General features: G+C 43.2%; 1 long non-coding RNA gene across 1 annotated transcript; it reads left to right on the top strand.

Annotated features, from left to right (window-relative positions):
- The first annotated feature begins 29251 nt into the window (after positions 1 to 29251).
- On the top strand, positions 29252 to 48555 carry LOC311242537. Its single transcript, XR_014620616.1, has 3 exons — positions 29252 to 29367; positions 45001 to 45093; positions 48440 to 48555. It is a non-coding gene; the product is annotated as an uncharacterized lncRNA (long non-coding RNA).
- Positions 48556 to 72089: the final 23534 nt, after the last annotated feature.

Here is a 72089-nt window from a genome sequence, read left to right as displayed (position 1 = left end):
GCACAAAAGTCAGGCATGTTCCACTGGTAGGTCGCGTACTACTGTAAACACAAAGCCAGCAATGTCCTGCATCATAAATGTATCTAAAGATGTTTTTTTACAAACCGCTTGAATCATAGCCACGTTAATAATGCTTGTAATAAACCAAACCGTTTGTAAATCCGTCAATATTTCAGCGAGTTATGAGTATTTTTGTCTGTGCAGATCACTCACCCTCCAACAGCTACTGTCACCTGACCCCAATGAAAAGCACCCCAGTCTACAGCTAGGAAGTGCAAGCGCACAGGTGTACTTTCCAAAGAGCTCAGCTGAACTACCACAACAGATTCCCCAGGACCACAGACAGACAAGGAGAGAATGTTTAGCAAAAACAAGCAATACTTTATTACATAATGGTATTTAAGAAAAACAGGCAATACTTTAATACATAAGATACAAATTCATAAACCTACCTAAACACTATTAGACTAGATTAAAATACCCACGCCTCCTAAGCCTAGGGTAGTTAAAAGGAGGAAGCGCTCAATGCCCTGTAAACCCACCCCCAGACTGTTGCTCCCACCCACGCCACCTATCCCCGCCCCTGAGGCACTACACACGTGAAGAAAAAGGGTCTGCCCTGCACACGGGTCTATGACTATCAAACATTAGTCTAGAATCACACCACACCACACGGTTCACTGCAAACAGCCTGAAATAGGTATCGATATCACACCATCCCTCTGGGAGCCACGGCAAATGATTAGGGAGAATATAGGTAGGTAAATACACACTAAGTGTCACACAGTAACTAAGGGGGCTGGGATAAAATAGCACGGGCTGCTCACCGCTAGGGGTAGGGTTTAGGCCTAGAATACTCCTCTCATACCCTAACCTAGGTTTGGGCAGTGGAAGCGCTGAGTTGACAAACACTAAAAAACAAAGGTTTTAAGTATGACCGGGGTATATCTTATATAAGACAACTAACTAAAATGTGATCTCATTGGATGTGCCCTGACAATTAATGCTTGTATATCTTATCGTGTGTTGTCATGTTTGTTTATATGTTTGTTTAAAAAATAATAAAAAAAATAAAATACAAAAAAAAAAGTATGACCGGGGCCCGAAGGTGAGGGCCGGAAGGACGCCACCTCCTTCCGCTCCCGTAGCCCCTCCCGCCTTCGGGCTAAAAACTGTTCTGTCTGTACTGGGGTGTTTTAGGCACTCCAAGCACCAGGCGTGCAATAATGTCCTCCCGCCTGCAATGAAAGGCACAGTCAGTAAGAGCAAGGTCCCCCCGTTCACGGGTTCGTCACAATGCACAATGGATTAGATATCCTCCATATGATTTAGAAAAGAGAGAAAGGTAGTTCACAGAGGATGGAGAATCCACAATACTAGGTTCAAGTCTTCGACAGTTTTACTGGCTTTACTGCATGCCGTTCCGATAATCTTCAGCGTCACGCTACTAATAATATTCCTAATTCCAATGCAGTCACTGTTCGTCTATGTCTTCATTTACCACTCGGGAAACAGTTCGCTTGTCAGGCACGTATTCTACTGTCTTGCGTTCTTTACTCACGGCGCCCGGTGTGGCGATAATGTCTCTCCGGTCTGAAGCTCCACCCGTTTCCACTGCGGGGGGAAACACCGCAGTCGCCGATATGAACTGGTTCCACTGGAGGAAAAGTACAAACACAAAAGAGTTGCGTGTCCTCGTACTCCTACAGCCCCGCGTCCTCTGTTACCGTCCTCTCGACTCCCGTTTTCGTTCCAGGAAGCAGCAATAGCGCCGTGTGTACCAGCAATATCACCAGTCGGCATCCTCGGGTTTCTCTTTCCTCCTCTGCTCCGGGTCTCGTCCTTCTGTGTCTCGCCCCCAGCTGACAATACTCGCCTCCCTTTTGAGCGAGTTCGCGGGGTTCCAGGGCACCGCCCCTATGCGCCAGCCAGCCAATCAGCTTCCTCCAACGGCACAGCCTGTAACGCAAGAGAGGGAACTCCCATGGGTAGATCCCACCGCTCCATGAATACACACAGACACACACATACCCCCACCCGCGACACTACCATAGAACGTAACAGAAAGGCTGACTGGGGCAAGATGGCGGCGGTTCAGCGACGCTGGTGACTCCACCTTAAGCTATCTAGTGTTCTATATATATCTATGAACGAAACGACCACCACAACACTTCCGGTATTCTGAGCTCATGGAGGAGGTGCGGGGGGAGAAAAGGAATTAATGTAGACGAGAGCCTTGACAGTTTGTAGCTACGACTGACTGTGGGGCTGCTGGAGACATTACATGATCATTATATGATATTCTGTACACGCAAAAAGACAAAACAAAAGGCCGGCTGTCACAAAACAGTCACATCTAGGGACCTCAAAACCTACTCTAGAGAGGCCTTTAACCTAGAACTGGAGAGCATGGACTGGTCAGATGAGCTCAGTGGTACACTATTGAAGAAAAATGGCTTGGATTCAAAACCAAATTCTCAACAATACTTAACAACATGGCCCCCCTAAGAACCACCAGGGTTAAACATTGCGCTGAGCCATGGATGCACACTGAAATACTAACCGCTATGAAAAAAGAGACAAAAAATGCTTGGAACTTCATAAAAGTCAGGCAAAGCTAGGGGAACTATTTTACTACTTCTTTCACTATTTGGGCACTTTTACACAATTCCTGTGAGTCTATGGAACACCTCTGTAATTTTTTATTTTTTTATTCATTGTTTTGTATTTCTAATCAACTACTCAAAAACAGCATTTTTCTACCTCAAGATCTTAAGCCGTTTTGAGCCTGGGAGGCCACGGTGGTGCTGCAAGGGGCCAACCGTGCACATTATTATGCAGCTGAGACATCTCTGACATCACAGATCAGCACATTTTCAGATGACTCAGTTCAGTGAGGGTGAATATTGTGAGAGGAGAATTGGAAGAATGCGCCAATATGAGAATTAGAGACATAGATCATATTAATATAAGTCCACATAGCTATGAAACAATGCTAAACACTGAAAAAGGCCATTTATAAGATAGTTCCCCTTTAACAACATGGCACCCCTAAGAACCTAAGAAGTTAAACATTGCACTGAGCCATGGATGCACACTGAAATACTAACCGCTATGAAAAAAGAGACAAAAAATGCTCGGAACTTCATAAAAGTCAGGCAAAGCTAGACGGCTGAGTGGCACAGTAGGCAAGGCGCTTGCCACTAACGCAGGAGATGCTGGTATCGAGCCCAGCTCTCGGCGTTGTTACCGGCTTGGCCGGCCGTCATACTAACACAATTGGCAGTGTTAGAGGGTGGGAAAGCCGGTGGGTGGAGATTGGACATTGTAGACAGCGACTCCTACAGGTCGGTTTGGTGACGCCGGTACGGCGGAAACAGGAAGTGTCGGGGGCAGCGTGAGCCTCCCACGTGTTACTCCTCGCCACTGAGAGTTCGAGCTGCTGCGGTGAAAAGATGCGACAGGCTGCCTCCTCGCGTACCGGAGGGGACACGTGATGCAAGGCTTCTATCCTCACTACAGCCGACCAGTGGGAGGCATAGTCTAGCAATGTTCAAGACAGGGGAGGGAAGAATTGGAAATATGAAATTGGATTGGGAGAAAAATTGAAAAAATAAGGAGAAAAAGTGGATCAAAAAAATTATAAAAGTCAGAAGCTTACCAAAAGCTCAAACAGTGAACTCCAAGCCCACGTGGTTGAACAAAAAATTCAAAGAAACAGACTAAGAAATGACGTAAACACCATGATCACCATGATTTGGACCGTTAGCCCTATTCCTTACTTACCAATCATGATGATGATCAATAGAATCCTTTCTCAGCACGATCCATAGAATAGAACAGAAGTACTTTATTGATCCAGAGGGAAATTCAGCTACAGATCGCTCACTGTAAACCTTTAGGTCGTCACAATCACAAATCACAAATAAGAATACAAATACAGTCTGGGATATACATTCTAAATATGTATATACATTCTAAAATATACAGTAAATGTACAGTAATAAATGTAGAAAAGAAAATGTAAAGTGTCGATGTGAGAGTAAAAAGTCATGGGTCAAAAGTAAAAAGTCCAGGGCCCTCATTCATCAACATGTTCTACGCACAGATCTGTGCTTACCCTGTGCGTACGATCATTTCTAAGCAAAGAGTGGGATTCATCAATTTCGATTTGAACTTGACTCCGTGCTTACATCTACGCACAGGTCAGACCAGTCGTACCTGGCGCCCAGTGGTAGAATATCGTTACTACGCATAAGCACTCCTCAGTCCTGCATTAGTTTCAAGGCGGAAATAAGCTTCCGTGCATTAGTGTTCAACTTCTGTATGACCCGTAATTCATTATAGTTCATTGTAAAATAGCGACAGTAGTGTAATTATAACGGGCTCACACACGAACAAGAGGTTGGCCTGCTTGTTTGGCACGGGGGGGCAGACGCAAAACACCAACCTCCAAACGCGATTAGATATTGTTTCAAATAAAAAGCAAATTATTTTGTGTGTCATGTTTCCAAATAAGATTGGTCACGAAATGCTTTCTAGTTCAATTTGTTGGTTAGAATAGATGACCTCCGTTGAAACTTCACTGAGACTAACAGTCTATTTGTGAGCTCCCGCACAGATGTGATGATAATAATAATAATAACAATAATAATAATAGCTTCATTTTATATAGCGCCTTTCAAGAGACCCAAGGTCGCTTTACATAGATAGGGGGGGGGGAATAACAAAGTAACAAACATAGTGGACAGACACACAACATATATATATGATGATGGAATTCATTCAAGATCCTCTCCACCCTCGGGTCTTTGCCACCGCGGCACGGTCCATCGTGATATTGGAGATGGATCGACCAATAGACTGTTACTGTAGCTGTCAAAGCTCCATCACAAATGCAGTTATGTGAATAGAAAGGGATTCCACTCAGTCAATGTTGCGATGCGCATTTGCCTGATACATGTTATTGCTGGATGCCGGGAGGAAGGCGATGCTGAATGTTTTCAATTCATTAAATAAAACGGATACTTTTTGCAAGGGTTTACTGACTGTCATACAAATGATCAACCAACTACATACTGTAACTTTTCAGTGCACGTTCTTATTTACATTGTGACAACAGCCTTGTGAGTTCCCGCAGTGACCCGCACACAGACATGATGGAATTCAAGTTCATGTTTGTATTGATCACATATAGGCAGGCTACACATGGCGTATCTGCTACATCATACATGGCAGTAAGATTCATTGTTCTTGTATAGCTCTCGTATTATTGTTTATGTAGGCTACCCAATACTGACATCAAAATGGATTGTAGTATGCCTCTAGAAATCATATGCAGCAGGTAGAAAATTGACGGGAGATCCATCGCGATTTGGAATCAAATTGAAGAGAACTTTAATCCCTGGGTATTAATCAAACAACACGGGAAAAGGCAGTCATATTCCAGCGCGGTCTTTATTAGCAGACAACAAAATAGATGCCTCTAAAAATCATATAGCCAATCGAACACAACTAATAAAGGCATTCATATTACAGCACGGTTATAATGACACACAACCAACGCCAAACAGTGGTCAACGAACGGTCTTTATTAGTATTTTGAGCTGTCCAGGCAGAATTGCAGCAATGGTCTTAGGGAGCCGTTGATATCTGACATCACCGTTTACAAATCCGCCTTTTATTTATCCCATAATACGCGATAGTGTCTTCTTGGTTCGACAGCAGTGAATTCTCCGTGGAGTTTCTCAGAGTACCGCTCGGGTCAGTCCATTATTTCACATCCCATGGGGGGTGTTTCCTCACTTTCATGACCATATATGGATAATCATGCACGAGCATTGACGGTAGAACAAAGTTCTACGGAGGAGCGTAGAGCCTGCGTACGCACCGTGTGATGAATCCCGACTTCCCTGTGCGTACACTAGTTCTACATTCCGTGCTTACGTGTGGAAATAGAACATATTCTACGTCCACGTTGATGAATGAGGGCCCAGGAAGATTACCACAGTTTGTACTGTCACTCTGTGCTCAGTGAGGCAGGGAGGCACAGTGATGCGTTGTATAGTCTGACGGCTGTCGGAATGAAGGACTTCCTGTGCCGCTCAGTGTTGCATCTTGGGAGTCTTAGTCTAACACTGGACGTGCTTCTATCATCCATGCTGTTCCTCATAAAGTAGAGTTCAGTTGTCTTCAGTCAGCTGGTACAGACAGGAGTTTGACCCCATTGACTTTGCATTGGTTTGTAGCTCGTATGAGGAAACAGAATGGATTGTGCTGAGAGGACTCTATCAGCATCATCATGGTCAGTAAGAAACAGGTGAGAGGACTCTATCAGCATCATCATGGTCAGTAAGAAACAGGTGAGAGGACTCTATCAGCATCATCATGGTCAGTAAGAAACAGGTGAGAGGACTCTATCAGCATCATCATGGTCAGTAAGAAACAGGTGAGAGGACTCTATCAGCATCATCATGGTCAGTAAGAAACAGGTGAGAGGACTCTATCAGCATCATCATGGTCAGTAAGAAACAGGTGCGAGGACTCTATCAGCATCATCATGGTCAGTAAGAAACAGGTGAGAGGACTCTATCAGCATCATCATGGTCAGTAAGAAACAGGTGAGAGGACTCTATCAGCATCATCATGGTCATTAAGAAACAGGTGAGAGGACTCTATCAGCATCATCATGGTCAGTAAGAAACAGGTGAGAGGACTCTATCAGCATCATCATGGTCAGTAAGAAACAGGTGAGAGGACTCTATCAGCATCGTCATGGTCAGTAAGAAACAGGTGAGAGGACTCTATCAGCATCATCATGGTCAGTAAGAAACAGGTGAGAGGACTCTATCAGCATCATCATGGTCAGTAAGAAACAGGTGAGAGGACTCTATCAGCATCATCATGGTCAGTAAGAAACAGGTGAGAGGACTCTATCAGCATCATCATGGTGAGTAAGAAACAGGTGAGAGGACTCTATCAGCATCATCATGGTCAGTAAGAAACAGGTGAGAGGACTCTATCAGCATCATCATGGTCAGTAAGAAACAGGTGAGAGGACTCTATCAGCATCATCATGGTCAGTAAGAAACAGGTGAGAGGACTCTATCAGCATCATCATGGTCAGTAAGAAACAGGGCTACGGGTCCATAAATCTGAACTATCCCTTTAAATGGTAAATGGCTGCATTTTTATAACAGCTTTTATCCAAAGCGCTTTACAATTTGTTCCACATTATATCCTTCATTCACATTCACACATCGACGGCGGAGACAACTGTGCAAGGTGCCAACCTGCTCATCAGGAGCAATTAGGGGTTAAGTGTCTTACTCAAGGACACTTCGACACGCTACCCTGGAGGAGCGGCAATCGAACCGGGAACCTCTGGATTACCAGACGACTGCTCTACCTCCCGAGCCACTGTCGCCCCCTTTAACTTCTCTGTGCTGTATTGTTGTCCTGCAGGCTCACAGGTTGCATCTCTGCGTCACTGAGCTTCTCACGGTGACCCTGGCCGAGTCCAGAGTCGTGACGTGGTCCTGTGTCTCCGCTCACCCCTGGGGCTCTCCCTGTCACGCCGCCATCCAGGACACAATCAGACAGGTCTGGGAGGAAGAGTTTGACATCTCCGAAAGGTCAACCGCACTCGACACCATCCAAACTCTCCTGCTGCGTCTGAGAGGCTTACCCAGAACACACCGCTGACACAGGTGAGTTATTCCCTTTAGTCCCAAAACATTATTATAGACGGGCTGTTTTTGCTCCGCTACCTGGGAGATCCAGTCTGTCGTCAGGGAGGCCCACCTTATCCAGCCTGACCCAGGTAACGGTCCTCCTAACCGGCTTTCTGTCCCCGACAGTGTCCGCTCTCAGGTCCTCCAGTGGATCCACACCTCCCGGTTCGCCTGTCATCCTGGGATTGACCGAACCCTGTCCCTGCTGAAGCGTCATTTCTGGTGGCCCACCATGAGGGAGGATACCGCGCCTTCGTCCTGGCCTGCACTGTCTGTGCTCGTGGGAAGTCCTCCCACGACCTCCTGCCGGGCTACATTACATTTACATTTAGTCATTTAGCTGACGCTTTTATCCAAAGTGACTTACAAGTTCTGTACGACAAGTCATCAGGAAGGGCACAACTCTATCAGCTGAGTAACAATGTTCATCAAAGTGTTGAGTGCTACAGTGTAGGTTAGTTTATTAGGACAAGTGCATGACAGTAAGGTTAGTTAGGGTTAGACTTTTCTTTTATATTTATTTAAAAATATTTTATTTCAGATAAGGGTTGAAGAAGTGCGTCTTTAGTCGACGGCGAAAGATTGGCCGGCTACTCCGCCCGCTGCCAGTCCCAGGGCGACCATGGTCTCACATCGCTCTGGACTTCGTCACCAGACATCCCCCCTCACACAGTAACACAGTCATACTAACCATAGTTGACAGATTCTCAAAGGTTGTCCATTTCGTTGCTCTCCCCAAACTTCCGTCTGCTTCAGAGACCGCAGATCTGATGGTGCTCCATGTCTTCCGTCTTCATGGGATCGCCGCTTTGCAGACCGCCACAGGACCCCAGCTCCCAACTAGCAACCAGGTCAGAAGGTTTGGCTCTCGTCTCGAGACCTCCCCCTCAAATCCGTCTCCCGGAAACTCTCACCCCGTTTCATTGATTCGTTTCATTCATATGAAAAGTCATTAACCCCTCAGTAGTCAGACTCAAGCTCCCGTCTCATATGAGAATACATCCTTCGTTTCATGTATCGCAGTTGAAACCGGTGGTCTCTAGTAGGGCTATTGAAGTGAACCAGGGTATCCTAAAAGGGTAGAATGTGTGTTGCAATGATGAATATGCTTTTGAATTAATAACAAGTATGGGATTATAATTGAATGTATTGAAGTAATGTAACTAAATGATACAATGATGATACAATGATGATACAATGATTATACAATGATGATACAATGATGATACAATGATGATACAATGATGATGATGATTGATTGATTATTCTATTGAATGAATAAATGTTGTTGAAATAGACAACCGGGAGGAGCCAGAGTCAATAACATCGTGTCTGCACCTTTCCTTTGTCAAATGATTAACTACAACCTGTTTCATAGGTTAAACATATCTCTGCTATCAGGTGCCATATCCTGGTACCTGTAACATGTACATTTCAATATTCAACCTTGTCAAATGCCTGGTACCTAATTAAATACCCTAAACCGCCTCATTCTCTTGTACCTTGTGTTCTGCTCTTGGGTTCAACCTAGACGCCACCCTAACAGTACATAGATCTGTAAATCTGTACATACTGTATGTAAATCTGTACATTATTATGTACATAGATCTGTAAATCTGTACACAGATCTGTAAATCTGTACACAGATCTGTACATCTGTACACAAATCTGTAAAGGCGTACATCGATCTGTAAAGGAGTACATAGATCTTCAAAGAAGTACATAGATCTGTAAAGGAGTACATAGATCTGTAAAGGAGTACACAAATCTGTAAAGGAGTACACAAATCTGTAAAGGCGTACATAGATCTGTAAAGGAGTAGGCCTACATAGATCTGTAAAGGAGTACACAAATCTGTAAAGGCGTACATAGATCTGTAAAGGAGTACATAGATCTGTAAAGGCGTTGTAAATGTCATAATCACAGCACGGGCCTACTTCACTCCCCCTCCTTTTCCCCTCACGTCCTCCACACGCTCCTCTTCATCCCCCTCTCTATCCACTGCGCACTCCTCATCATCCTCTCTTTCTTCAGTCACCCCTTCCTTCACCCTCATTCACCCAGCTGTATTCCATCCCCCTAATTCACACACGGGCAAGCACCCCACTCTCCCCAGCTGCACCCTATCCTCCCCTGATGAGGGGACTATATCTACACCTCGACGCTGACCAGAAGCTGTCGTGGTATTAATTACCACTGTCCAGGTACGACGTCTCTGCCGAAAGCTCTACTGCTAGACACCCTCTGTGTATTGGCTTACTCTAACCCGTTTCTCTCCTGTGCCCCAAAGGACCGCCGTCCCTGTCTGGACGTCACCTGTTCCTGAAGAGGAACACCTAATCTCCCGCTGCCACCCAGCAGCTCCAGCGTCCCTGTCTGGACGTCACCTGTTCCCGAAGAGGAACACCTAATCTCCCGCTGCCACCCAGCAGCTCCAGCGTCCCTGTCTGGACGTCACCTGTTCCCGAAGAGGAACACCTATTCACCCGCTGCCACCCAGCAGCTCCCCCGACAAGCACCAGGACCGCTTGCTCGCTCACTGCCGCCGTGGCAGCCACAGGACAGAACATTAACCCCGTTCTATTTCCCCCCAATTCCTGTGTTGCTCAATTTCCATTAAACACCCTTGAAACTGCTCCTTTCTCTTCTCGTGTATTCAGCAATTGGGCTGTGCTCCAGACTCCAGTTCTCACAGTATACCACGACCAAGATGTCAGCACCAGCTGTACTTGAGACCGAGGAGGAGGATACACCTCCATCACGTAAGAGGACGTTTCAAGGGGAGCCCGTGAGTATTACCGACGACCAGAATGCTCGGGTAGACCAACTCGCTCACTCGTTGGATGACATCATTGCTCAGCTTACCGCTCTCGCACACGGCTCTGCGGAGCGAGAAACACAATATCGCCGTATTGAGGCACACCTGGCACAGCAGGCCCTACCAGCCGCTTCCCCCGCTGCACCAAGCCCCCCGCATAGAGAACCCCCTGTCCCCGCACCAGAGCGTTACGATGGAAGCGTCTCCAAATGCCGTGCGTTTTTATTCCAGTGCTCGTTAGTGTTCGAACAACAACCCCACACGTTTCACAGCGATAGGTCTAAAGTAGCTTACCTGTTGGCGCTGCTCACATGTTGAGATGTTGCCACCGCTCTCCACTTTAATAATTCCTTCCTCTGTACTTCGTACTCCGAGTACGTCGACGACATGCGTAAAGTGTTTGACCACCCTCCAGATGGCTCAGAGGGGGCCTCCGGCCTGTTTTCGATCCGCCAGGGAAGCCGCAGCGTAAGCGAATACGCTATCGATTTCCACATCCTCGCCGCCGGCTCCGACTGGGGGGACACAGCGTTGCGAGGCGCATTCCGCCAGGGCTTGAACGACGCTATTAAAGACGAGCTTGCGTCCAAAGAAAGACCCACCTCCCTGAGCAAGCTAATCCATTTGGCCAGGGAACTGGACCTGCGTCTTCGGGAACGTCGTCGAGAGAAGGCTAGCACCGCTCGTTCGCCTATACCCGATCCGCCTCGTCGCGCCGCCCGCGCTGAAGAAAATAGTTCCTCCGAGCCCATGGATCTCGACCGCTCACGTCTTCCCCCCAGCGAGTGCCGACACAGGCTCGCCACAGGAGCATGCCTGTACTGCGGCCAAACAGGACACTCTATTGTCTCATGCCCGCTTCGCCCCAAACGACGGGGCTCGACAGTAGTGCTGGGCGTCTGTTCGAGTCTAGATGTCGCTCCCAGCTCTGGCCCAAACATGTTATTCCGCGCCACGCTGTGTCTGAATAACCAAACACTCCCATTATCTGCCCTGGTTGACTCAGGGGCCGTCGAGAACCTCATCGACGCCGGAGTAGTCTCCCGTTACAACATCGCTACTGACGCCCTGCCGATACCCCGCGACGCCCGGGGGTTAAACGGGAAACTACTTACGCGGATTACTCGCCACACCGTACCCCTTCGCCTTCTGCTATCCGGGAATCACAGCGAGAGTATTCGGTTTCACGTTACCAACTCTCCCCACAATCCCATTGTCCTTGGCATGCCTTGGCTCAAGTTACACAATCCCGTTATCAATTGGCCTACCGGCCTGGTGACCAGCTGGAGCGCCCACTGTCACGTCGCTTGTCTACAGTCGGCTCGGCCGCCACTAGAGGGCGCCGGTTCGTACCCCCCCAAAGAGAACATAGATCTGTCTGCTATTCTGCCGGCCTACCACGATTTGAAGGCAGTTTTCAGCAAACAACAGGCTCTCTCCCTGCCTCCCCATCGCCAATACGACTGCGCCATTGATTTACTCCCTGGGGCGCCACTCCCCGCTAGTCGCCTGTTCAACCTCTCGCGCCCAGAGAGAGAATCAATGGAGAAGTACGTTCACAAATCCCTGGCCTCGGGCATAATCACCCCCTCTTCCTCTCCTGTCAGCGCAGGATTCTTCTTCGTTTCCAATCACCACTTCATTAGACTCTATTGTATCACCACTTCATTAGACTCTATTGTATCACCACTTCATTAGACTCTATTATATCACCACTTCATTAGACTCTATTGTATCACCACTTCATTAGACTCTATTATATCACCACTTCATTAGACTCTATTGTATCACCACTTCATTAGACTGTATTGTATCACCACTTCATTAGACTGTATTGTATCACCAGATCTGTTAGATTGTGAAAGAACACATTTTCCTTGAGCGCACACCGTGCCTCCCCCACCCCCCACACATGTATATTACATACGTGACGCAGACAGATGGGACAAGATGGAAAAGAAAACCCCTTCATATTAAATCTCCTGTGCAGCTGCTTCACAATAGAGCATGAAAACCTAATAATAGGACAATAAAATACTTGTCCAAAGAATATTTGAGGATTCAGATACTTGGCCTGCTGTCTGTTTATGTGCAACGTTTCATCCAAACCGACCTTGTAGTTTGCGAGATTAGCTGCGGATACACACAGACACACAGACACACAGACACACACACACACACACACACACACACACACACACACACACACACACACACACACACACACACACACACACACACACACACACACACACACACACACACACACACACACACACACACACACACACACACACACACACACACACACACACACACACACACACACACACACACACACACACACACACACACACACACACACACACACACACACACACAAGCACTTTGGTGCCAGCTACCGCTGCCTGGAAATGTGCTATATAAATAAAACTGACTTGACACACACACGCACGCACACGCACACACACACACACACACACAGAAAGACACACACAGACACAAACACATACGTGTGCGACCAAATACATCATCTCCCCAGGCATATGCCGAGAACCAATTTATCCTGCCACACATAGACTTACACAATTAGAGTGATTTATACAATATAAGTTCTATTGATACACTCCACAACTCTCACTGAAGGACAGAACAGCTGCTGTTGATTGTGAGTCACAGATGTGACGTGCAGCTCTCTCTCCTTTGACACTAACACTGTGTTGCTGACTGTGAGCCACAGATGTGACGTGCAGCTCTCTCTCCTTTGACACTAACACTGTGTTGTTGACTGTGAGCCACAGATGTGACGTGCAGCTCTCTCTCCTTTGACACTAACACTGTGTTGTTGACTGTGAGCCACAGATGTGACGTGCAGCTCTCTCTCCTTTGACACTAACACTGTGTTGCTGACTGTGAGCCACAGATGTGACTTGCAGCTCTCTCTCCTTTGACACTAACACTGTGTTGCTGACTGTGAGCCACAGATGTGACGTGCAGCTCTCTCTCCTTTGACACTAACACTGGGTTGTGGGAGACAGGGCTCCTCACAAACACAGCTCTGTTGTTTCCTGTCAACGTGACTAAGTACTGGATGGAGGGGCAAGTCAGTGTTGTCACAGAAATAAATAGAAACTGGTCAAGTCCACATCCAAAATGCACAGGCAAGGGTTTTTGTCGTCTGTTTCACAAAGCCTTTTTATTTTTAAATGGTAAATGGACTGCATTTATAATTGTTTTGCACTTACCTTGCACTCTGGTTACTCAATGACACTACATTTTAATCTAATCTCTAGCGTCGCATCATGTCTACAATGTACCTTTGGACATTGTTTGGTTTTCACAGAACAGCTCCAATGCACCACAGTCCACAACTCTCACAGACAAACAAAGTACAGAGATCAGTAAACTGTACCGCGCATTATCTTTGATATTGTTTTATTGTGATTGTTATGGATTACATTTAAGCATTCATTATGGGTTAGGTCTCTGTGTTCTATCATATTTCCATTTACCTGGTCATTTATTTGGTTATAGATCATTTCAGATGGCAGTCCACACCAATCAATAATCTAAACAAAATCACAAAATAATTAATTTGTAATAAGGAACAAGTGTTCTTGCTTTACCGTCATTTCAGACATTGTTTCTGGTTCTCAATCCAAAAAGCTGACCTACTGATTGCTATAAATAAATGTTTAACACACTGAGTTATCAGCCTCCCCAGACCAGGGGCTGCCACGCTCCCATTCAGTTTGCTGTTATATATCACATTATTTTAGTCACCTCCCTGTTAGGAGGGAACAGTTGATAAAAACAACAAATTGGAGAAAATATAGGTTTTGACTTTGTTAACTCTTGATTTGTCATTTGTATCTTTATACTCCACTTGTCAATCTCCTCTTTGATTTCTTTTTTATTCCAATTTAATTCACTGCAATCACAGACCCATCATCAAAATGTAATATTTAACTTAATTTCTCATGTTATATGGGCCAATCCAAACTCCTTCAGTTTTAATTAGATTAAGTTTAATTAACACCTGCAGCCTCCTCATACCAGACATCCATCTCTAGCTGGTTCCTTAAAACGATGACATCTGCAAAGGTAAGTGCTGCCACCTAGTGTCAGCGTTCTATACTTACACCGTCCAATCATCATGTATTCTCTTGATCAAGGGACTAATGGCTAAAACATACAGGGCTGTAATTAAAAGGCCCCACGTGAAAATTCAAATGAATCTATTTATATTTAATTGTACCTATGATTTGGCATGCAATAACTTATTTATATAAATTAGATTAGATTTAAATGCATTGTCATTATACAGATTCAGATTCCTTTATTGTAACTTATTTCATTACTTTACAGCAAGAACAGTGAAATTCTATTTATTGTGGTCCCTCGACCATAGCAGCTTCTATCTTAATAATAAGATATTCTTAATAATAAAATAAGATAAAAATACAATCAATTTAGCATAGAATAAAATAAGATGACTAAAATAAAGATGACTATATACAGTTATAAAAGTGTGCAGTGCAGATCACGATGTAGATATTATACTATATAAATGTATATAAACAAAGATGGCTATGTACAGTTCCAAAAAAAAATAGGTTTTAATTATTCACATTTACATTACATTTACATTTAGCTGACGCTTTTATCCAAATCGACTTACAAGTTCTGTACGACAAGTCATCAGGAAGGGTACAACTCTATCAGCTGATTAACAATGTTCATCAAAGTGTTGCGTGTTACAGTGTAGGTTAGTTTATTAGGACAAGTGCATGACAGTAAGGTTAGTTAGGGTTAGAGTTCTTTTTTTTAAACTTTTTTTTTAATTTATTATTATTTCAGATAATGGTTGAAGAAGTGCGTCTTAAGTCGACGGCGGAAGATTGGATGGGTTTCGGCTGTCCTAACTGGGGTGGGTAGTTCATTCCACCATTGTGGGGCAAGGACTGAGAATAGGCGGCTTCTCTTTGATGACCCTCCCGGAGCTTGGATAGGAGTAGGTCTGAGGCGGCCAGAAGATGCAGAGCGTAGGGGTCTGGAGGGTGTTAGAGACCATTGACCGGAGGTAGGCGGGAGCAGTCATTACTACAGATGTGAGGAGGGGATTTGGCGGAGCCCAATAGCAAACACAGGAGGAGAGAGAATGGAGCATTTTAGGGTTGTTTAATTTAGTTTTCCCCAAGCAGACAGTTTTGACAGATGGAATGTGCGACAGACAGGTATGGAAATGTTCTTGGGGGTTAGGGTTCAGTTGCACTCCTTGTGCAGTCCGGGAGAAGGTAGACACAGGCTGTGTCGGGGTGAGAGCAGGAGCACTCCTTTGTGCAGTATCAGCACGGGATGTCCGGGTAGGGGGGACACTGGAGTGGAGGTCCTGGGCACACGGAGAACAAAGGTTAGATCAGGAAATATCAATGAGTACAGCAAGGCTTAGGTTCAGTCTTCTTACTTGGAAGGTAGTCTAACACTCCCACGACGAGGAGACAGGATCTGCCAGCTGAAGTACCTTCTGGCTGATGAGTGGAAGAGTGACAGCTGTGTTGATGAGGGGATGGGTGACAGCTGTGTTGAGTGGAGAGCTGGCAGCGTGCGAGGGTGTGGGAGAGGATGAGGAGGAGTGAAGAAGGTGTGTGGAGGATGTGGAGGGAGGATGAGGAGGAATGAGGAAGGCCCTCGCTGTGATTACAACAACAGAAGACTCGCAGCACAAGAACTGTGGTCATTTGGGATGGAGACACATTCAGTGAAATAATAATTCAATTAAATAATAAATGAATGTATAACCAGTAGTAATTCAATGTTATTGAATTCAATGCTATTTGGCTGCCTGGTGCGCATGCACTGTGACACCAATGGCGGAAATACACGGCTGAATGAATGAATGAATGAAAAACTTTATTAACAGATTGCAGAATGGGTACAGTACAGTACAGCTCAATACATACAATTGTTAAGGGGATGCAGACCAGAGAAAGACTTTCGTCTTGTTTACATCAGGGTCCCCCATTTTCAATTCATCGTAACATATATGACATACATGACATACAGTTAGACAGTACTGCTCCATCTATACATTTATGACATACCAGATTTGCAATTACAGTACTGTTTGTGATACAAAAAGAGTCCAGAAAGAAAAGAGTATATACATTAGGCGTGGAAACTGTACATTGGATTGGGTAGGTGGGGGTGGGGGGGGGACTGTACATTGGAGGTGGTTGGGTGGGTGGGGGGGGGGTTGGTTAGGAGTGGGGGGGGGGGGGGGGGGGGGGGTAAGTAAGTACCACTCGTTTTGTAACAATGATTTAAACTGTTTATTACCAACTCCGAGCTTTCAGACCTCAGCGTTTCGCTGTGTTAAACCCATATTGTACGCTGGGTATCTTTGAAATTCATATCTGATATATTTTTGACCCACCCCCAGCTCAGAAGCAGCGCTTGGTACTTAATACGAGCCTGGTAGCGGCATAGCTGAGAGTGACTGCGAATACAAAAAGCCCCTGGCTTGCAGATCGCAGTCACGTAAGGGGCTAGAGACGAAGCAAAGAGTGAAGCAACTAACGGCGATCCATCAGCGTCCAGAGTATCTGAGAGCGCGGTGATGCCGGCTGGTTGTAAGATGGGTGATGCGGGTGGGAGGAGTGATTTCGATGCCTGGGTTCTGCTGTCCAAGGCTCATGCCGGCCACCAGGCCACCCAGAGGGCAATGGCGGAGATCCAGGAGAGACTGGCCTCCATGCTGGCTGAGCACAGCCGAGCCCAGGGAACAGAGGCCAGGACTGGGGAGAGCCAGGCAGCGGATGCCCCCATCCAGACCTTCCCCACCACCACCACGTCCACAGACGGCCCAGGCTCTGCTGATAACGGGAAACGGTACGAGCTTCTAGCTCCAAGTTTGTTTCTTCCTTACATTCTTTTGGAAAAAGTACAAAATGGTTGGGTGCCACACTCACCATAAGAATGAATGTTTAATTCACTAAGATATACGGCGTAATGACATATCATGACATGTCAACAGTGGGAGGGACACAAAGTCAGACACAAATCCTGTTTCAGCATTTAAATAATAAATGAATGCATAATAAATAATAAATTCATGCGTTTCAGGATTTGTCCAACAAATCCAGTATCGGTCAGGCTCTTGGTGTAAAGATGACAGCCATATGTCAGTGACTGGGAGGGCACCACTGCATGTGTAAAAGGCCCAGGTGAACACATGCACATTGATCAAATAGCAAAGGTCCATTGTCCATTGTTTGTGTTTTTCTTAATAATAATAATAATAATAATAATAGATTCAATTTGTACCGCACTTTATATTTGTGAGAATCTCAAAGTGCTACAGGAGATAAAGACAAAAAGGTAAATGTACAAAACAATTAAAATGAATAAAACAACCAATGAAATGGAAGAACATAAAAGTAAAATAAAATAAAATAACAATAAAATGAATAGAAGTAAAAATAAAAGTAAAAGAAAAATTCAGGCAAAAGCCTTGTTAAAACAGCGCACCTCCGAGCTGCTTCTATAGAAAGTAGGTTCGTGGCTGCCACAGGGAGTAGCCTCCAGCTGCATCCCCGGAGATATCCGCTCACGGGCAACTTCCGCCAGCCACACGACACTTCTGCCGCTGACAGGACACGCGCTGATTGGCGGAAAGTACGGAAGTATCTCGAAGTACGTCTGACGTATCTCGAAGTACGTCTGACGTTTCTCTACGTTAGCGAACGTTAATTGAACGTCAAAAGCAAGTACGTCTGCGCTGACGTGCGGTTGTTGAGAGTGATTGATTGAGTCCGTTATCAACATATCGATCAGGTAGGAATATCTTGTATTGATCAGGTTAGTAGATATATTGTACCGGGTATATCAGGTATTACAGATCATATCCGCATGAAATAAACTAAAATGTTAAAACCCATTTAGACTGTTTCTCATTCCTGTACTGTTTATACTCTGCTCCTGTGTTGTAACCCAACCCCCTCCAATGTACAGTAAATGACCAAGTATGGTTTTGTCAATATTCCAATGTACAGTTTTGCTTGTACATCCAGGAATGTCCCATTGAGATACAAGATCTCTTCTTCCAGGGAGTCCTGTCAATCAGACAGCGTTTGCTCTGTACCTACCTGTATTCCAATAATGGATTTGTCCATACCTGAGATCCATAGATGTCCCTAGATAAGAGGTTAATGGTGTTACCCAGTGTCTCAAAATACTGAGGATAAGGTGTAACAAATACAAACATAGTTCAGTTATTGGGTTGTAATGCTAAAATGCGTTTAAAATCTAATGGCATTACATAACTATTTACAGCTTTTAGGTAACACAAGTGTTATTTTCAACATGTAAATGCAATAATAAACTGCAGAAGAAATCAGTCGACAGTGTTTTTAGCAATTTGTAAAAAAAAAAAAAAAAAAAAATCCATTGCCGAGAACCAGTCCCATGGCCAAATGATGGTTGAAGGCGTTATCTAGAAGAAAGCACAAACATAATTTATGTTAGGCCAGTACAGCTCTTGTGCATTAATCTCTTCAAATAAGGGACAATAATAGGACAAGTAATATTTCTGTTGCACACAAGAAATTGGCCGCTCATCACCACAGATCAAACTGAGGTTGAGAAAGGGCAGGGACATCTCCACATTCTTAAAAGGTTATCATAAATCTGAAGTGGACCCAACACACAACTTGGCACGCATAACAACATGGCCTAAGCTGATATTCAAACCTATGATTGTGAAGGAAGTAGGCAAAAGCACTACCTACCAAATGGTCCAAATGGTACCAAATGGTCACTGAAACAATACAAAAGGACAACATAATACATTTTATTTATATAGCACTTTATTAGAAGTCATCTCGAATTGCTTCACAAAAGATACATGCATAATATAATAATGAATACAATACATACATAATTATATAATTATTATTAGTAATAAATAGAAAAATACAAAATTATCATAGAATTAGCAGTAAGATAATGTACCACCAAGTTAAAAACCAAAACATATCACTGTTGGGTAAACAGAAATATTGTATTGCAATGTGTGAAAAATGTACGTTCTCGATTCTTACCTGCGATCGTAAACGGGACCAGAGAGGAAGACCTGTTCTGCTTCCTGCAGTGAGACCGTCTTCAGAACAGCCAGGGCCTGTATGATGGACTACCAAAAGAAAAAGGATACATTTAGAAAAACAAATATAATTAAAATATAATGTTATACCCTCATCTCGCACCTTGTTGCTCATATACACATGTCCAGAGTTAATAATATTGTATATTGTTTACACTGCCTTTTTATTCTATTTTTACTTCTCCACTGTACTATAATTATGTGACCTGTACCTCTATGTCTTCTACTACCTGTACCTCCCCTCCCCCCTCCCCATGCTGCTGAATTTATCTTATCTTATGAATACAAGGTAATAATAAGGCTTACCTTGTAATTGCATTTCTCCATCTTTGTTAAAGTTGTTTGCTGCGTGCTAACTAACTGCATCTGCTTTTGACGTTCAATTAACGTTTGCTAACGTAGAGAAACGTCAGACGTACTTCGAGATACTTCCGTACTTTCCGCCAATCAGCGCATTGTCCTGTCAGCGGCAGAAGTGTCGAAAACAGGTCGAAAAGTACCTTACGGATAAAAATCTAATCTACGAATTCCAATCTGGCTTCAGAACGTCCCACTCCACTGACACATGCCTTCTCTATTTGAACGACCACATCAAGCAAGAGGTGGACGCGGGCAAATACTGCGGCATGGTCATGCTAGACCTACAAAAGGCCTTCGACACTGTCAATCACACCATTCTGATTGACAAGCTAAAAGCAATTGGTTTTGATAGTTTATCAGTGAGCTGGATACAATCCTACCTGGAGGGGAGAGAACAGATGGTGGAGGTAAACGGTACCCTATCCCCCCCCCTCACAGTGAACGGTGATGTTCCACAAGGAAGCATACTAGGACCACTACTGTTCCTAATTTATGCAAATGACATGTCGTCAGCTTGTGACTGCAACTTGTTCCTGTTTGCGGACGACTCAGCCCTGCTGGTCTCTGACAAGAACAAGTTACAGGTTGAAAAAACCCTCAGCTCGGAACTAGGCAAAATCTGCATATGGCTCGCCGACAACAAACTATCATTACACATGGGCAAAACAGAGTCCATTCTCTTCGGTTCAAATAACAAACTCAGCAAAACCGACGGCTTCTCAGTTACAGTGGGTGACAATATTGTCACAAGGAAAGATGAAATTACCTACCTGGGTTCCATCCTAGAGGCTAATCTTTCCTGTGACAAAATGGCATCCAATGTAATAAAAAAAGTCAATCAACAAACTCGATTCTTGTACCGGATCTCCTCCCTGGTAAACAAGAATACCCTGAAGACTCTGGCAGGAGCACTCATTCAAGGGTACTACGACTATGCTTGCACCTCATGGTACCAAAGCACCTCAAAGGCACTAAAAACCAAATTACAAACATCTCAAAACAAACTAGTCAGACTACTGCTTGACCTGACTCCTAGAACCCACCTCACCCCTGCACACTTTGCCAACCTAGGATGGCTTAGAGTAGACGACAGAGTACAGCAACTTGCAATGGGCCTGGTCTACAAGATACACTACACGACCAAGGTACCCATGTACATGTCAAAATACTTCCCAAAGGTCAGTGAATACCACGATCACAACACCAGAGGGAGCTCCACAAATCATGTAAAACCCAGATTCGGCTCAAACAAGGGACTAAACACGTTTCGCAATTATGCCACAACAATGTGGAACGCCCTACCCAAAGCTGTAAAGGAATGTGAATCACTACCCACCTTCAAAAACACTCTCAAAGAACACCTACGGGCAGGGCCGGACTGGGGAAATAATTCATACCGAGATATATAGCGCGAAATATATCCCCAGTCAGGCCACTTTTTAAGCGGGGGGTCTGGGGGTCCCCCACCAGGAACATTTTAGTTACAAATACTTAATTTCCTGCATTCTGGTGCATTTTGGTGCATGCAAATCACAAACTAATGAGCCAACAATTGCTTAGTACTGTTATGAACCTCAAATAAAACCAAAGGTACATATCATTAAGGAGGGAGACGACACAAGGACTATAACGTTTAACCAATATTTATTAAATAATAAATATAAATAACTATGTACAAAATCAGTGGTGGGTGCAGGTTGTTGAATGAAGTGTACGGGTGTCAAACTAGAGTAAGTGTCAGCTTAGCTGGAGGTACTGCTGCAGGAGTCAGGAGGGATGGACAGCTGCTGGGTGAAGGTGGGCCTAGACAGACCCACACTGCCTCTGGAACACACAACATAGAGGTTATAGAGACATTGGTGCACTCAAGAAACACACACACACACAAAATACATAAACACAATGTGTCAATGAAGGCAGCAGATTTGAATGGCAGGACATTTTTTATCTGTGTTGCATCTGTTTAATGGTAACTTTTATTTGTAAATTAACAATGATCATTTATATTAACATGATCAGTAGAAAAACTGTGGTGTGTGTGTGTTTCATTTGGATGTGCATACAAAAACATTCATAACACTAAAAGTCAGTGACAGTCACTACTCACTATCTAGCCAAGTTTAGAGATTGTCCTACCTTCAGTAGGTCAGTAGGCGGCGCAGTAATTCACTGCCCTCTGCCATCTTGTCAATTATGCTGTCTCGGTCAAGTCCCATCAGAATCTCCTTCTCCGTTGACATCAAAAGGAAAGCTTCAAGGTTATCCTGGGTGAGGGAGGTTCTTAACCGGTTCTTGACGAACTTCAGGGTAGAAAAAGTTCTCTCACAGGCCACTTGGGTAACAGATAAAGTGAGGAGGAACTTGTAGCCCATACCAATAACATGGTAGGCATCTGTCAGTAGATTGTACTGTGACAAGAGCAGATGGCAACATATTGCACAGTTTTTACATGTTTTACAATGTCTGCTCGTCAGCTCCATGTTTTCCTCCAGATGATCAGATTGTTCCCCTGGCACGTCACCGGCTCCCCTGTCTCTGGTGCTGTACCCATCCAAAGGCGACATCTTCAGTCTCTCCCATTGTGTTGCCAGGTCTGTCAGTTCTGCCTGCAAGTTCTCCACTGTGGCACGCTCATCAAACTTCTGCAGGCACTTGCTGAGCTCCTTCATGGCTGCATTTGGAAGGCCCTTTGTCCTAATTTCAATGAAGTTCTTCGGGTCCATGCAGGCAAAATCTGAGTACAATACTGCATTAGCTGCATAACGCCGGTGAAAACTGTTGATCACAGTGTCGAGGACTGAATTGTGGATCTTGACTTTATAATCCAACATAGCATCTGTGATGGGCTCGTCTTCTGCCAATTCACCTGGCATTTTTTATTTATTTTTTTCTCGCTTCTCTGGGAGAGCAGTTTGCACTTCAGCATCACAGTCCTGCTGCTCCTGCAGAATGCCATTGGCCCACTCGACAAAAGTGTCTGCTGCCCTCTTCACACCATCGAAGTCCCTGGCACACTTCTTCAGGTTGTCTTCAGTTCCCATCACCAAGCGCTGGGCTGTTAAAATATCCATGCCACTTGTTTGCAAGTACTTTGAGACTGGGGAAGTCTGCTCAAAAATCCGGAGAAACACCTGAGCGGTGAGTACGGTTTCATACCTCAGGAGTGCTTCCAGGTATCCTCTGGCCTTGACTCTGGCAACAGGTTTCATGGTCTCATCCTCGTCAATTTTCATCATGGTGATCACCACATCTGTGTAGAGTGCACGGTCAGGCTTTCCAAAGCCTCCAAACACTTTCGTCAAGGCATGGTCCTTGGCCCACCAGCGAGTTTCTCCAATTAAACCAAGCCGTCTGTGCCGTTTGTCCCCACTGGTTCCTTCCCATACCTGCATGCGCTTGTAGGGCTCCCTAGTGAACACAGCAATGTCGTTCAACAAAGAGAAAAGGGATGCACTTGCCACTACAACCCCAGTGGTGTCTGTAAGCACCAGATTCAGCACATGCGAGTAACACCAAGTGTGCACTTGGTCAGGGGCCTCTCCTGAGAGCAATGCAGAGAAGCCCTTATACTGTCCCTGCATATTAGCAGCTCCGTCTGTTGAGTTCCCTACACAGTTCTTGATGTTAATGCCCACCTTCTCCAGGGTCTGTTTAACAAAATACTGTCCTGTTGCTGACTCACAGTCAATAACACCGATGAGTCTCTCATGGACAACGTCGGTGACATAGCGCAGAACTACAGCACACTGGTCTTTGGATGTTAAATCCTGTGTGGTGTCTATTTGTACTGAAAACATCCCTGCCTCCTGAACTTCAGCAGCAATCACATCTTGAATTAAGACCCTGATGACATCAATTAACTTGTTGACAGTTGTTTTGGACAACAAAGTAACGAGGGACCCTCTTCCTGTACCTTTCCTCTCATGTTGCCTCTTGCTCTTCTCGATGCTGTCGTTTACATGCTCTTGGAGACAGACATCATAACGGTTGAACAACAATATCATTTCCAAGAAATTGCCATGGTCTATGGTTGGGTCGTCAAGTCTATATGCAGCTTCATGTACGTCTCCCCTGTAGCTAAGACCACGCTTTCCAATTACTTTGAGTATGTCAATGATACGTTCCATAACCTGCCTCTTCTTCCTGACCTGATCTCGATGTGCTATGACTTGTTTTTCACTCAGGAGGCTACTGATGTCTGCTTTTTTAGCTCTGAGGAAATAGGCTTCGGCACTCTCTCTATGGGCCTTGCTTTGCTCATGCTCCTTTATTCTCTGATGGACATGTTTCCATGTCTGCATGCCTCCTCTGGTGAATGCACTGTCATTGTCAGATTTGCTGAATGCAAGACATACCGAGCAGAATAGGGAGTGGTTTGCATCATTGTAGGACAGCCATTTTCTGTTTGTACCATCTTTTGAGTGGAACACTTTGGGAATTGGTTTTAGAGGGGTTTGTTGTGGGTGGTAGTTGAAAAATAATTCAAAATCTTTGGATAGAGGGCGGGAAAAATATTCAAATGCTTGTTCTCTTCTTTCACTGTCACTTTCCGCTGTCATCACTGTGCTGGGTCCTAGACCCATCTCTCTCTCCAAAGGCTCCTGCCTAACTAGCACTGCCATTGCACTGCTACTCTCTCCACCTATTCAAAGAACAGAGCAAGAGCACAATACCCAAAAGTTGAGTACACCTGTTTAAAACCCATGATTACATGGGTTCCATGATTAAAAATACCCTAAACTGTATAAATTGGGTCTAATATAAATGTAAAGTAAATGTTTCGTACCTGCAGGTTGCTCTGATATAGTGGGCTTCTCTTGTTCATTACTCACTACAGTTGTGCCACTAGCAATGCTACTCTCTCCACCTTCAAAAAGAAAAAAGCATGAGCATAACATATTTTTCTATTTACTATTATAATACAGTTAACCACTCTCTCCACCTATTCAAACAGAGCAAGAGCACAATACCATATTCATCATCATCATAATTTATTTATTTATTCGTACATGGAATTACCACAGACCAACAGTACATATTAATATAATCCACCAAATAATAATATATACTCTTAATAATAATAACTCTTTTCAGAAAAGAGTAAAGGAATGTGAATCACTACCCACTTTCAAAAACACTCTCAAAAAACACCTACGGGAGACTGCAATTCGAAACTGGCCCCTACAAATGTCCTAACCTAGTTGTACAGTAAATTACCAAGTATGGCTTTGTCAGTATTCCAATGTACAGTGTACAATGTGTGTCCCCCCCCCTACCCAACCCCCCCCCCCACCTCCAATGTACAGCCCCCACCCAGCCACCCAACCCCACCCCACCCACCCAACCTCCTCCAATGTATACAGTTTCTACGTCAAATGTATATACACTCTTTTTCTGGACACTTTTGTATCACAAACAGTACTGTATTTGCAAATCTGATATGTCATAAATGTATAGATGTAGCAGTACTGTCTATCTGTATGTCATGTATGTCTTATATGTTATGATGAATTGAAAATGGAGGACCCTGATGTAAACAAGACGAAAGTCTTTCTCTGGTCTGCATCCCCTTAACAATTGTAGTCTATAGTATCCATGTGTATTTGTGTAAAGTATTTTAAAATCTTTTACCCAACATTATAATATAATATATAATGCTGTATTGTATGTATCTGTGTGTATGAGAGAGGAATATGCACATGTGTGTTTGTGCATAATGTGGGGACGGGGGGGACGGGAGGGATTGTTTTTGTGTAGTTATCCTATATAGGTTTAAGAGGGGAGGTCGCTTATAAGCCCTTGGGTTTTTTTTACCTTTCCTGCACATTTTAACTGTTCTTCTTTTTACTTATTTTATTCCAGAATGTATATTTGTAAGTGCGAATAACAATAAACAAATAAACAATTGTATGTATTGAGCTGTACTGTACTGTACTGTACCCATTCTGCAATCTGTTAATACACTTTTCAATCAATCAATCAATCAATCAATCAATCAATCAATCAATCAATCAATCAATCAATCAATTAATCAATCAAGCTAACATCCACGTGTTTATTTTTCTCACTGACTTTGGGCTTGGTGCAAGAAAACATTTGATAAATGTTCCCGGATTTAGCAGCATCTCCTGATGCAAGGGCCTTTCTTTTGTTTGCTTTCTCCCTCTCTGATCCACCCTTTCTCTTTCTTCCACTGTCCATCTTGACATCAATGTTACTTTCGCTCTATCTCTCTCCCGAGCAGTGATGCCACAGATTACTTGTAAAAGTAATCTGATTACTGATTACTCCTTTAAAAAGTAATCTAAGTTACTTTACTGATTACTTGATTATCAGAGTAACTTAGTTACTTTGAAAGTAACTAGGTTACGAAGTCGTCGTCGTTCCCCCAACAGTTTTTTTTTAAACGCTTTATTGAAAGTGCATAAATTGTTTTTAACTTGTTTCTCTGCACATAACGTAAATTGTTAAACTAGTGCTTCAGCTTCTGTACCATCAAGTATGGTAAAGCAACAGTCTATGATGCTCACAGCATTAGAGCAGCCAGCCAGTGGTTTTACAAAACCAGTGTATCACATCTAACAAATGCAGGCTGAACTATTCAATTATATCAACTGTAACTATTAAATTGTTTTTATAAATGTCTCTCTATAAACATACAATCAGTCTCTCTTTAACATGTAAATTAACTGTAAATCTGGCAAATAAGAGCTTTTGCTCTGCCACCATCAACCCTCCTGTACCTAGTCGAAGCGTCGGCTAGTGTTGTGATTCCAGATGCTTTCAATGCAATTGGATGTGCTGTTTTTAGCGGTAGACAGTATTTTGTTTCCTCCGCCGTGAAGTAGTGACTGAGGCTACGTTTAGACGAGCGTTTTGGGGTGGAATTCTGAACAGAAACCGCTAAAGTCATCTTGCGGTTTCACTTTTAATTTTGCCAAGCGTTTTGGGGTGGAATTCTCCGACGACGGAGCCCTGCTGTCACACGATTGGCGCATATGTCACATGACGTGCTGTGAAGACCCGCCCTACTCTGCCTCTGATTCGCAGACTGTGGATGGGGAATGTGATTGGACCAAAGCAGAGTCACTCACAGACAGAGGGACCAGTCACGCCGCGGGACACATTCTTGTATTTAACCCTTTCACTGCCACACCACGTCACTCCCAAAAGAAAAACAGCTCAAAATGTATTTTTGACTGTCGAAAATACTGCATTCCGCCTGCATTATGAATTTATGATGAGATAGTAACGAAATAGTAATGCACAGCCACTTGGACAAGTAACTGCAATCAGATTACTGGCTTTTAAAGATGAACGCGTTAGATTACTATTTTCGGGGAAAAGTAATCAGATTACAATAACGCGTTACTTAGTAACGCGTTACTGACATCACTGCTCCCGAGTCCCCACTTCACTACCTGGCTCAGTGTAACCTCGTTCCCAGCTTTATCTCGTGAGAGTGCCATCTCTGCCATTCCATTCGCCGTCTCCGCTGTCAATCAGTTGTATGGCCTGGTCCCGCCTCCACCAATCACATGCTGCAGCACGGCTCCATTTGTGTGTGTGTGAGAATGCTCCGCGAGAGGGGGAGAGTCAGACACTACTCCAACTCTGTCGCAGACAGTGAAATCCTGGTTGTTCCCCCCACCCCACCCACCTATTATCTAACTATCGCACCGCCGCAACTAGAAACAATGGCGTCTAAGTTCAGTGGCCTGACTGTGAGCAAAAAATATTATAATAATAATAATAAAAAAAAAAAAAAAAAAAAAAATGTAATTATATATATATATATTTTTTTATCTGTCCAGGTCAGGCCACCGGGAGAACTCCCGGTGCTCCCGATGGCCAGTCCGGCCCTGCCTACGGGAGACTGCAATTCAAAACTGGCCCCTACAAATGTCCTACGGAACGTAGGCCAAGTGCGTCCACATTTTTATAGGATTCTATCACATTTTCATAACAATAGCACCCTGCGCCGTTTTCATTGAGGTTTCTTACAAATTAACGATGCTTTATCTTGTCCTTTATATGCCGATTATCATTAGAATCATAAATTGTACCATATGTCCCCCTTTAGACAACATATGTAATGCTACCAGCGCACTTTTGTTAAGATAATTAGTTGGCCATTCGCGGTCGCTATACCGAGGTTGCAGTAATAGTTTAACGCTGTTCAGATCACGTCGGAGAATATAGACCCATCCCAGTGACCTGCGACCTGTGCTAACGCTCTTGGGAAATGCAGTGTTGTAGTTCTCAACATTTTCAGCCTTTAATTTTAAACCAATGCTGCCATCTACTGACAACAAAAAAGTGTTGTCTAATCGTCACCTTGAGAGCTACTTCCGTATACAGCGCCGCCCCAAACCCATTCTAGAGATTCCCACTTTTTGCTGGGAGTGGGGCGTGGCCGTATTTGGTCCCAGACAATAAGAGTGGCTGCAATTGGTCACCGTGACGTTAACCCAGTTGTACAATAAAGACCAAGCATGGCTTTGTCAGTATTCCAATGTACAGCCCCACCCAACCCCACCCCACCTACCCAACCTCCTCCAATGTACAGTTTCTATGTCAAATGTATGTCAGTATTCCTATGTACAGTGCCCCCCCCCCCCCCCCCCACCTCCAATGTACAGCCCCACCCCACCTACCCAACCTCCCCCAATGCACAGTTTCTATGTCAAATGTATACTCTTTTTCTGGATTTTTTTAGTATCACAAACAGTACTGTATTTGAAAATCTGGTATGTCATAAATGTATAGATGTAGCAGTACTGTCTATCTGTATGTCGTGTGTGTCATATGATGAATTGAAAATGGGGGACCCTGATGGAAACAAGACGAAAGTCTTTCTCAGGTCTGCATGCATCCTCTTAACAATTGTATGTATTGAGCTGTACTGTACTGTACCCATTCTGCAATCTGTTAATAAACTTTTCAATCAATCAATCAATCAATCAATGGCTGGCGGAAGTTGCCCGTGAGCGGGTATCTCCGGGGATGCAGCTGGACCCTATTGGTCACAGGCTTGCCCAGTGAGAGGATTCTCCGGCGCTGCAGCTGGACCCTATTGCCATGAGCTCAATGTAACGCGGAAGTGCAGTCAGTGGTCTATTGTGTTTCGTACCGTCGGCGCGTTTCAACGTCTTCCTGGATTCCTTCACAAACGCTTTGTGTGTTTACACTTGTAAAGATTATCTAGCAGAACTCTACTGGACCAAGACTTCACATCTGGATCAAAACGTTCTTCCTGAGAAAACACACATCAGACTGTGGACACCACAACATCTGTAAGTACCATTATGTTCACATTGTGTTCCTCTCTTGTGCTGCTTCCTGCAGCAGCGGCTCGAAAGGAGCCTTGAAGTTGTACAATCACAGTTTAATTCAGAACAAATGCATAATGTTTTACATGTGTAGTACTTTACCATCTCCATGGTTAACTAACTGCTAGCATCTGCAGAGACATAATTCTCTTCACAATAACTATTACATTTCTCCCGATACCGTTAGCTCTATCGTAGCTGTAGTTTCACGTTTATTGTATTTGTCACATAAGGTACAAGTACATTAAAGTGAAATGCTTCGTTCCAAACCCTGGGATTGTGCTTCATACAGTAAAAATGAACCAAATCGAGCAACATTTCGACGGAGCCCCAGAGAGGCGGGAGAGTGTGACGCCATCTTGTTGGTTTCATTGTGTTCTTTGTTCACTGTGTTCAGCCAGACCGACGTTACGGGGAGCTGCTGCCATTCGGAAGCTAAAGTCAACGTGATATTAACGTTAGTTTGATTGAAATGTACGGGGGCAGGTTTCGAATAGCAGCCTCCCGTAGGTGCTCTTTGAATGCACTATTAATTTAAAATGGGAGACCCTGATGTAAACAAGACGAAAGTCTTTCTCTGGTCTGCATCCCCTTAACAATTGTATGTATTGAGCTGTACTGTACCCATTCTGCAATCTGTTAATAAACTTATCAATCAATCAATCTCTGGTCTGCATCCCCTTAACACTTTCGCGGCCACTTGGATCCGTCTAAAATCACTCTAGACGGCCAGCATTTCTAAACAGACTTGCATAGTCCGTGGGGCTGTTTGTAGAGCTATCTATACTTTATAGTATTGCTATCTGTCCATTCTCATTGTCAATTGACACCATAAACCGTCCCTTCAAAATGGCTTAAAGAAATAATTTTTTCATCAATACGTTCTCATTTTATAGCGTCTTGAATATAAGCGTTATAAGGGATTTGGACTAGTATATTTCCTGGAAGGCGAGATACAGGCCGCTAAGCTACTAACGTTAAATCCAATAGCATTTCGGCACTACAGAAGCTACAGTTAAAACTCAAACTGCATATGATCGGTATGAATGAATGCATGAAAAGGGGGGGGCGGGGGACGTTGTTTCTGATTATTGATTACCAATAACCACGTTAGCCTCGGTAGCCACATTCGCTGATCGGGTGGATGGCTATCATAACAAGCCGTGATCAGCTTGTAATTTACGTGAAAAAGATCTTACCGTGGGCCGGTTGGATCCCCCAAAGGATTTCCCAGTTATCGATTGCCATCTGGTAGATCGATATGTCCATTGGCTGATGATATATTCCTTTACTGCACACTGAAATCCACGTCCCAAAACGTATTCCAAGCTACAGGCTATAGGCATCGCTTCATGTTAGCAGAAAACTACTTTGGAGGTCCAGAAAAAACAAGACAACTTCTGCCACAGGGAACACTGCATTATCGAGATAGCGCCCCTAAGAGGATCTGGCCGGTAATGCACTTTTTCCGAATTCAAAGAGCAGGGTACTTCTGCAGTGCTGCTCGGTGACATCAAGTAGGTTATTACAATGGAATAAAAGCCAAAACAACCTTGCCACGGACATGTCCGTGGTTGGTCCTCAACCGTTGGATTCGAAACACGGATTTATCCGTGGTCGGGCGCCATTGTGTTAACAATTGTGTGTATTGAGCCGTACTGTATTGTACCTATTCTGCAATCTGTTAAATAAAGTTTTCATTCACATTATTTTACGGCTGTGGCCTGTGGGTAGGGCGTTCCACATCGATGTGGCATAATTTCTAAACGTGTTTAGTCCCTTGTTTGAGTCGAATCTGAGCTGAACACGATTTGTGGAACTCCCTCTGGTGTTGTGGTCGTGGAATTCACCTTTGGGAAGTATTTCGACATGTACATGGCATTAGTTCAGCTTATTAGGCCCTGTACTAGGTCTGTCCTGTGGTAGTTCAGCGTGTTAGGCCCTGTACTAGGTCTGTCCTGTGGTAGTTCAGCGTGTTAGGCCATGTACTAGGTCTGTTCTGTGGTAGTTCAGCGTGTTAGGCCCTGTACTAGGTCTGTCCTGTGCATTAGTTCAGTGTGTTAGGCCCTGTACTAGGTCTGTCCTGTGCATTAGTTCAGTGTGTTAGGCCCTGTACTAGGTCTGTCCTGTGGTAGTTCAGCGTGTTAGGCCCTGTACTAGGTCTGTCCTGTGCATTAGTTCAGTGTGTTAGGCCCTGTACTAGGTCTGTCCTGTGCATTAGTTCAGCGTGTTAGGCCCTGTACTAGGTCTGTCCTGTGCATTAGTTCAGCGTGTTAGGCCCTGTACTAGGTCTGTCCTGTGCATTAGTTCAGCGTGTTAGGCCCTGTACTAGGTCTGTCCTGTGGTAGTTCAGCATGTTAGGCCCTGTACTAGGTCTGTGTGGTAGTTCAGTGTGTTAGGCCCTGTACTAGGTCTGGGTTGTGGTAGTTCAGCATGTTAGGCCCTGTACTAGGTCTGTCCTGTGCATTAGTTCAGTGTGTTAGGCCCTGTACTAGGTCTGTCCTGTGGTAGTTCAGTGTGTTAGGCCCTGTACTAGGTCTGTCCTGTGGTAGTTCAGCGTGTTAGGCCCTGTACTAGGTCTGTGTGGTAGTTCAGCATGTTAGGCCCTGTACTAGGTCTGTCCTGTGGTAGTTCAGTGTGTTAGACCCTGTACTAGGTCTGTCCTGTGGTAGTTCAGCATGTTAGGCCCTGTACTAGGTCTGTCCTGTGGTAGTTCAGTGTGTTAGACCCTGTACTAGGTCTGTCCTGTGGTAGTTCAGCATGTTAGGCCCTGTACTAGGTCTGTGTGGTAGTTCAGCATGTTAGGCCCTGTACTAGGTCTGTCCTGTGGTAGTTCAGCGTGTTAGGCCCTGTACTAGGTCTGGGTTGTGGTAGTTCAGCGTGTTAGGCCCTGTACTAGGTCTGGGTTGTGGTAGTTCAGCGTGTTAGGCCCTGTACTAGGACCGTCCCGTCAGTAGCAGGACAGTCCACTCTCGTTGGGCCGGGATCTGGAGCAGCTCAGCCACAGCAGACTCTAGAACAGAACCCGCTGGGCCTCGTATCACTCCAGAACAGGGTTCGAAATTAAGGGGGGCTTGGGGCAAAATGCCCTCGAAATTTTACCAAATGCCCTCGAAAATCAGTTAAGGGGGGCAAGAAAAGCCCCCGACACTTTGCACAGATGTTTAGCCCTTAGTATGCACTAGGGATGGGCATTTTAAAAGAAAAATCCCGATCGATTGATCACATGCTATACTCGAGTGATCGTGTATTACTTGAAAAGGAAAAAAAATTAAAGAAATAAAAATACAAAATTCTATTTGATTTGATTCACGTATATATGTTTAAGGAAACCAACAAACAGTTATAATCGTACACATACATGTGAAAAAATATGTAAAATCTTCTTTATATATTTTTTTAATATTTCTTTTTAATAAAAATTATTGATAATTTAGATTTTTTCCCCCTGTGTTTCTCATAGCTACGAGTAACGATTACTCACGCCCATCCCTAGTATGCACACGCACAGTATAATATGCATGTAATAAATAGTTTGTTAATAAACTCTGTTACTTGAACAATTTTCACTCTGCTCCTGTAACCGAGGTACCGCAGTCTATCCACAGTCACGAGGGACAGTATGTGAAGTGGCTGTGGACGTTAAGCGGTACTGCAAGTAAACTCACTCCCCAGAGGCATCCAGACCCAGTAGCAAGAAGTGAATTCACCTCTTGGTACAGTGGTCTGTGATGCCGCCCGCGGCGCGGGAGACCGGGGTTCAACTCTCACTCAGGACGATCCCTTAACAGGGGTCGAATCGAAATAAACACAACGCAGTAAGATCACACCGGCTACACTCCTAAATTTCTTTGTGTGCTCCTACATTTTTATTAAAATTTTATTTAGGAGCACATGTGATCCTTGGGAAAAAGGTTAGCGTAGAGCCCTATATATGGAGACATTAACATTACGTTATCAAACATAGGGACGAAGACTGTAAAAAAAAGTGTCGACAATGTTTTATAATCTTTATGTAAATTTTCATCATACAAATTTGGCGCCCCCGAAATACAAAAAAAAGCCCTCAAAAATCAATTAAGGGGGGCAAAAAAGCCATGGAAAAAAATATTAATTTCTAACCCTGCTCCAGAATCTTCCTCTACCAGCTCTGTTACACCGACCAGACACAGTGTCTGGACAGCTGACTTAGAGCTGGTGTGTGTACACCAACCAACACATTGCCACGACAATAGGCAACTAGGTAATTCAATACAGGTTTCCCACTGGATTTCATGACAAGGTGGTGTTTAATGGTAGACGGTATCAAACGATTCTGACAGATGTAATTAGTTAGATTAGATCTAATAGTTGGACATTTCAAATATTGTGGAAAAGCAAAACCGTAAAGTAGACGCATAGTTTTACAACAAGTTAGAGCAATTCTGACCCAACAAACAAGAATTAAGAGCACCATAGGCGACTCAATCCGACACCAACCGCCAACATTACCTTGCATCAAAATCTGAAGGGCCTCATGTCACCTCCACGTCAGTCAACTCACGAGGTGGGCCAATCTAACAAGGTAAGCAAACATGTCAAAGTTAGTTGACATTTAACTAAATAACAGATACATTTCACAAACACTGACACATCCAATGCCTATACTACCCCTTTCCTGTATTTCTCTTTTTTAATTCACACAAGTTACATAACACTATAACACTCACTAGGAAAACTGTTTGAGGTTAAAAAGAAAATATCTAGTTGGCACTGATATGCAACTTTAGTTAACATACATTTATAAATCTGTTGAAGTGTGTCGCAAATAGGGGTGCACGATATTGATTTTTTTGACATCGATACCGATAACTTTCTGCTCCTCAAGGTCGATACCGGTACCGATAACCGATATATATTTATTGTATTATAATTGTTTTAATGTATATTCCTGTAGTGTTGACCTAACCAGATTTATCATGACATGAGCGTTACTACTATGAACAAAACAAAGCCAATAGAACAGTTTTGACTCTTCAAATAAAGTGACTATTTATTTTTCCAAATAAATATAATTTGAGTCAATCACAAAATTCACAATCCGTCAATGTCATTAACAATGTGTTTCCCTGAACAATGAGTGAACTAAAAACCAACAGGTATTGTGCTTTGTCAGTAGGGATGGGTACCGTTCACATTTGAACCGATACGGTACCGGTACCTGTGAATCGATACCGGTACCCAACGGTACCTTTTTTCTGTACTTTGGTCTCTAAAAATGTAATCTACATCTTCAAATAACCACATTTTCAACCGTTTTCGGCTTGCCATTGCCCCGACTGCATTGTTGTTGAATCAAGTCAAATCCTAAGTAAGCATATATTGTGCGTGTGAACGTTGACATGAAAAGAAAAGGGTTAAAAAAAAAATCTTTTATTTTATTTGATCAGAGCTATCAATCATTTTATCGGGTTTACCGGGATGATGTCATAATTGCTGATATCGGCCCGATAATTATCGTGCATCCCTAGTCGCAAATGCTACGAGGACCTGAGGGCGTCATGATCCGAACAGCTCAAGTTAGTTAGCGTCAGCATCTTGACACCAAAAACAGCTATGCACGGATACTTTTTATTGACTTCAGCAGTGCCTTCAACACCATCGACCCCCTCATACTGTTTCAAACCCTGACTAACATGAACATTGCCCCCTCCCTCTGTTTCTGGCTGCTGGACACACTGAAGGGCCGCAAACAAGTAGTCCGCTACAACAACCTCACCTCTCTCCCTCTGACCACCAACATCGGAGTACCACAGGGGTGTGTTCTTTCCCCGTGGCTTTTTTCCCTCTATACAAACAACCTCCGATCAGCATCCCCCTCAGTCAAGACGCTGAAATACGCGGACGACGCCACCATCTTAGGGCTGATCTCCAACAACAAGGAGGATGACTACCGGCTGGAGGTGGAGCGGACACTAACGTGTTGCAGAGAACACAATCTCATACTCAATGAAAGCAAGACCGTTGAACTCATCATTGACTTTCGGAAAACCACACCCACTAAAACACCCATGCTCATCAATAATCAACCCATTTCAGCCACAGACACATTCAAATACTTAGGAACACACATCAGCAATAAACTAAACTGGGATCATCACACCACTAATCTACTCAAAACAGCCAATCAAAGTAGGGCTGGGCGATATGGCCTAAATATGATATCACGATATTTTCTGACCTTTCGGCGATACACGATACGCATCACGATGTTTTTCTTTTTTTCCCCAAACAATTCATTATGAGGCTTACCAAGACAGTATTTGAGTTTGCAAGCTAACATTAAAGACAAAATAAAATACCCATGCATTTAGCATTTTTATATTATATATTAGATTTAGATTATTGGATTATTAGATTATATATTGCATATATTTAGCAATGAGATATTATATAATTTAGATATGAAATATGATGAATCGAAAATGGGGGACCCTGATGTAAACAAGACGAAAGTCTTTCGCTGGTCTGCATCCCCTTAACAATTGTATGTATTGAGCTGTACTGTACCCATTCTGCAATATGTTAATAAAGTTTTAAATCAATCAATCAATCAATCAATCAATAAATAGGATTTTAGCATTTTTATGAAACTACTGTATATTTGTATGTCTCTAAATGTTTTGATGAATTGAAAATGGAGGACCCTTATGTAAAAAAGCCGAAAGTCTTTTTCTGGTCTTCATCCTCCAGTCAGTCCACTGTTGTTGTATTGAGCTGTACTGTATTGTACCCATTCTGCAATCGTTAATAACGTTCATTCGTTCAATCATTCAGCCGGCAAAAGAATAATTTTGATTGACAGTCGAGTCTGCCAATTACGTCACACCGCTTGTACCCGCCCTGCTGTTCTTAGCACCAATCGGCAAGCAGCGCTATTATTTTTTTACTTCCTGAATGCCCTCCTTGATTTTAACGAGAGCTCAGCTCAACGACAACAACAACAGCTCACCGCAGCCGACGAGTGATTACTAGCGCACCGCAGCATGACAACGAGGCATAATGATTTTACTGCAACAAATGTTATAATAAAAGCCTTTCCATACATCTGTCTGATTGAAAACTTTATTAACAGGCCGCAGAATGGGCACGCACAACTCGGCACGGACTGAGATATGAACAGTAACGCTTGCTATCTATGTCGTCATTGGACGTTGCTATGTTTGGGTAAATACGCTGATGTGTAACTATATAACGTGTAACTATATAATGTTGATGCCACAAAACGAATGCCTTTGTTAATCATACGTACTAACTTTGATGCAGTAGTGTGTGTGTGGGAGCGGCGTTGTTCAAAAGTTTGAACGGGGTGGACCAGATTGACGCGACACAATCCTCTTGGGCAAAACATCACGATATCCACGATACGTTAAAAAAGTGTATCGTTAATGAACTGTACCCGATATTTATATAATATCGTCATATCGCCCAGCCCTAAATCAAAGACTATTTCACTTGAGACAACTCAAGAAGTATAAGGTTAGGAAGAACTTAATGATACAATTCTACACAGCCATAATACAAAACATTATTTCACTATCCATAACTGTATGGTACGGCAACACACCCAAACACACACTACACAGGATCATTATAAGGGCATCCAAAATCATCAACTGCAAACTCCCCACCCTGGACTCCATACACAAACATCACACTCGCACACAAAATCATTAGTGACCCCCTGCACCCAGCTCATCACCTCTTCCAACACCTCCCCTCTGGTAGGAGGTTCAGGTCACTGGGAAGTCGCACCGTTAGGTTCAATAACAGTTTCTTCCCCAAGGCCATACAACTACTTAACTCCAACTCCTCCTAAATTTACCCCCTGCTTTTATGTTTCTTCTGGTCTAGGTTACATTGAACTGTCATCTATAGTTTTTCGTACTGTACTGTTTCTGTCATGTATTTGTTCTAGGTGGTGTTTTCTGTACTGTACTGTTCCATGTGTCTTTTTATGTTTTTGTGGTGTATTGTCGCAGCTACCACCTGCACCGTGCTTGAATTCCACCGGCCTGGCCGTGTGGCAATAAAAGGAACTTGAACTTGTTACTACTAAACATGTTTTGAGTCCGAATAACTGTTTCTGCAACTGCTTCGCACAACAGATCCAGTGAAAAAATGCTCACATGTTTTAAATCCATAGAGAACACGATTATAAAGCAGTAAAAGAAAACAAAACTCGGTACTAAAACTGTCAGCATTTTGCTGCTTGCAGACCGAGAGAGTAAGGTAAATCTGCAGTGCCGCAGCCTGTACTGTGCACTACTGCGCATGCAAGAAACAAAGTAACATAATGTTTCCCCTGAAAAAAAATCAACAGCGGTGCTGTGCTGCGCGCACTCTGCCGGAATCCATATGTGTGCGTGCGCATGTGCCGCCGGAATCCATATTAGCGCACGCTGCCGGAGAAATAACTTAAAACTACCTTCAAATTGTTCGAGATAGGTTATTCATGTTCATGGAGTCATGCGCGTGTGAATTTGCTAGGATGTTTTTGGTGTGTCCGCTGACACTAGAACTAGAAGTGCTCTGGAGGCCCAGGTAGCTGCATATTTGTACACTGCAAAAAACATAATCTTATCAAGTGAAAATATCTTGTATTTGGTACAATAAGTCCAATATTGAGTAGAATTTTCTTGAATTATCTTATTCCACAGATAATTTTGCTTATTTTTTTCTTGATTTTGGTCAATTTAACAAGATTAAATTGACCAAAATCGGAAAAAGGCTAAATTATCTGCCAGTGGGATAAGATAATTCAAGATAATTCTACTCAATATAGACTTATTGTACCAAATACAAGATATGTTCACTTGATAAGATACATTTTTTTTGCAGTGTAGTTGTAATCAAAGTAAATGTCAAGATTAATGACATGTCACTCTCAAGTTCTCTCAACACTTACGTACACTATTTGTATTGAACATAGATATAGATGATTTAATAGATAATATAAATACTAACATACTAACTGTCTAACATACACAAATCATAACACCACAACAGCACTTTACACCTAAGAAGTCTCAGTGGCATAGGCTACATTCTGCCTCAGATCATTTCATTTTCCTGAGCTTTTGAAAGAAAAGCTCCAGGGCCCTCATTTATCAATTTTGCTTAGAAAGTATTCTATTTTCATACGTAAGCACAGAATTTAGAATGTGTGCACGCACAGAAATATTGGGATTTATCAACCGTGCGTACACGGGTCCTACGCTCCTCCTTGTTGATAAATACCTCTTTGTTCTACCGTCAATGCTCGTTAGGGATGGGTACCTTTCACATTTGAACCGATACCGGTACCTGTGAATCGGTACCGGTACCCAACGGTACCTTTTTTCGGTACTTTAGTCTCAAGTAGGCCTGCCACGATAACACATTTTGCTGGGCGATTAATTGCCCCCGAAAATATCGCGATAAGCGATATTATTGCGACCGGTTAGAGAATTTTTTTTTTGGGGAAATTTATTTCCCAAAACTTTTATTTTGAAGCCCACCGCTCCGTCTTTTCCGGTGTTTAAGACTTTTATTTTGAAGCCCACCGACCGGACCGGAAGTATTGTTGTGATTATCAGGTACTTTTTGGGCATAGATATCTATAGAACATGCTTTTTGGGTACCAGAAAAGTCACGTGAAACACTGCAGACCACTAAATAGAGACGCGTCTCTAGGATTTCATAATCATTATGTTTGCAGCAGGCACAAGTGCAATAAACAAAGGATACAGTCACTGTGTATTCTGCCTCATTTATTGATTAAACAAAACCGACATCAACACAATTTGCCACCGAGCGGAGAGTTTAGTCTCGCAAAAAGATCGCTGACTTGTTAAGGCTTGTTGTTAGGTTAGGTGCTAATGTTGTGCTAGCGTTTTAGCATGGCTATCGTACATAGCGTGATCAATATAACTCGCTATTGATTGTTTGTATGAGTAACGTTAATGCTAGTAGAATAGACACAACGTGAGGTAATCACCATCCATTTTAAACCGGTTATTACCTAATGCTAACGTTAGCAAATAGACGCGACTGGTAACGTTACAGCTTGTTAGCCTAATGCTCGTTAACGTTAGCATAGACAGCCTAGCTAACGTTAACGCTTGTAGAATAGACACAATGAGAGGTAACGTTAGCGTTAGCAGAATAGACACAACGAGGGTCTCGTTAATGTTGTTATTGATTGATTGATTGAAAACTGTGTTTACTCTGTTTGTATGAGTAACGTTAATGCTAGTAGAATAGACACAATGAGGGGTAACGTTAGCCCCACGGAGCTCCTGTGCTGTGCTCTGTAGTAAAGCCAGCAGCCCGCCTCCCAACACGGACAGTGACTGACAAGGGGCACTGGGTCCGCCTCATTAAAACAAACGCGCAAATAGCAATTAATCGCGCCCGTCAAAATCATTGCATTCATTTTAATTATCGCGGCAATTAATCGATTTATTGCTTATCGCGGCAGGCCTAGTCTCAAGAAATTTAATTTACCTACCTCAGTCGTAAAAAAAAATCCAAACTTCAAATAACTACAATTTCGACAGTTTTCGGCTTGTCATTGCTCCGACTGCTTTGTTGTTGAATCAAGTCAAATCCTAGGTAAGCATATATTGTGCGTGTGAACGTTGACATGAAAATAAAAAAGTAAAAAAATAAAAATAATTTTTTTTTCTTTTTTTTTTTTTTGGTTTCTCACTTGATTCGATACTCGGTAGTACCGACGTGTTTCGGTTCGGTGCCTCAAAAGTACCGAATTCGGTACCCATCCCTAATGCTCATGCTTCCAGAATATACATACCGTAATTCCTCTAATAGTAACCCCGGCTTGTATTTGTTTCAACTGTTGCGGATACCAGGCTTGTATTAGGAGGAGGCATGTATAAGAGAGAGGCCTATATTTCTAATTTTCAAACCGATCATAATGAATAAATCAACATTTTGTGTCAGTTTGAACCCAGTAAAATGTACTGGGTTCATTTATTGAAACCAAGTACTGTATGAAATACGGTAGTAAACAGTGCAATTACAGGTGGTCAAAAAAAGTAAAATTAAGTAAAATAGTGCAATCACAATACTGGTATAATAATAATAACTTCGTTTTATACAATTCTGATGTAGGCTTACTCTTTGTAAACATTAACACCATACCATTATATGGTATTTACTGCACAGCCAGGCTAGCATATAACAATAACAAAATATATTGCCTATGGCAGTGGTTCCCAACCTTTTTCCCCCAAACATCTCTGATGAAATTCGCGGACCCCCTCCTAATAAGATACCATAAAATACTTTTTTTTTTTTTTTTTTTTAATAACAAACTGCTTATACACAGGCATATGCATCACAATTAGACCCACTATGCTTCTTTAACTTGTGCCTTCAATCAACAAATCTCATCTTGCACCATATGCATTTCAAAATGTTTGGCCAATATTCAAATCCTGTATTCATCCTCTCAAATCAGTCCCTAATGGTGAACGGTTTGCATTTATGGAACAAATCAATGCAACAAATTAAACTAAATATGAGACAGGAAATTCCAATCAGTAGCAGAGAGAATCTGTCCTAGCTGGGTTTAATACCTTTTTTTGTCATTTTAATAACAAACTGCTTATACACAGGCATATGCATCATAATTAGACCCACTATGCTTCTTTGACTTGTGCCTTCAATCAACAAATCTAATCTTGCACCTTATGTATTTCAAAATTTTGGCCAATATTCAAATCCTGTATTCATCCTCTCAAATCAGGCCCTAATGGTGAACGGTTTGCATTTATGTTGAATGAAGTAAGAATCCACTGCAGTAAAAATATCCTCACCTCGAGTGGTGGTAGTAAGGTTGACTGACATGAGAATGTCCTGCTTCAGATCCTCATTTTCAATATATTGCACATAAACGATGAGCACAGCCTCGTCTGCGACAGTTGTAGTTTCATCAAGTTGTATGGCAAATGGACCCTTTCTAAGCTTTTCTGACAGCTGCTGCTCGCAATCACTTGACATCTTGTCAATTCGGTATTTCACTACATTGTTCGAGAGTGGTACTGATTTTAGTTTATCCGCCACCTGTGGGCCGCACAGTTTCTAAACCATTTTGATGCAGGCTGGTTTGATGAGCTGCTCGCCAATATTGTGCGGTTTCTTTGCTTTTGCAATTAAAAGCGAACACTCAAAGGAGGCTTCGGTAGCCTTCTGTAAATCACTGCCACCCCTGCTCCACGCTACTCTAACATCAACAGGCTTGTTCGCCTTGAGAGACTGTTCTTTCCTCCGAAAAAAGTCTGGATCCTTCCCAATGGTTTCTGGGTGCTTAGACGCCTGATGTCTCTTCAGCTTGCTGGGCTTCAGGCTCGAGTTTGCCAACTTTTCTCCACAAATCACACACTCAGGTCGTTTGTCTGGTCCCTCAGTGAAGCCCATGGTGATGTAATTTTCGCGATTGCTGTAGGTCCTAACTTTTTTTGCAGATGAGCTGCCATCATCTCCTTTTCGTTTGTCACACATTTTCGCCTCTGGCGGCTGACTGCAGACGAGCCGAGAAAGTTAACTAGCGTGCTAGGCTAGCTACAGAAAGTGATACAGTCAACTGATTCGCGTTTTAGCGGCTACCCGGTAGCCTACTGTTAACATTCAAAAATCATGTCTAGATGTTTATTTATTTATCTTTATTTTTTTATTGTAGTGGAGAGACTATTCATGCTTCTGATGATAAAAAAAAAAAAAAAAAAAAAAAAACTCAAATCATCTGTGGTCTGGCGGACCCCCTGCGCCCCCTGGCGGACCCCAGGTTGGGAATCACTGGCCTATGGTATATCTGTTGAGGGAAATACCGTAATTCCTCTAATATACATGAAACCCGGCTTGTATTAGGAGGCCGGCTTATAATTGCTTAGCTCAACAGCGCACCCGGTCATTAATAGAGACCCGGTTTTTAATTGAATACCGGTTACTATTAGAGGAATTACGGTATACCGTCTTACCTCAGATGAACGCAGGGCGCGGCCAGCGTCGTGACACATTGTGATAAAGCAGCTCAATGAAAGCAGTCCACGAATTGGTAAAAGTATTTTAACAAAGTTGGTTTAATTAGAAAAAGTAAGTTACAAAGAGACTGCATTGGAGAAGTCCAATCCAGGAATAATAAGTATGAAACAAAACATCTCTCTCAAGCAGAGCTTAGCATAGCTCTTTGCATCTAAAAAAACAAAGTATTGGCATAGGGACTCCACTTTGAAAAATAAACAGACTAGGTTCCAGTACAGCGCTCAACCTTGTCTGCTGCTATAAAAATGGCAATCTCAAAAAATCCCAAATCCTAGTAAAAAAGAATAAAAACTAAGAGCTTAGCATAGCTCTTCGAATCTAAAGAGTATTCTTCCTAGGGAGGTTTACTCAAAAATACCCAGGCTAGCTCCATTACACCACTCAAGCCAGGCCTGGGGCTACAAAAATCTCGATCTCAAAAAATCTAAAACGGAGCGAGCAAGCCGGGCTTTATATACCCAGGTTCTGCATCATATCAAGACATCTTATTATTGGTCTAAAAATAGTCATGTCATTCTACCAGCCAATCAACACATAATTCAGTAAGGATGAACCCTCCTCCCTTTCTAGTCGTTACAGTAACAGGATAAGTAACAGATTACTTTGTGTTGGGAAAAACCCTATGTCTTCATCTGTGTCTAGGCTAGTAGAGGCCCACAAGGTCATAGGCACATTCCTAAAGACGTCCAGCAGTATTGAATGAAACAATTGCCCTGCTGTGATATACAATACATCGTCCTTCTAGCATGAATAGCCTATACGCTTATATATACAAATATATACAGATATATATACATAATCATTTACATCATAATCATAATAGTACATCATACATGTGGTTTTTTTTAAATGTATAATGGCTTTCCCTTTTGACAGGGCAGGCAAGGGTTAAAATGTGCCACCCTGCCTCTTAGCTTCTTGGAGTGGAATCTTTCAAGGCTGCATATAGAGGAAGCACATTCCTACCCACTCCAACAGAGAACGGACTCTGAGCAGCCCCCTGCATTATCAAATTATCATTGTCTCCTTTACTAGCAATGCCTATATATAGTTTATATAGTTATACAGGTTACATAAGTAGGAGGAAGAATACAAAAAGACTTTCGTCATAAATCAATGACTTTCAGTGCGCATTTGGTGCTTAGATCAGAGGCCTACTCGTCCTGTTATAATATGCTTAGATTTAAAACAGATATATACAATAAACATATGCTTAATCCTTTACATCATACAAGTGACAGAGAGAACAGGATGTCAAAATAAAAGGGTCACTTTGTGGCTCTTCAACAATATATAATTTAAAACCAGAACTAAGGCCTCAGTATGAGTTTAAGACGTGAACATGGTCATGTTTGTTGAATAAAATATATATATATTTTTTTTACTGTCAATTTTATTTGTATCCCGATCCTCTGAAAATCACGATCGGCGCCGATCACGTGATCGGATTGGGACATCCCTAATTGTAAGTCATATTGTCGCTAGCTTGACACAGGTCTTTGTTAAGAAGCTTGCGTTAGAATCTCTTGGAAGATTCAAGCACTTTGATTCCAGCTAAAAATTGATCAATATAAATATTGATGGATATTTCACGATACATAAATTAACACTTGTGTCTGTGATCAGTACATAGCACTATCCTACATGTTTGTGATCAAAACATAGAACTATCCTACATGTCTGTGGTCAGTACATAGAACTATCCTACATGTCTGTGATCAATACATAGAACTATCCTACCCGTCTGTGATCAATACATAGAACTATCATACATGTCTGTGGTCAGTACATAGAACTATCCTACATGTCTGTGATCAATACATAGAACTATCCTACCCGACTGTGATCAATACATAGAACTATCCTACCTGTCTGTGGTCAGTACATGGAACTATCTTACATGTCTGTGATCAATACATAGAACTATCCTACCTGTCTGTGATCAATACATGGAACTATCCTACATGTCTGTGGTCAGTACATGGAACTATCTTACATGTCTGTGATCAATACATAGAACTATCCTACCTGTCTGTGATCAATACATAGAACTATCCTACATGTCTGTGGTCAGTACATGGAACTATCTTACATGTCTGTGGTCAGTACATGGAACTATCTTACATGTCTGTGATCAGTACATAGAACTATCCTACCTGTCTGTGATCAGTACATACTTTATGTTGCATGGTTTGGAGAGCTAGGAGGCTACCTTACACTCTAGCCTAAAGCCAACATTTCCCTTTTTCCCGTTTCATACCTTTATTTCAACTGGTTAGGAAGTGGAGGTTTCCCTCATTTAGATTTGATTAGCTATCATTATACATCACAAGTACAGTACAACAAAAATAAGTTTGGCAGATTTAGGCTATTGTCGGTACATTATGAACCATGACATGAAGGTATCTTTTTCTCTTAACCTGCTGTAATTTAGCCTTACGTTTTTTGTCAAATAATCCACTGCGTCCACCATGATGAATTTGTTTTGGACATCTTTGTGTCAATGTCTAGAGAAACCCCTAATGGATTGTCCAGACGTCCACACGCTTCCCATCACCCGTGGCAACAAGGATGGGCTGCTGGACATAGACGAGCTTGCCAGAGGTAATCATTTTACCACTTCATTTACATTCTTTAAAGTAATTTTGTTCTTAAATTCTATCATTCCTAAATACCTCATGGATGTCAATCAATCTACATTTTATTACGGACTCAGGGTCCATATAAAAGACAATACATAGAATAAATGACATATAAAAGCACCATAAAACATCATTTAAAAGATGAGTCTTACATGAAGACAACCGTCTCTGTGTTTCCATTGCTGTGATTGAAGGACAAAACCAAGATCTAATTTACAAAGAGTCATTTACCCGGCAAATGCATTTCTACATACGATTTCTTAACCCTTGGGCAGGCCTAGCGCCTGCTGATCTCATTAGGCTTAGAGCACAAAAGTGTGTATCAAGTTCAAGATCATATAATTTTTAATTTTTAATATTTCTAAACCATTTTCTTCCCCACGGTTACCACTAAGAGCCTAACCTCAAGATATCTATAAAATATTACAAATATTTCCGAATTTTAACCACTTATATTCTTGTTTGTTTGATAGTAAGTGCGTTTTTATGAGAAAAAAACGCAGAAAACGGCAGATTTCTAATATTTATATACGTTTTAGACGGCATAGTCCAGCGTGGGAAAACTGCACAAAGTCCCTGTGAATAAGAAACTGCCCTTATATAAACAAATGATTGACTAATTCGGTCAGAAATAGCTGAGACGCTAACGTTAGTAAGCACTGTTATATGGTCGTACTGGCGAATTGCGTCTCGCTCTTTCGCCATATCGAGATATACCTCATCTCCAGTACCTACTGTACTTCATAAACGAAAACAAAGCACCCATGCACTTGACCAGGCCCCGCCCCAGTGTCCCCCTATAAGGCACCAGGCGTGGTCACACTCGCCGTTCCTCTTTTTTCGTTTTCCATCATGGACGTGCTTTGCATCCCATGTAACTAGTGTTATGAAATGCAGAGAGAAATTGAACAATGTTGGGTTTTCGCCGGAGATTTGCCAGCCCCTGGAATCTTCTCGGCATGTTCCAACGGCACGTCTGGTCTGTCCTGGGGTTTCCTCGTCTTTTGACAGCAGATCGAGGGACGTCGCGCGATGTTTAGCTATCGGTAGAGCTGCCGCGGTATTGATGTTTTCCTTACCGCACAAATTTGCTAAATATTTCCTACCGCGACGTAGGGGTGGGACAATACATCGATCCAGATCGATATATCGATCTATTATCAATAATCAAATAGGATCGATGCAACGTAAAAAGATCGATTCATATTGCGATACTCTTATTTTAAAAATCCGGCGACGTCATCGCCCCGCGCCCAGTGTTGTGAAACTCTGTTTAACATCAACAGCACAGCAGTAGCGTCTAAAGCGTCACTAGAGCAAGACTAGTGTGCCTATTCTGTGACCCAAAACATGTCCCTGCTGTTTTATTCTTTATTCTATAGAACCGCCTGTAATTAACCATATACGGTAATGGAACACCCCCATGAAATGTGGAAAAGTGGACTAAGCCGAGCAAAGCGTGTTATGGGAGAAATACGCGACAGGCTGACAGAGACATGTACACGTACGGTGATGTCAGATATGATATCTATTAACCATTGCTGCCTGGGCAGTGCAAACACTAATAAAGACCGTGCTGGAATATGACTGCCTTTTCCCGTTTCGTTTGATTAATACCCAGGGATTAAATTTCTCCTCAATTTTATTCCAAATCGTGATGGATTTTCCATAAATTTTCTACCTGCATATGATTTGTAGAGGCATACAATCTATTTTGATGTCGGTATTAGGTAGCCTATATAAACAATACTACGAGAGCATATACAAGAACAATGAATCTCACTGCCATGTATGATGTAGCCTACGCCATGTGTAGCCTGCCTATATGTGAACAATACAAACTTGAACTTGAATTCCATCATCATATTTATATGTTGTGTCTGTCCACTATGTTTGTTACTTTGTTATCCCACCCCCCCATCTATGTAAAGCGACCTTGGGTCTCTTGAAAGGCGCTATATAAAATGAAGCTATTATTATTATTATCACGTCTGTGCGGAAGCTCACAAATAGACTGTTAGTCTCAGTGAAGTTTCAACGGAGGTCATCTATTCTAACCAACAAATTGAAGTAGAAAGCATTTCGTTGTGACCAATCTTATTTGGAAACATGACGCATAAAATAATAGTATTTAGCTTTTTATTTGAAACAATATTTAATCGCGTTTGGAGGTGGGTGTTCTGCGTCTGCCCCCCCCCGTGCCAAACAAGCAGGCCAACCTCTTGTTCGAGCGTGAGCATGTTATAATTACACTACTGTCGCTATTTTACAATGAACTATAATGAATTACGGTTCATACAGAACACGCGCCAGTGTTGGAAGTAATGCACGGAAGCTTATTTCCGCGTTGCAATAATAATATTCTACCGCCGGGCGCCAGGTACGCATGGTCAGAGCTGTGCGTAAATATACGCACAGTCAAGCACACGTTCAAATTGATAAGTCACTCACTTTGCTTAGAAATTATCGTACGCACGGGTTACACACATATCTGGGCCCCTTAACAATTGTTTGTATTGAGCCGTATTGTATTGTACCCATTCTGCAATCTGTTAAATAATGTTTATCCATTCAACTAGCTTTACTATGCTAATGTAGCTAGCCTAGCCGCAATGGTATAGTTTATACCGACAGATCCCATTCACGTTAACATGTAAGCTAACAACACCAGCGCTCTTTTTGTGAGACTAAACTCTCCGCTCTTGGTGGTACATTGTGTTGATGTAGGTTTCGTTTCATCAATAAATGAGGCAGAACACAGTATCCTTTTTTTATTGCACTTTGTTTGTTTCTTGCTGAAAATAAATGTTGCTAAATAGTTCACCCGAGGTCCCGACTCCCGAGGTGATTTAAAGATGGCGGATTCTGTTTTGGACAGCAGGATGTGTAGTGACGCGTTCACCCTTCTGATTGGTTGAAAATGGCCTTCATGTTTGAACTACATCGCCACCTATTGCTTTGGCATTGTACTACATGTATATTACATCAGTTTAAACCACTGTGTGATTGTGTGCACTGAGCGGCTGGGAGCGGAGGAGAGCTCTCGCTCCGTAGTCACTCTGACCCATTTTAAAGCCCACTCCTCGCTCACTTCAAAATCCACCCGCTCCGCTCGCACTCCGCTCACATGCTCTGGTATGTATATAGTGTGTGTATATGTATGTGCGCGTGTGTATGTATATGTATATTTGTATGTGTATATATTGATATGTGGGACTTCGGACCCCAGGAAGACTAGCTGGTGCCATTGGCATCAGCTAATGGGGATCCTTTTTAATAAACAAATGAAGACATGACTGTTCTCTCAGTTTCAGAAAAGGACACAGACTGGTTTGTAATCCAAGGTTATGAGGAGCTTGGAGAGAACAGTGGAGCTAAACTACAGACAAGACTCTTGGAAATCCCGCTCAAAAGATTGTCAGCGGTAAGATGGGGAAGAAAATATTACATTGGGAGTTGTTTTGCATAATCCATTTGCAGATTTTAGACAAAGATATACTGTATTAATTTTAAACATTTTATAGTCTTCTTGGCTGGGTCTTGCCTCGTCTTGTTCTTGACTGGGTCGTGCTTAACTAGGCTTGCCTAGTCTTGTTCTTGCCTGGGTCTTGCTTAACTAGGCTTGCCTAGTCTCGTTCTTGCCTGGGTCTTGCTTAACTAGGCTTGCCTAGTCTTGTTCTTGACTGGGTCTTGCTTAACTAGGCTTGCCTAGTCTTGTTCTTGACTGGGTCTTGCTTAACTAGGCTTGCCTAGTCTCGTTCTTGACTCGGTCTTGCTTAACTAGACTTGCCTAGTCTTGTTCTTGCCTGGGTCTTGCTTAACTAGGCTTGCCTAGTCTTGTTCTTGCCTGGGTCTTGCTTAACTAGGCTTGCCTAGTCTTGTTCTTGACTGGGTCTTGCTTAACTAGGCTTGCCTAGTCTTGTTCTTGCCTGGGTCTTGCTTAACTAGGCTTGCCTAGTCTTGTTCTTGACTGGGTCTTGCTTAACTAGGCTTGCCTAGTCTTGTTCTTGACTGGGTCTTGCTTAACTAGGCTTGCCTAGTCTTGTTCTTGACTGGGTCTTGCTTAACTAGGCTTGCCTAGTCTTGTTCTTGACTGGGTCATGCTTAACTAGGCTTGCCTAGTCTCGTTCTTGACTGGGTCTTGCTTAACTAGACTTGCCTAGTCTTGTTCCTGGCTGAGTTGGGATTGACTGGGTGTCCTTCTGTAGCCTACTGTCTCTTAGCGAGAGAGAGAGGTGTGGAGAGAGAGACACTCTAACCAAACACACTCAATTTAGATTGTGCAGCAGATTAAAGTAGACACTTTGATAGTGGGATGTACAATGTACCCCTGTTGTGTACCTTTAACCCTGCTCAGACCAAAACCCTGCTCAGAGAGATTGTGTTGGATTATTCCTGATTCTTGGATGAGTAGTCGGTTAGCTAAGATACATCCAAATAAAACAAGCATATCAATAAATCAAATCTATATAATAAGCATAGCTGTCAACATAGGCATTTGAAAAAACGGGAAATTTTGCTCGGCCCCGCCCCTTCCCCCCGGCCCCGCCCCCTCCCAATGGAGCTGGCTCGTCGCTGCCATCTGCTGGTCAAAACCTGTATTTACCCAATCTGTTAAAAGTTGTCAAGGGTACACAGTCAGTGAATCCTAAATCTCCACTAGGCAACCACTTATCAGTCCAACAAGGACTGGGTGAACTACTAGTTGCTACATTAAATTAATCCGATACCTGGTTGAAAGTGAAATGCTGTGAACACCCCTGCATTAAATGAATGGAAGTGTAAGACAAATTCAGTATAAATTAACTTTATGTAGTAGTATAGCATTAACATGTTTATATTTATTGAAATCTTACAATTCATACATAAATGTTATGATGAATTGAAAATGGGGGAAGAAGTCCTTCTCTGTGTGGATGTGTGTGCTCTGAGTGCATTTGATGGTTGTTACATAGTGTTATTGTTCGTTGAGCATCCTGATGGCCTGGGGATAGAAGCTTGAGTGGGAAGCCCCCCTCCAATTGTGTGTTCGGCTGAACGGGGCCACTCTCTGTAGTCTGCTACGGTCTTGTGCGGTGCTATTCCCAAACCAGGAGGTGATATTGCCAGTCAGGATGCTCTCTATTGTACATGAGTAGAAGTTCTTAAGGATCTTCTGACTGACTTGGAACTTCCTTAGGCGCCTGAGGAAGTAGAGGCGTTGTCGTGCCTTCTTCACAACACTGTCAATGTGTAGAAGTCACACTGTCAAGAAGTATTATTTGCTCTGGCTTTTGTTTTTTAAACCTTTTGAGACTGGCCTTTTTATGTGACACATTGTACTTTTTTGTGTGCTTTTATTAATTTTTTTATGTTTTATCTTATCTTATGTTATGTACAGCACTTTGGTCAACTTTGTTGTTTTAAATGTGCTTTATAAATAAATTGGATTGGATGTGTGTGGTCTATGTCAAGTCCTCGGATATGTGGACTCCGAGGTACTTAAAACTGTTCACTCTCTCAACCGGTGCCCCGTCGATGCTGAGGGGGCTGTAGTCCGTGACCCCCGACCTCCTAAAGTCCACAATCATCTCCTTTGTTTTGCGGACTTTCAGGGAGAGGCTGTTCTCTTGACACCATCCCGCTAGGACCTTGACCTCTTCCAGGTAGGCCCTCTCGTCGTTTGCAGAGATCAGGCCCACCACTACTGTGTCGTCAGCAAATTTGATGATTGTGTTGTTGTTCCGCTGTGCCACACAGTCATGTGTGTACAGGGAGTAGAGGAGGGGACTCGGAACACAGGCCTGGGGGGCCCCTATGTTGAGAGTGATGAGGAGGTGCAGTTGCCTGCTCTCACCACCTGGGGTCTGCCCGTCAGGAAGTCCAAGACCCACTGGCAGAGGTCATAGTTCAATCCCAGGTCCCTGAGCTTTGCTATGAGTTTGGAGGGGACTATCGTATTGAAAGCTGAGCTGTAGTCGATGAACAGCATTCTCACATAGTTCCCCTGCCTCTTGTCCAGGTGTGACGCTGCTGTGTGCAGCACATGGGCTATGGCGTCCTCCGTGGACCTGTTGGGGCGGTATGCAAATTGCAGGGGGTCCAGGTTGATGGGGAGGGAGGAGCAGATGTAGCCCTTTACTAGCTTCTCAAAGCACTTCATGGCTATGGAGGTGAGAGCTACCGGGCGGTAGTCGTTGAGGCAAGCAGGCTTGGATTTTTTGGGTACAGTGATAATAGTGGACTTCTTCAGACAGGTGGGGATGACAGCCTGTTCCAAGGACAGGTTAAATATGTCAGTGAATACCGGGGCCAGTTGGTCGGCACAGACTTTTAGGATGTGGCCAGGGATGCCGTCCGGTCCTGCTGCCTTCCTGATATTCACTTTCTTAAAGGTCCTCCTCACCTCATGTTCTGTTACCCTGAACACTGAGTCTCCATCAGCAGACCCCCCCCCTCCATTGCAGTGGCTTGTAGGCTGGTGTTGTTATTCCCAGCCTCAAACCTTGCATAGAAGGTATTGAGATCATTTGCGAAGGAGATGTCACTGTTCATTTACATTTACATTGAGTCATTTAGCTGATGCTTTTATCCAAAGCGACTTACAAGTTCTGTACGACAAGTCATCAGGAAGGGTACAACTCTATCAGCTGAGTAACAATGTTCATCAAAGTGTTGCGTGTTACAGTGTAGGTTAGTTTATTAGGACAAGTGCATGACAGTAAGGTTAGTTAGGGTTAGTTTTTATTATTATTATTTTTTTTTATTATTATTTCAGATAATGGTAGGATCACTCCCTTCTGCTTGAGTGGAGTTGCGAGACCAATCGGGTCACACAGTCCTGCGACTTGGCTGAGTAGGACTCGGCGTGTCAGAGGGTTAGGCGTCCTCTCTATGATATCTTCTTCGGCTAGATCTGCTTCCATCCTCATCTTATGCCTCTTCCGGGAAAAGTTGATGGATGCCATAACGAAGAGCTTGTCTTCATGGACAAGGTAGCCAACTCCCAAAGCCTTGTTATCTTCTTCCTTGAGTTGGTTTGGTAGAACTAGTGTCTCTGGCTTGGTCTCCGGGGCGTCATGCCTCCCACTGTGACCAGATCGGACCCAGGGTTTGAGGTGGAAGTCGCCTGCCTTCAAGATGACTTCGACCCCCTTCAGGATCTCTTCCAGTCTGTGTGAGTCATTGTGCGACACGAGGAGATCGTCCACGTAGCTGTTGTCCACGATAACAGATTTTTCATCAGTTAGATGGGAGAACCGAGGGAGGTATGCGGTCTCTCGCATAGCAACTTGGGCAATACATCCGGCCGGCTTGTCTCCCATATTCACCCTGACGACGGCGTAAACTTCTATCTCGTCTTGCGGTGAGTCTCTCCACAGAAAGCGGTGTACATGAACCTCCTCCTCTTCCAGCCACACTGAGTTGTACATCTTTTTTACGTCACCAATGGCTGCATGTTCTCCTTCCCAGAATCTGAGGAGTACCGCTCGGATTGGGTTCAGCACATCAGGACCTTTCAATAGGATATTGTTCATGCTTACTCCTCTGTACTCTTGGCTGCTGTCCCAGACGGTGCGTACTGGAGTGGTGACGGAGTGTGGGTTCGGTGCGGTCAAGTGACTCACGTACCATACTGCTCCTTTCCATTGGTCCATCATAGACCCAGCTCCTCTCTCCACCATTTTGTGGATTTGCCTGGTATAGGCGACTTTCCATGAGGGGTCTTTCTCGAGGCGCTTCTCCGTCCTGAGGAAGGTTGACTCCACAGCTCGGCGGTTGTTAGGGAGAGATGCTGGTTGTTCCTTCCAGGGGTACTTTGCATCCCAGTGGGAGTCCCCACAGTGCGAGTCCTTTTCCTTGAAGGTTAAGCCAGCCTTGATGGTCTCTAGCTTCCTCTCGTCGGCCAATGTCTTCTCCTTTCCTCCAGGAGGACAGTTACCGCAGCGACACCCCCCACAGACGGGGTCACAGGCTGCTCCGATGCTGTCCCATTTCAGCCAGTCGAAGACTTCCTTGTTGCTTGCGGCAGTTACTGCTTCTTTTATGCTTTTCCTCCTGGTTAAGTCCACCGCGAGGTGTTTGCATTCTCTCACGACAGTTGTTCCCATGGAGCGTGCGAAATGGCTCAATGAATGACGCGTAGTCATTTTTACTTCTTCGAAGAGGTCCGGATGCGCACCGCTCACAGTTTTTCCCAGTGGGCCGTCCCATAGCACCAGATCACCGGCTCTCTCCATTCTTTGTGGGGCCAAACGACATTCTCGGGTGCTGATGAGCAGATCAATGGTTTCAGGCCGGGTCAATTCTCCTGGCTTGACGCATGGGAAAAACAGTTCTAGTCTCTTGGAGTCCACCACTCTGTCTACTTTGACGATGTCCTCAAGGCCGTAGCAGAGCATTTCGTGGGCCCTCAAGGTCCCCTTCGGGGTCCATACTTTTATTGCCACCACATACCTCTTGGTATCGACTCTGACTGCCATCTTCCCAACACCGTACACGACCAGTGTGATGGGCTCGCCGGCCAACCCGAGCCTCTTGGCGGCTCTGTGAGTGATATAGTTGGTGTCGGAGGCGAGGTCCATCAACGCTCCAACACAGTCTCCTCCCCTTGGTGTGACCTCCATGAGCATCATGAGGACTGGGTATTCTCTTATGCCGCTTTTGTCCAACAGGCTCTTGCTGGCGCACACTTGGGAGGTTGTTTTGTTTGTGAAGGCTTTCTTGAATGCTTCCATTTGGAGCATTGACAACTTCAACTCTGTGACAACCTTCTCCTGCTCAGCCGTAAAGCCTCGGAGCCCTTTACGAGCGCCGGGCTCATTGGTTGTTTCGTTCCTGCTCTGTGTCTTGGGGCAGAGGAGAAAATGATGGTTTACAGGGCCGCCCCCCTTCACACACTCATCCTTCTTACAGAGGAATCTCTTCTCGCATAGGCCGTTGGCCCCGTGATAAGCGAGGCATTTGGAGCATGCTCCAGCTTTCTTCACCTGGGCTCGTTTCTCAAGCAATTTAGCCTTCTTGAAGGCCGGGCAGAAGTAAAGTCTCTTTCCATGTGCTTCCTCTCCACACATGGTGCACGAGTCCCTCTGGGGCTCTCTTCTTACTTCGCTCGCTGTCGTTCTGGTAAATGACCGTCTATCACCTCCCCTGTCGCTCAGCCGTTCACGCTGGGTTGGTCTGTCGCCAGCGTGGGTGGCTCCGATCTCCAACTGTGCTAGCCTCTCGAGGATCCTTTCCTGTCCTTTCAGAAATGATAAGAGTATCGAAGTAACTTGCGGACGTGACGCCATTCGCGGGGTCACGCTCATAGGAGATCCACTTCTCTCTCATTCCTATAGGCAGTTTTCTCTCTATGGTGGTTGGGTAGTTTTTGATCATGTCCTCCATCCCAAGGTCTTAAGTCGTACAGTGCGGTTTCCACTGCCTGGACCAGGTCGATCATTGGCCTAGGCTGGTTACTCCGTACTGCAGGCACTTCTTCCAGACCTTTGAGGATCAGACTTGCGGTTGAGAGTTTCTTTCTCAGCGGCTCTTCTACGCTGTCAAGCAGGTGATATAACTTGCATACAGGCATTGCTGATGGTTCGGCTAAAGCCTGGAGGTCCTCCCAGTTATCCCGCCAGCGCCAATAGGTCTCTTCCAAGGCCTCCTCGAATTCCACTTCAAGGGGGCCTAACTTTGGTTGAACGAAGCGGGACCATACCTCCGAGAAGATCTTCTTCTCCAGTGCCGCTTTCCTCTGCTTGCTCGCGTCTTTCTTTGCTGTGGCGTCGGCTATCACGGTAGCATGTGCGTTTCCGTCGGCCTCCTCCAATGCTCCAACATAGTCCCCCGTCGTGTCAACGAGCTTCGCAAACTCTATTTGAAGAGCTTTCCTGTCGTTGACGAGCTCCGCTGGCGATGCTGTGTCAACATTGTCAGCTACCTGGTTGGCTCAACTTGTGAAAGCTGTTTGCGCCACAATACGCCTCTTCTTTAGCTCTTCCACATCTACACCCTCCATCTTGTCCCAGTCAGCCGTTGCCCCAACTGGAGCTCCTTTTGCGGCTGAGTCACTGGTCGCAGGCAGTAGTAAACAATGGAGTTAACAGTCAGAAGCACAGTTGTACAGTTGGTGTGTAGCAGTGTGATTACAATGACACTGTCCCCAGCAGGGGTTAGTGACGGGACCGTATGGTGGGTCAAACATAGTTTCGCTTAACTCACTTCAAACCTGAGGTACAGTCCACAATGTGAGTGAGCAAGTAGGAAAGAGTTGGTGAGCACCGTTACAGCTCTTGGTTAATTCATCAATAGTACAGTTCACGACGTGAAGGAGCAATTCGAAAACGGTCGGATGAAACGTAGTTACTTTAGGTCAGTTCATCAATAGTACCGTTCACGACATGAAGAGGTGATTCAAAGTTACTATCTCGTAGTGGTACTTTGAAGCATAGCCAAGGCATAGGTGTTTCAAAGATAATGTTCACGGCGTTTGGAGCAACAATATAATTGCTCTTCAGCACAGCCAAGGCATGGGTGTGTCAATGATAATGTTCACAGCGTTTGGAGCAATAATATAATTGCTAGGTTCAGCACAGCCAAGGCATAGGTCAGGGCTATTCAACTGGCAGCCCGCGGGCCAGATCCGGCCCGCGGGATGATTCTGACCGGCCCGCCAAAGATTACATGATGATAATTTTTTTTTTCTTTTTTTTTTTTTTACTTTTTTCTTTTCATGTCAACATTAACACGCACAATTGAGCCAAAAGTCACTCAATTAATGACCGATTTCATTGATAAATTGAGGGAAAACTTTGCAAGTCGATTTGATGAATTTGACATGTCCAGAGAATTGATGAGCAACCCATTTGCCAATGTAGCTGCTATTTCCACAAAAGGACAAGAGTTCCTTGCATCACTTCACATTGATGAAGGTCTCCTGCAACTTGAAATAATTGACATGCAAGCATCATCTGCTCTGAAGCTGGCACTTGAGAATGAATCCACCACAACATTTTGGATAAAGTGTATTCATGTCAAGACATTCCCCAAAATAAAAACGCTGGCAATATCTGTGCTAACAATGTTTGGCTCAACATACACCTGTGAATCCAGTTTCTCTCACATGAATGCCATTAAAACAGGCAACGTGCCTCCTTGACAAATGAGCATTTGCATCACTGTTTTTGCGGGTAGCCCTCACTTCCTATGAATCCTCTTTCTCTGCCATTGCCCAGTCAAAGAAGTGCAATCGCTCTCATTAGATGTGTGTATGTAGGCTAGGCCTGTCTTCCCCCCATCCCCCTGATGTTTGAGAGTTAACAGTGGACAATAAGTGCTAATAAGATGCTGTGATTTCCTGTTGTTGCACAGACATGAAGCACTTTTTCATAAGCTCAGCTGCACTATAAATGTGTTTTTTTGTTCAAGTGTTGATGTTAGAATGTTCAGATGCACATCATGCACTTGTTTGTTTTTTATTTTATTTTTATATTGAAATGTTGAAGAGGAGATGTTGCAGTTGTTGCACAGTCATAAATGAAGCACTTTCTGCAGGAGATGTTGCAGATGTGGCACATAAATGAAGTACTTTTTTTGAAAAGTATACTACTTTTGCAATGTAGTTAAATAAAAGTTGTGAAAATGTGGTTGCGTGTTGTGTCAAGTGTACATATATTCATAGCACGGGGAGGCGCCGTGGCAGTCCGGCCCCTGGCCCCTTGGGTTTCTGACAATGTGGCCCCCTGAACAATTTAGTTGAATAGCCCTGGCATAGGTGTTTCAATGATAATGTTCACGGCGTTTGGAGCAATAATATAATTGCTAGGTACAACACAGCCACGGCATAGGTGTGTCAATGATAATGTTCACGGCGTTTGGAGCAATACTATAATTGCTAGGTTCAACACAGCCAAGGCATAGGTGTGTCAATGATAATGTTCACAGCGTTTGGAGCAATAATATAATTGCTAGGTTCAACACAGCCAAGGCATAGGTGTGTCTGATAATGTTCACTGCGTTTGGAGCATTGGTTGGCTAGCAGCATTAGCATTGGTTGGCTAGCAGCATTAGCATTGGTTGGCTAACAGCGTTAGCATTGGGTGGCTAGCAGCATTAGCATTCGTTGGCTAGCGGTGTTAGCATTGGTTGGCTAACAGCATTAGCATTGGTTGGCTAACAGCGTTAGCGTTTGGTGGCTAGCAGCATTAGCATTGGTTGGCTAGCAGCGTTAGCATTGGTTGGCTAGCAGCATTAGCATTGGTTGGCTAGCAGCATTAGCATTGGTTGGCTAACAGCGTTAGCATTGGGTGTATAGCAGCATTAGCATTGGGTGGCTAACAGCGTTAGCATTGGTTGGCTAACAGCGTTAGCATTGGGTGGCTAGCAGCATTAGCATTGGTTGGCTAACAGTGTTAGCATTGGTTGGCTAGCAGTGTTAGCATTGGTTGGCTAACAGCATTAGCAGTTAGCATTGGATGGAATACGGTAGGGTGACCAAACGTCCTCTTTTGCCCGGACATGTCCTCTTTTCACGTCGTGTCCGGGCCGTCCGGGGGGGGTTTAAAAATGTATGAAAATGTCCGGCTTTTACGGGTTGTTTGCATGCACTTAAAATGTACTGGCGCATTGCACAGAATACTACGGTACTCTGTTGCGTGTGTGACGTAATCCCTGAGAAGCTTTGTGGGCGGCTCTACAGCTCCGCTCTCAGTCTCACACAAACAGAGGAAGTAGACAGTCAGTCACAGAGCCGACCGCAGCTCACATTCAAAATGCCAAAGCGCAAATGTACGTTTACAGATGAATTGCAGAAGAAATACCAAATGTACCGACCCGGTCGGAACAAATGGGAGGCAGAGTGCACCGTGTGCAAAGCTTGCACAGACGTGTGTGTGTCCAATAAAGGTGCAGGCGATCTTAATGCGCACATGGACACAGACAAACACAGAAAAGCTGTGCAAGGTGAGAGTTTGTCGGCAAAGTTGACAGATTTCTTTATTAGACCAGGCAAAACAGAGGATGCTGTAAATGCAGCCGAGGGTGCGTTTGCATTTCACACTGTGAAACATCACAACAGCTACAGATCTATGGATTGCACAAGTGCCTTGCTAAAAGCATTTCCAGACTCTGAAACTGCCAAAAGATTCAGTAGTGCGCGCACTAAAACCGAAGCCATTGTCAATGGTGTTATAGCGCCCCACTCTGTTGATGTCGCGCATGACGCACTCAAAGAAATCCACTACTGTGGTGTGTCTACAGACGGGAGTAACCACGGAGCAGTGAAGATATTCCCAATCATAATCCAGTACTTTGACTGGAAGAGGGGTGGCATTCAAACTAAATTAATCGAGGTTAAAGACACACCAAATGAGACAGCAGAAACCATTGCACAATATCTCATTGACACATTGGCAAAAAACTATTTGTCTAAAAAATGCATTGCATTTACTGGCGACAATTGCAACACAAACTTTGGAGGAATCCGACGTGGTGAAGGGGGAAATAATGTGTTTGCAAATTTGAAGAGGTTGCTGCAGAAGAACACTCTGATCGGTGTGGGTTGCCCAGCACACATCTTGAATAATTGTGTTCACCATGGGGCAGACACAATAGATATTGACCTTGAGAATATCATGTTCAAAATCTACCAGTACTTCCACATTTACACTGTGCGCACTGAGAGCCTGAAGGAGTACTGTGATTTTGTCGACATTCAATACAGAACGATGCTTTGTCACAGCAAGACAAGGTGGCTGTCATTGTTCCCAGGCATTGAGAGGATGATACAGATGTTTCCAGCTTTAAAGGCATTCTTTCTGTCTCAGCAAAAACCACCCTTAGTGACTAAGATTTTTTTTGAAAATTAATTCAGTGAGATCTACCTCTGGCACATGCACTCACTCATGTCTGCGTTCCATACCCACATTCAAGACATGGAAAAGGAGAAGAACTCTATTATGGAGGTAAAGAAAATAATTAACAGCATCCACACCATTCTTCTTGAACGCAAGAGCAACAACTTCATGTCCCTTAAAGTTAAGGGACTACTGGCACAAAAGCGTAGTGATGGACTTGGTAAGGAATATGACCAGTTCTGTGCTGATGTGCAAGGCCTGTACAGTACATGTCTGGAGTATCTGGAGAAGTGGATGACTCCCATGGAAGAGTTCTCCACATTCATGTGGATGGATCTGAGTGAGCCACCAGAGTGGAATGATGTGGAGGCCTGCATCAAGTTCCTATGAGAGAAGGGGGTGGTAATTGATGATGTCAAGTGTTTTGACCAGGTCATCAATCTGAAGAGATTCACAGAAAGGTGCAACCATGACGAGGAGTTCAGTGGCCTGCAGGTGCACCAGAAGTGGACCAAATATTTTGAGAAGGCCAAAAGCATTGCATGTTACTCAGAACTACTGAAGATTGCACAGTTTGTCTTTGCACTTTCCTCTCACAATGCAAATGTTGAGAGGGTTTTCTCACTGATGCAGAGCCAGTGGACCAAGGAGAGGAACCAGATGTCTGTTGAGTCACTGAAGGGGATTCTATTTGTGCAATACAATTTGAAAGACATGTCTTGTAAAGACTTTCATGCTTCAGTTCCTCTGGAGAATTAACGAGACACCAGCGGCGCACTCATACAGAAGAGAAGCCCTACCACTGTGACCAGTGTGGGAAGAGCGTCAAGACCTCTGGAGAATTAAAGAGTCACCAGCGCATTCATACAGGAGAGAAGCCCTACCACTGCGACCAGTGTGAGAAGAGCTTCACTACCTCTGGAGGCTTAAAGCGACACCAGCGTATTCATACAGGAGAGAAGCCCTACCACTGCGACCAGTGTGAGAAGAGCTTCAGTGGATCTGGAGACTTAAAGAAACACCAGCGCACTCATACAGGAGAGAAGCCCTACCACTGTGACCAGTGTGAGAAGAGCTTCAGTAGAAATCACAGCTTAAATATTCACCAGCGCATTCATACAGGAGAGAAGCCCTACCACTGTGACCAGTGTGGCAAGAGCGTCAACACCTCTGGAGAATTGCAGCAACACCAGCGCATTCATACAGGAGAGAAGCCCTACCACTGTGACCAGTGTGGTACGCGCTTCAATGCCTCTGGAGCCTTAAAGAGTCACCAGCGCATTCATACAGGAGAGAAGCCCTACCACTGTGACCAGTGTGGGAAGAGCTTCAAGACCTCTGGAGAATTAAAGGGTCACCAGCGCATTCATACAGGAGAGAAGCGCTACCACTGTGACCAGTGTGGGAAGAGCGTCAAGACCTCTGGAGAATTAAAGATTCACCAGCGCATTCATACAGGAGAGAAGCCCTACTACTGTGACCAGTGTGAGAAGAGCTTCAGTCAATCTACCACCTTAAAGAGACATCAGCGCATTCATAAGAGAGAAGTAGGGCTGGGCAATATGGCCTAAAAATAAAATCCCTGATATTTAAAATAAAAATAAAAATCCAATTTACGATTTTAATCGATTTTTTTCTCTTGAAAATTATAAACGCCAAGGAAATCATTCAAATAACCTTTATTTTTATTTGACACAAAAAAATTATCAAACTAAGATGAATTTCCCTATTGGGATTGTAGTGCAAAGCTAACTTTCACCAATCTTCACAATTTCTTTTTAAATTATATATATATATAAGGTTACTCTTGATCAAACAAAGATGAATGTCCCTATTGGGATTAATAAAGTGCAAATCTAACTTTCACCAAACATCACTTTTGGTTGACTCCTGAAAAAAAATCGATAAATTTTTTTCAAAATCATCCTAAATAATTTTTTCAAAATCATCCTAAATCATTCATTCTAATTAATCGATAATGTCACTTAAACGCCCAGCCCTAGAGAGAAGCCTTAACGACAGTGGAGGAAACATTGAATTTGATCATTCAATTTAAAGACACACCAGCACATCCATATGTGAGAGAAACCCTACCACTGTGACCAGCATGGAAAGAGCTTCAGACATTCTCAAGACTTGGTCTTAATAGAGGCCTTGCTAGTGCTGGGCGATATGGCCTAAATATGATATCACGATATTTTCTGACCTTTCGACGATACACATCACAATGTTTTTCTTTTTTTCCCCAAACAATTCATTATGAGGCTTACCAAGACAGTATTTGAGTTTGCAAGCTAACATTAAAGACAAAATAAAATACCCATGCATTTAGCATTTTTATATTATATATTAGATTTAGATTATTGGATTATTAGATTATATATTGCATATATTTAGCAATGAGATATATGATTTAGATATGAAATATGATGAATTGAAAATGGGGGACCCTGATGAAAACGAGACGAAAGTCTTTCTCTGGTCTGCATCCCCTTAACAATTGTATGTATTGAGCTGTACTGTACCCATTCTGCAATATGTTAATAAAGTTTTAAATCTATTAGCAATAGCAAATAGCATTTTAGCATTTTTATGAAACTACTGTATATTTGTATGTCTCTAAATGTTTTGATGAATTGAAAATGGAGGACCCTTATGTAAAAAAGCCGAAAGTCTTTTTCTGGTCTTCATCCTCCAGCCCACTGTTGTTGTATTGAGCTGTACTGTATTGTACCCATTCTGCAATCTGTTAATAAAGTTTTCATTCATTCTGATGGAAAACAGAATAATTGTGATTGACAGTCGAGTCTGCCAATTACGTCACACCACTTGCACCCGCCTTGCTGTTGTTAGCACCAATCGGCAAGCGCTATTCGTGTTTGACTTCGAGATTGTCCTCCATTGATTTTGACGAGTGCTGACAACAACAAAGCTACTAACACTAGCTCCCCGCGGCCGACGAGTAGGAGACCAGTGCTCCGCATGATGACTAAACGAGGCATAATGATTTTACTGCAACGAATGTTATAATAAAAGCCTTTCCATACATCTGTCTGATTGAAAACTTTATTAACAGACCACAGAATGGGCATATCTCAGCACGGGCTGAGATACGAGTAATGCTTGCTATCTATCTAGGTGGTCCTCGGACGTTGCTATGTTCGGGTAAATACGCTGATGTTATTGAACGTGTAAATATATAACGTTAATGCCACAAAACGAATGCATTTGTTAATCATAAGTAGTAACTATAAAATTGTGGGGCGGCGTGGCTCAGGGGTAGAGCGGGTCGTCCAATGATCGAAGGGTTGGTGGTTCGAATCCCGCTCAAGCCCATGTCCATCCCACTGCCGTTGTGTCCTTGGGCAAGACACTTAACTTACTTGCCTCGTATGAATGTGTATGCATGTGAATGAATGTTGGTGGTGGTCGGAGGGGCCGTAGGCGATGATTATTCGCCACGCTTCCGTGAGTCTGCCTCAGGGCAGCTCTGGCTGCAATTGTAGATTACCACCACCGGTATGACTGTGTATGAACGAATAATGGACTCTGTACGCGCTCTGGGGTCTCTGGGGTGTCATGAAGAGCGCTATATAAATCCAATCCATTATTATTATTATAACTTTGATGCAGTAGTGTGTGTGTGGGTGCGGCCGCAGATAAATTTGCCAATAGTGAATGGCTGGCACAACTGGCATATCTAGCAGACATCTTTGACCGGCTCAATACGTTGAGTCTGGGACTACAAGGTCGGGACACAAACCTGTTTGGACTTACAGTTAAAATGGAAAACTGGATTAAAAAACTCTTTGTGGCACTCCAAGATCATCAGCAGAGATTTTGGGGTGTTTACTCTGCTTGATTGCTTTTTGGAGGAACATAATGTAGCACAAAATGGTTTGAAGCCCATCATCTGTAGCCACATAGAAGGGCTCATTGATCAATTTCGGAATTATTTCCCTGAAAGAAAGAGCACTGACAATTTGAACAACTGGATCCAAGATCCGTTCATTGCGCATGACGCATCAGGCCTCCCACTGTCCGAGCAGGAGGCGTTGATCGATCTTTCTTGTGACGAGCTACTGAAAGTCAAGTTCACTGGACAGGCCCTCGCAAAGTTTTGGATATCAGTCCGGAACGACTACCCAGTGCTGTGTAATGCTGCGCTGAAAAAGCTTGTCCCGTTTGTGTCAACATACCTCTGTGAAGCGGGATTCTCGGCTCTGACATTACTAAAAAATAAATACAGATCTCGCCTCAGAGTAGAAGCAGATCTGCGCCTCTTTCTCAGCACAACACAGCCACGTATCATGGAACTATGTTCAAATGTACAAGCACACCCTTCCCATTAAGTCTAGTTTCTGTTTATTCTTGAAAAGCGCATGTGAACGCATCTAAAAGAAAAAGGCTAAATATGCCTCGATCGTTTTATAAATGTGTATACAGAAACAATTCCGTTTGATCATGTTCATTCATTTCATTAATAACATTGTGATGTAATTTCATTTTCTAATAAATATGCATGATCAATTGTCCTTTTATTTTGATATTCATTATTTCCATGTTGAAATTACGCGATACATTAAGTGTGGGGTTGCCAAAAAAAATCTTAATAAAATGAGGTTGTGGTATGAAAAAGTTTGAGAACCCCTGGTCTAGAGAGAATGATTTATGACGTGAGGTAAAGCGGGTCAGAGGTTAAGTAAAAATACAAATAAAATGCCCTTTTCTGGCTGGTGGTAATTGCATTTAATTTTTTGTAAATATTTTATTGAAATTATATCAAATATGTGCTAAATATAGATGCAACTATGCATTTTTATGTTTTGAAAGATTGTGATCTGTAAGCTTTGCAACTGGACTCACTAGTAAATACTACATGTGGTTTAGGAGGGGTGGCTCCTAGGTTGAGCAGGGCAGGACGCAGAAAGAGACTATCTCCTCTTGTGTATGAAGATCATCATTTAAATATGTATTTAACGTTAAAATATTTCTTCTTTTCTATACCTGACATCGCTGCAAATGATCGCAATCGTAACTTTTTTCTAGTTAAAATAAATGTTTGAAATTAAATAAATTAGGATCAATGGTAATCAATACGGTGAAATAAGCAACCAACATTGCAAAGAAAATTGATTTTACATTTTGAAACTGTATATAATTCTTTTTACATCAATCCAAAATGTTCGTATTACTCATAAACTGTTCATTAAAGTTAAATGATCTTGTGGAATTTAAAACAGCACAATTAATGTATAAAGCAAAGGGTAATGTACTTCCAGGAAACATTCAAGAACTGTTCTTTGATAGAGGGGGGTTATAATCTGAGGGGATAACTCAATTTAAAAGTTCTTAGTGTACGCACTACCAGGAGAAGACACTGCATTTCAATGTGGAGTGAAACTGGAACAGTGAATGTGGTGCTAAAGCAATGTCCAAATATGAGACAATTCAAACTGAATTATAAGGAAATTATGTTCACGAGGTACAGGGATGAGGAAGGGATTTGACATTCATGGGTGTTTACATTTTTATTTTATTTCTTTCATGTTTTACATATATCATTTTTGTTTTGCATAATATATATATTTTGTAAAGTTTTAAATTAGTACACTCAAGGGGTAGGATTAAATAAGTGCATACTTGTTCCTACTCCTTTTCGAACATGTAAATTGAGTTATGTTTTTATTTATATATATTCTTTTCATTTAATTTCTTGATCAATGATTTGTTTTGATTTTATATTGTTTGTATTTATTTATTTACATGTTCGAAATAAAGATTTCAAATAAAAAATAAATGACTAGCAAACAGTTTGCAGTATGATTACTGTGCAGGTTGTCAGGAGTCCAGTGCATGTGTGAAAGGGGCTTCAGTGTGCTTTGGGGGGACAAGCATGCTACAGATCTTTCCCCCTCAATTTACTGTATGTGTGTGTGTGTGTGTGCATGCGTGTATGTTAGGGAGCTTTATTTTGCCTGTAAAAGGCATATTGGGACTCCGAAGGTGCAGTACCGGCCAGATCCTGCTAGTAGCGCTGTATCGAGAATGCAGTAACCCCTGTTCCAGACCGGGTGCCACACTGAAAACGCTCCGGGCGCTCTTTTCTACTAACCTGAACCTAGGGCTTCACCCGATCGCATTGAGTCGTTTTCGGGACCCCCGATTCATTATGCTGTGGTGGGTTGTGTCGTCGACCAAATGGACATACGATCTACCAGATGGCGATCAAAGAATTGGAATATTCTTTTTGGAATCCCACCGGCCACAGGTAAGAACAATTTGATGTCAATTTCAGCGATTGGATACAGCTGAGGAACAGGCCACAACGTACGTGTTATTAACCATACATTTAAATCATATCCTACTTCTTGAATGTTTCAAAATGTTGTTAAATGTATTTCTTTTTTGTATCTACTTTTCCTCCCCATTTTTCTATTTTTCTCCCGTCCCCAATTCCGTATTGGTCCAATTCTACCCTCCCCTGTCTCGAACGTTGTTAGGCCATGCCTCCCACAAGCCGGTTGCAATGTGGACGAAGCCTTGCATCACGTGTCCCCTCCGGTACTCGAGGAGGCAGCCGTCGCATCTTTTCACCTGCATAGCGCAATCTCTCAGCGGCGAGGGTCTGCGTGGGAGGGACACGCCGCCCTCGTCGCTTCCTGATTCTACTGCGCAGGCGCACCAACCGACCTGTAGGAGTCGCTGTCCACAACGTCCGATCCCCACCCACCAGCTTCCCACCCCCTAATACTGCCAATTGTATTAGTATGAACGACCAGCCAAGCTGGTAGCAATGCAGAGAGCTGGGCTCGAACCCAGCATCTCCTGCGTTGGTGGCGAGCGCCTTGCCCATTGCGCCACCTAGCCATAAAATGTTAAATGTTGTTAAAAAATCAATCATGACTGCCTAACCCTTGGCACATGCATTAATTAAGTGTGTGTGTGTGTATCAGAAACGAGACACATTTTGATGTCGGCTACAAAATCTTCTGTGAGAAGATCATCAAGCAAAGAATAATTGTCAACCAAGAAGTGCTGAAAATGAACGACCCGAGAAAGCTGTTTTGTAATACAGTGAAGAAACATGAAGATCTTGATGCTTCAAGCTACAGGTAATTGAAATGGCTTGTTTATTTTGCAACTTGGGGGGGGGAAAGTATGCTCAAAAACCTTGTTTTACATTTATTTTTTCACAAAGAGGTGATGGTGGTATAACAAAATTTTGTGTGAATGTCTTTATTTACACCCATGTTTTATTAGTACATTGCAGACAGGACAAATTGAAGAGGAGGTTGAGCGTGATTTCCCCCAACTGGTGTTTCACTCCCCCAGCAAGCGCAACATTTGTGAACTGGTTTTTGTTGAGACACTGATAAGCTGATCGATAAGCTACCTCAGCCAGAAACATCTGAGTCAACTGAGGTAAGCCAGTCTGAAACCCAAGTTGACAGTGAAGTATAATTGATGAGGGTAGGCGCTGGTTTCAAGAGGAATTCAGACTGGAGATGGTTTTCAGAGACAATGGCTCAGTTGGTGAAGAAGTTGATTTAATGCAGCATACATGGTTTCCACAGCACAGTAACAAGATGTCCATCTGTGACCCAGCCTCGGCTAGACTGAGTCCCTTACTGTTCTCAACAACAGTGATGCCACTAACGCGTTACTAAGTAACGCGTTATTGTAATCTGATTACTTTTCCCCGAAAATAGTAATCTAACGCGTTAATCTTTACAAGCCAGTAATCTGATTGCAGTTACTTGTCCAAGTGGCTGTGCGTTACTATTTCGTTACTATCTCATCATAATGCAGGCGGAATGCAGTATTTTCTTTCGTTTTCGACAGTCAAATATACGTTTGGAGAGCTTTTCCTTGTATTGGGGAGTGACGTCACAGCACGCAACCTCGCACCAGCATGCACCAGCCAAACAGTATGTTCCACCTTTGAGTTAAACATCTTTTGCATTGCACTATTCATGAACATGGAACACCATACTGCAGTATGTAGGTTGTCAGTAGCACACAATAATAAATAATAATAATAATAATAATAGCATAGGAGGAGCAGTACCGTTTAATAGACTGTTTTTTAAGAGCATGAGCTTCAGATACTGGATAGACCTTCAAACATAAAGAACATTTTCTTGAAGTATAACACTCCAACCCATCAAGTGCTCCTGTGGAACGGCTTTTTAGTCTGGGATGGTTGGTGCTCACGCCTAGAAGGAACAGACTTTCTGACAAGAGGTTTGAGAAGATTCTGTTACTGAGATATAATCACTGGTTTACTCACCCCTCTCCCCTGTTTCACTAGGAACATTAGAACCATATCTGAATGGTGCAGGCCTCAAAGGTAGGCTACATATCAGCCTACATGTGGTGTTATTGACCATTTATCTTTTGTGAAATCTATAGATCTATAGATAGGCCTACCTGCCCTATTAGTACATTTTACTCAAACTGAGTACATTTTACTACATTTTTTTTGTCATTCTTATGTTGTGGCAGCAGCAGGGGGGACGACTTCGTAACCTAGTTACTTTCAAAGTAACTAAGTTACTCTGATAATCAAGTCATCAGTAAAGTAACTAAGATTACTTTTTAAAGGAGTAATCAGTAATCAGATTACTTTTACAAGTAATCTGTGGCATCACTGCTCAACAAGTTGTTTAAATCCTATCGCCAATACACAAGTGGGTCTGGTCCTCCCCTGCCAATAGTTGGTAAACTGGTTTGGTCTGTCTGCGTGTGGGTACTGGGTGTGTGTGAGTGTCTGGGAGGGGGGTTTCTGTGTGTGTGTCATTCATCAATCGGTCATGGGGTGTGTTTGATCAGATTGCTAGTGTGTGCGTGTGTGTGTATGCCTCTATTGTGTGCCTCTCTTGGTCATCAGGTTTACAACAAAACTGGTTCCTAGGGGGGGGGGTTATGTGAGATAGAGTGGGTGTGTGATCATTTCAGTTACAGAAGTCAAGCTAACTGTTGTCTGTTTTCAGCTTAGCCATTCTGAATAATGCTATAATAATGTTGAATAACCCATTATATAGGTGATTAATAGGATCCATACAAGCAGAATAATTTATGTTTTAATCTCATATCCTAAGTCTGTTGTGGCCAGCATCCTCTTCTATGCTGTGGCATGCTGGGGAGGCTACATCAACTCAAGGGACACCAACAAGCTCAACAAGCTGGTGAGGAAGGCTAGCTCTGTGGTGGGAGTCGAGCTACCTAGACTTGAGGTGATGGTAGAGAGGGGGATGATAAGGAAGCTGGATGCCATCATGGAGAACCCCTACCACCCCCTCTACGACAAGCTAGTCAAGATGAGAAGCTCGTTCAGCCACAGACTCATCCCCCCCCGACACTCAACTAACCGCCTCGGACAGTCCTTCATACCAGCGGCCATCAGGCTCCACAACAGTGGGCAGCGACTAGCAGCCTCCAGGCCCCACAACAGGGGGCAGCGACAGCGACTGCTACCAGACATTGACCTGGGACTTATAGGAACCCAAGGGGGACAAAGTAGACTACCCTGGTACTTTGATTAATGTATACTCAGTAGATAGTAAATTATTATAACACTACCTCTTGCATACTGCACCTCATGTGACACTGTGAATAATGTGAATATTCCTCAGCTAGTCAGATAGTAAATTATATTGACCATATTGATCAAATTGTTTACACTGCCTGTGTTGTCTTTTACTACCTGTATACTGTGTTGTTTTACTACCTGTACCCCTCCCCCCCTCCCCCCCATGCTGCTATGATGCCTGAATTTCCCCAAGGGGATCAATAAAGGAATATCTTATCTTATCTTATCTTATCTTAATTTGTATTTTTCCATATTGGTTACCGTTATTTTTAAGTTATTCCTATATTTAGCTTAACTAAATTAAACCATTAATATCTTTCAATGTATGTAACCTATCAATAGTAAGATAACATTTATATTCCGTTTTCCTAGACATTTTTTTAATGAAAATTAATATCACTCAGAAGAGTAATTTCAAAAATTCATAATAACAGAAATAATAATAATAAAAAGTAAACAGAAGGAACTACTAATCAAGTTAATAATACTAAGAATAATATCGGGAAAGATAATAAAGAAAGGAAATAAAGAAAGAATGTTTAACAATAGAAATAATACAAGAAATAATAGTCCAAAGACTTAGTACACGAATTATAGTCCATTTGTCCTAAATTGAATTTGTAAAAATTTATAAAAATTGGTGGTCGATCTTTGCCGTTGGTTTTCTTCACGATCTGGTCTTACTGGTCATCTGTCGTTCATTTTGTAGTGTTTGTAGGTCATCTGTCCATCTCCTCTCTTTAAGAGAAATATAGTATTTTTGTTTATCTTATATTGTGTTTTGTCATGCAGGCAATCAACCATCGTCTCATGGCCCACACTTCCTCCTCTCTTGGGGCAGGTGGGAGAGGTGCGGTGCCTCTCTCTGATGTCAGCCTGATGTTTGGGCGGGGCTCGAAATCCCGGTCGGATGACCGCTTGTTGTGTGGGCGGGGCTCGGAACCCGGTTGGATGGCAGCCTGTTGTGGGCGGGGCTCGGAACCCGGTTGGATGGCAGCCTGTTGTGGGCGGGGCTGGGAAACCCGATGTGGCGATGTGGTGCCCCATTGTTGGGCCCTGACTGGCGCTTTGGAATGTCAGTGGTGAGTATATAATTTTTTTTTTAATATAAAATGTGAAATTTCATTTTTTTTTTTTTTTTTTTTTTTTTTTTTTTTAATAACCTCTCTTGTTTCTTGAGAGGTGGATCTTACCCCCCAATCAATAGGGATTCCTTGATTTTCCATCAAGGCTCGCTGTATCTTTTGGGTCTAGTTGTCATTCTTTGTGGCCTATGGCCTCTCGATGTCTTTGCACTCTGACAGGTGTGTCGTCAGAATGTAGTGAAGCCCTCGTTTTCCGTCTGAGTCTCCCTCTCTTTCTCCCGACAGCTGTCGGTCAGGTGTCTCCTCTCTGCCATGCCCTCGATCTCCACCGTTGTTCTCCGCCGATGGTCTTTCTGGCTGAGGGCTGCTCTCAATGACAGCCTCTTTGCTGTCATCCGTTGTCTGGTGCAGTGTGCCACCCTGGGACCACGTGGGCGATCGTGCCAATTGTTGCAGGATCACCAGGTCGTCTCGGCCCCCCGGAGTTTCTGATGCAATGTGGTATATAGCTCCACCTCTCTTGTCACTGGCTCCACCTCTCTTGACACGCTTTTGTCATCTCCTGTTGGCGTGTTGGGTCGTTGAACCTCTGTGCATGGTTGCCTGGGAGGATCGCCTTCTCTCTGCTCTGTGTAGTTTCCTTGTGGACACATAATTTGTAGAAACTCCTTGGCCATGTTAGTTGTTCCCTACTCTATCTACTCTCACTCTATGTTCATAAAAACAATACTTAACTAACTATAGTACAGATCATTTCATATTCTGATTCAACCTTGTGTGTGCTTTTCCTTAATTTGTTTTTCCTTTCTTAAATATTCAGTTTTATAATTTCACTTTTTATTCCAGATTGTTTCTCTTCTCCACCAACATACGGTCTGAGAATTCAGCCCTGTTTAACTATTTCTTTAGCTAATTAATCTATATTTTTAGTTATTTCTCCATACATTTAAAATAATTTTTCTGTTGTCCATTTGCTTATAGAATAGTTTCTGATTCAACGTTCTAATTTCCTACTTATTGTTTCTAAAATTAATTGTCCCCGTCTTCAACAATACATGGTTCATCTGTTAACACACTCATCCTGGACGCTGACTCTCACTGTAGTGTTATTTTATTCTGATTAGTGTATTCTAGTGTCTGTTTGATTACCTCAGCTCAGTTGCACAGACCTGGCCCATTACTAACTCTATGCTATTTTGAATTGTATACTATGTCTATTGTGCTTTTTATTTAAGTTAGTTTATATTTCCTAATTTTCTTTACCTTGTCTTAATTTTCTAGTATTTCACTTTTGTTCTACTTACCTCTCTTGTCCTGTGCACTCTTCCCAGCTCCCACCAGGCAAACGGGGTCCGCGACAAACATCATATTCACTTTGTTTTTATGTCAACTCTCACTGTGTCATGTTTCTATTCTTACTTTATTTGTGCCCTACTCTTAAGTGGCCTTACTCTCTGTGTGTTGTGTATTTATTTTGTCTCTCCTGCCATTAAACATTTTCAGTCAATATGATTATAGTTTGCCAGTTTTGGGCTAACCTAATTGCAGGACGGCTTTTTGCTTTTTCACTCCCACAAGATCTTTGAATTTTTATTCACTTTATCTGGTGCATTATTAGTCCAGAGATATGATAGTGTCCTCAATGCCCATTGCAATTTCTGTGTTTCACTCTCTTCACCTCCCCTTCTCTGTGTTCACTCTTTCAGTGAGTCTTTGCTCACGGTGATTTTTATGGCTCCTGTAATCGTGAATGTGCCTGCCTTAGGTCGCCGCTGGTTTCTCTCCGTGCAGTCTTACCCGTCGTTGGCTATAATGAATTAATTCATTATCATTCTTCCATACCGGCCTGTTTTCAGCGTACCGGTTGGGACCGCGTCGCTTGTTGAGGGGAGGCATATTTGCCTGCTTTGTCATTGTCTGAGTTGAGATTTCTCAACATTTTCCTTTTTGCTCCAGAAGTGTGATGTAGTGAAGTAGGCTTCTCCTATTTCCTTTTCAAATTACTGTTTCAGATTGTTTTTCAGAGACTTCCTTTGTAATTAGGCAGAAGAAGAAAAATGTAACTCCTAATTTGTGTGTGGTGTGTATGTATGTGTGTATGTATGCATGTTTTTATATTGCTTCTAATATAGTTCTTGTCTCTCTTACACAAACCTTCAGTTAGGTGACCCTGTTGTTGCCTTTACTCGATGGACGTTTGTCACAGACTCCGTTCTCCCGGCGAGACGCTGTGAAGCAGAACAAGGCAAAAAGAGACATGTTTTACTATATATACAACTGTAATTTCAGAAACAATTTCTAAAAGATTTAGCATAAATGTTCTTTTACCATTATTTTTATTGAGAGAATTTGTGATAGAAATATAAAGATACTGTTTTGTTTTCGTTGTCGTCTTCTCGTTCATATAGCATGCTGGTTCGTTCTGCACCTGGATTTCGTTCCCTATTTTCTAAACTAA

Source organism: Notolepis coatsorum (genome assembly GCF_963971535.1).
Source record: "Notolepis coatsorum genome assembly, chromosome: 16".
Classification (NCBI taxonomy): Eukaryota; Metazoa; Chordata; class Actinopteri; order Aulopiformes; family Paralepididae; genus Notolepis; species Notolepis coatsorum.
Note: the sequence above shows the minus strand (reverse complement) of the source record. Positions and strands in the feature narration are given on the sequence as shown.